The sequence below is a fragment of the Rutilus rutilus genome, assembly GCF_951802725.1.
Source record: "Rutilus rutilus genome assembly, chromosome: 2".
In the NCBI taxonomy this organism is placed as follows: Eukaryota; Metazoa; Chordata; class Actinopteri; order Cypriniformes; family Leuciscidae; genus Rutilus; species Rutilus rutilus.
In genome coordinates, this window is record NC_140210.1 from 8,820,936 (window position 1) to 8,892,305 (window position 71,370).

General features: G+C 37.0%; 5 protein-coding genes across 7 annotated transcripts; 2 read left to right on the plus strand and 3 right to left on the minus strand.

Annotated features, from left to right (window-relative positions):
• Window positions 1-1,907: 1,907 nt before the first annotated feature.
• On the plus strand, window positions 1,908-4,021 carry eslec (eosinophil lineage-specific marker). The gene is made up of 6 exons (XM_084403099.1): window positions 1,908-1,987; window positions 2,080-2,161; window positions 2,346-2,443; window positions 2,728-2,862; window positions 3,526-3,637; window positions 3,826-4,021. The coding sequence occupies exons 2-6, from the start codon at window positions 2,092-2,094 to the stop codon at window positions 3,906-3,908; spliced, it is 498 nt and encodes a 165-aa protein (XP_084259225.1). The 5' UTR covers window positions 1,908-1,987; window positions 2,080-2,091; the 3' UTR covers window positions 3,909-4,021.
• A 1,647-nt stretch (window positions 4,022-5,668) lies between these two features.
• On the plus strand, window positions 5,669-21,803 carry trim2b (tripartite motif containing 2b). 3 transcript variants are annotated; one of them, XM_084392298.1, is made up of 13 exons: window positions 5,709-5,884; window positions 10,334-10,486; window positions 11,203-11,250; window positions 11,431-11,591; window positions 12,843-12,994; window positions 13,234-13,414; window positions 15,577-16,339; window positions 17,656-17,759; window positions 17,838-18,005; window positions 18,089-18,257; window positions 18,396-18,466; window positions 19,397-19,537; window positions 20,822-21,803. In XM_084392298.1, the coding sequence occupies exons 3-13, from the start codon at window positions 11,211-11,213 to the stop codon at window positions 20,972-20,974; spliced, it is 2,103 nt and encodes a 700-aa protein (XP_084248424.1). In that variant the 5' UTR covers window positions 5,709-5,884; window positions 10,334-10,486; window positions 11,203-11,210; the 3' UTR covers window positions 20,975-21,803. The 3 variants fall into 3 exon arrangements, with proteins under 3 accessions (XP_084248425.1, XP_084248424.1, XP_084248426.1); XM_084392299.1 differs by lacking the exon at window positions 11,203-11,250 and having other exon boundaries at window positions 5,669-5,884; XM_084392300.1 differs by lacking the exons at window positions 5,709-5,884; window positions 11,203-11,250 and adding an exon at window positions 6,026-6,214.
• A 2,220-nt stretch (window positions 21,804-24,023) lies between these two features.
• rnf175 (ring finger protein 175) lies at window positions 24,024-35,639 on the minus strand. The gene is made up of 9 exons (XM_084392329.1): window positions 35,518-35,639; window positions 31,428-31,465; window positions 30,889-31,030; window positions 29,048-29,202; window positions 28,145-28,252; window positions 26,195-26,315; window positions 25,344-25,477; window positions 25,012-25,113; window positions 24,024-24,619 (listed from the first exon to the last, which is right to left on the minus strand). The coding sequence occupies exons 1-9, from the start codon at window positions 35,536-35,538 to the stop codon at window positions 24,499-24,501; spliced, it is 942 nt and encodes a 313-aa protein (XP_084248455.1). The 5' UTR covers window positions 35,539-35,639; the 3' UTR covers window positions 24,024-24,498.
• A 13,350-nt stretch (window positions 35,640-48,989) lies between these two features.
• Window positions 48,990-50,912, minus strand: LOC311286213 (ladderlectin-like). Its single transcript, XM_084402329.1, has 6 exons — window positions 50,828-50,912; window positions 50,623-50,705; window positions 50,364-50,470; window positions 49,860-49,982; window positions 49,578-49,689; window positions 48,990-49,421 (listed from the first exon to the last, which is right to left on the minus strand). Exons 2-6 carry the CDS (start codon window positions 50,681-50,683, stop codon window positions 49,342-49,344), a joined length of 483 nt encoding a protein of 160 aa, XP_084258455.1. The 5' UTR covers window positions 50,684-50,705; window positions 50,828-50,912; the 3' UTR covers window positions 48,990-49,341.
• Window positions 50,913-63,152: 12,240 nt separating this feature from the next.
• Window positions 63,153-65,403, minus strand: LOC311286214 (ladderlectin-like). Its single transcript, XM_084402330.1, has 6 exons — window positions 65,329-65,403; window positions 65,127-65,207; window positions 64,805-64,911; window positions 64,304-64,426; window positions 64,022-64,133; window positions 63,153-63,871 (listed from the first exon to the last, which is right to left on the minus strand). Exons 2-6 carry the CDS (start codon window positions 65,185-65,187, stop codon window positions 63,792-63,794), a joined length of 483 nt encoding a protein of 160 aa, XP_084258456.1. The 5' UTR covers window positions 65,188-65,207; window positions 65,329-65,403; the 3' UTR covers window positions 63,153-63,791.
• Window positions 65,404-71,370: the final 5,967 nt, after the last annotated feature.

The window sequence follows — 71,370 nt, forward strand, 5'->3', positions numbered from 1 at the left end:
TCTGTCTGGTCTGTCTGGTCTGTCTGGTCTGTCTGGTCTGTCTGGTCTGTCTGGTCTGTCTGGTCTGTCTGGTCTGTCTGGTCTGTCTGTCTGTCTGGTCTGTCTGGTCTTTGACCTTGCCCGTTTCTGAAAAATCTGATTGTTTGCTGCCTGCCCTGATCATCTGCCTGGTATTGTACTACGATTTAGCCCTGTCTTCACTGCTGTATCTGCTGGTTCTGACCATTGCCTGTTTGATTACTCTGATCAATAAATCACACTGCATATGGATCTCTCTGACTCTGATGCTTCACAACACTTATATTATAAAAAAAAAAAAATTCTCACAATATTTTCTAAAAGATTGATGCCTTTGAATTCAAACCAACATCCACAAATTGAATGACAGATATTAACACTGTTTTGATTAGCTGCCATACAAAACTTTATCTGTAGCTGTAAGATCATGGCCAACTGTAACACTCATTTTGAAATAAAAATGGTATAACTGAACATTTGAATCTTTAAAATTCATAATGAACCTTATTTTATTTGAACACAAGCTGATCAACATACTTCAGTAAAAAGGATTTAACTTTTTTTCAGATACTAGGTTGCACATAGACATTTGTTTGCCATTTCATGCTATTCAAAAAGCTTTTTCTTGTATGCATGGGTTTTGATTGCACAGTTGTACATCAACCTCTACATTAGCGCTGCAGTGCATCCATCATCCTATACATTTCCACCAAGTGGCAAGCTGTTGTATGTGGAATTTTCCCCCCTCCAAACCAAGATGGCCAACAGCCAGTCAGAAATGCCAAGTTTCTCTGGAATATCCATCCATTCCTTCTATCCTAGTAAACTCTTGCAGGTAAAAAAAATAAAAATAGTTTGGCATCAAGTAACATCTAAGGAGTCATTTTGTTATATTTACCAAGTATTGATTTTATATTGGGAGGAAATTCTGATTGATCATCTGTCAACTAAATTAGACATGATGCATCACTAGCTATATTTCAGCTACAATTCATACTATTGTGAATATTGTTCTTGAAAACACTTTTAGGCTGTAAATAAATGCTTTTGTGTTATTAGAATGTAAGTTTCAGTTAAATCAAAAATGTAATGTGATTAGAGACTAATGAGACTAAAAGTTTTCCACAGTCTGAAAACATCAATAGATCAATGTAGATTTCTGTCTTTCGAGAGCTATTGTAGAAATGTGTCCATTTTGCCCATAAACAGAATTATCAGCTAATAAGGGTAAATCGACATAGTGGATGGAGCAGGTTGGGTTTCCACACAGTTGTACCTTCACCGGTTGTGGAGATCTTTGATGGAATCACGTCCTCATGTTCTAATATCAAAGACACATGACATTCAATTGTATGAGGTTCTTAGTCTGCTGTTGGAATGCAACAAACTCAATTGCGTTTGCAAGCTGTATTATATTATTATTACTGTATTCTTTTTAATACAGTATCTCTTCAGTTAAAACCAAAAACGCATACTGTCCACTGAAGCGGACATCTGAAAACCTCTTTGAAAAATGTGTTAAAAAAAGTTCAAATCTTGTTTTTCAAGCAATAAAAACAAATTAGCAAAAAATCCTGACAGAGGTTTTCATAATTCATGAAAGGGCTATGACATCTGATCAGATCAATTGCTATTCATGTCTATTAAAATGAAATCCTACACATTCAGTTAATCACATTACAGTGATTATTTTTGTTCATTTGCTTTTTATTTCAATTAGCAATAATTATTTGGCAATAATATTGCACTGGAATTTGCAACAAAATGCCACATCATAAATAAGGATGTTCAGAATCGGGTCTTGTTTACCTAATAAGGACTGATAGATCGAAAGAAGTTTTCATTGGTGTTGAACCATAAGGTGCACACCTTTGTGACTGAGCAACTGGTTATAAATACAGATGATTTCAAGCTATGATCTGAGCATTGCACAACGGAGTATTACAAACAGTATTGCTGAGTTGTATTGGTATGGCTTTTTTCTGTTTCCATTCTTATTGTTTTAAAACTTGTTAATGCATGTATATATTACATCATTTATAATAATGTTGATTTTAATAGGACTTTGCCAACATGTGGATTTCTGCAACAGTCCTCCTTTTTGCACTGGCTGTGAATGGAGTCATCAAGGTGGAATCCGCAGGTACAGTAAATGAACAAAATAGATGCATTACCTCTATATTTTTGTTTTTTTTTGCATCTGTTCAAACTGTAGATAATGAGGAGGTTTTCAGATTCTGCTTTCATTGATGAAATGGCTTACATTCATTCAATTTTCATCATTCGCTAAATACTAATCTCTCGTTTTTATTCAATCTTCTTTGCAGAACCTAGCTTTGGCCGAAAATGCCCCGACGGCTGGACGAAATTTGGAAAATTTTGTTTTAAATATTTCAGCGACACTAAATCATGGGCCGAGGCAGAGGTAAATTTGTGTTTTCGGAAATATACATGATTAGGTGCAACTTTTTACACAGGTAGTGCTTATGGGTCACCAAATAGCGTACCCTATTAACTGTGCACTTTAGTGTAAAGCTTAAAATATACACAGGTTAAAAGTAAAGTAATTAAAAAAAAAAAAACTTTATGAATTTGAGTCGAATTCAGGAAATATTGAGTGTTTTAAGTGTTTTGCATGTTGATTATGACATGCACTTTTCAAAGATTATGATAAACTACCCCCCCCCCCCCCCCCCCCTCTCCTTACAGGAACAATGTGTTGAACGAGGAGGGAACCTTGTATCTATCCCGAGTCAAATCACTAACAATTTTCTAAAAACTTTTGTGCAAAACAATTCCAAAGGCCTCACCCGAACCTGGATTGGTGCTCATGATGCACCTCAGGTAATTTTTTATTTATTTATTTCCCTTTAAATATCAGTCCAACCTAAGAAAAAAAAGAAAAAAACAATCATGCTCTGGTAAGTCACAATTATGACATAAAAAGTTGGAATTATGACTTAAAAGTTAAAAAAGTTATAATTAGACATACAATTTAAAATTATGACATGATTATTCTGAATTTAACTCATAATTTTGACCTTTTCTCTTATGATTATGACTTTTAAAGTAAAAATGTCAAGTTTTCATAGCATGTCATAATTTCCACTTTTTGTGTCATAATTATGACGTACCAGAACATAGTTTTTTTTTGTGTGTGTGTGTGTGTGGTGGAAATGGGCTTCTATAACCATTGTAATAAAATAACAAAATCTGTTTTGTTATTGTACGTTATATTGTTGAAATTAAATGTTGTTGGCTTTTATAAAAAATAAATACAACAAGAATAGCTTTTGCTTTTTCTCATTTTTAAAGGCTGGTTTGCATTCCCCCAACAAACACCAGCAGGAGTTTCACACTCGAAATGAAAAAAAGTTTTATGTTTAGGCCTATTTAAACATAGCTAGTCAGAGTTCCCACGTAAATATTAAAAGGAGGGGAGGGAAGTATAATCAAGTGAAAATGGAAACAATACATGCTTTCAATAATGTTCATACTGTTTTTCAGGAGTTTATATGGTTTTGGAGTGACGGGTCAAAGTTTGAGTATAAAGACTGGAACACTGGCGAGCCAAATAATTACGGAGGGGACGAAAGATGTGCGGAGATGGGCTATGGAGGTAATATTTCACTTATGGTGTAAACCTATTTTACCAAAATTGTTTATTTAGTATGAATCGTGAGCTGTTCCAAAGGTGGATTCAAACCTTGCATGTTTTAATACACATTTATGTTTAAAGATTCCTGTTTGCACTAAAGCCTATATATAGCCTAATATTCTGAATATCATGATTTTGAAATTCCACAGATGAGAAACGCTGGAATGATGCACCCTGTGGAACTCGCCTCCCCTTCATCTGTCACAGAGTGTCTAGACTTGAAATTGAATAATCCCATGTCTGTCCATCTCAGATCTCCAAAGTCTTTAGATCTGATGCAACAGTCATACTTTGAATTTTAATATCCATCTTTGCAAAAATAAAAAATACAATTTAAACTACAAATATGCACCTTTCTTTCTTTGTTGCCCTGAATCATACACTGGGCAGCTACAGTTCAGCTGTCAAATTGATGTTGTAGTTACGACTTCTACCAGCTGAGGTCGCTGCTATTCTACCATGTTTAATACCTTTACTCATGTCAAACAACCTGCGTAAAATTGTAGCAAGACTAAAACAACAACAACAAAAACACTCATAATAGTATAATAAAAACCACAAACCAGAGAAAAACATTTATATAAGGTTAAACATTGAGGGTAATTTTTGACTTTTCAAATGTTTTTTATCAAAAACAAAAATGAATTATAGTCCAAATTAATATATACTAAGTATGAGAATTTGTGTAGTTATAAAGAAAAGAGATAGGCACATAGTTACACGAAAGATGTACTATTGTATTCACAGAAAAAGCCCTTTTTTTTCTCTCTCTCAATACTTTGAGCAGAAACCTTTAATGAGTCCATGACTCATCAGCAAAAGCTTGACTGGCTCCTTGATATTGTCTTTAATATCTTGGGCCTCTTTTAAACAAACCATTATTGTAAAGGCTGGTTTACTCGTTTAAAAATACATCAATTAAGCAAACAGTCCTGGCCAGAATTTGTCACTGGTTGTTTAACACTCCAGTGCTTATTGAGATCAGTGTCTGCTGAATGATCAACCAGAAACAAGTATTTAAGCTGCAAATCTCAATGTCATGCATGCACACTTTGTGTGCTTTTGTGACATCGGAGGCTTTTGTTTTTATTCACTTGGGTGTGTGTTTATGTGTAAGTGTGTGTCTGCATTGTGCATTGTCCGACAGTTGTAATGACACTGAGATGTGTTGACTGAGAGTACCAGGCTGTCCCACTCATATTTTCCAACTTGGACAGCATTCAAAAGTGCTTCAATGCTCCCTTTGATTTGGTTTGGAATTACCATAATTTTAAAATATATCAGTCATGTCAGTCACTGTATTATTTGTAGGCTAATTATACACACAAACTGTTAAAAAACTTTAAAAAACGATTAAAATAGATTATTATTACAGTCAACTGAATATCAATTTTTAATTCAATAGGTAGGCTAATAGAACATCATATTGTATAGCAATTTGTGAAATTTTGTTGTTTCTCCTTAAACCTCTGGTTGTAATTGGTTATCTTAGATATTTTGTTTATTTTTTTTGTCCTAATTTGAATTGTATGAAACTTGTGGCACTTGCTAAAGGCTAAAATATATATACCAGATTATCTCTGTGGTCATAAATGACCGACATAATAAATGAATGGAAAGCACAAATAACACACGTACACACAGAGAGAGAGACTATTACAAATGATTTTCCTTATTTCTCACACAAGTCTAAACTGTAGGCTATTAATTGAAAATAATATGACATATTTTTTCTATTTGCATTATTTTTTATAGAGGAAAATTGCGTATCAATTAGGCTATAGGTGATTTTTGTCTAACACCATAAACTCCTCTCAAAAAAGAATAAATATTATTGAAACAAAATAGTTAATTTATTTAATTAATCACAAGTGTGATCCCTAATAGGAATACCAGAAGGTAGTCGTGTATTTTGGATGTGTGGGAGAGAGAAAATAATCAAGGTAGAGGGAGAGCGCAGAGATTATTGCTTCCTGTCCTGTGATTGGCTCCTGAGCTCAGCCCGCACCAGGCTCCTCCCCTACGGCATGCTGGTGTGAGTTGCTTATGTCGCTGTAGCGCAGAAAGAGAGAGGGAGAGAACAGAAACGAAAAGAGAGACTGTGCAAAACAGCCCCCTCCCCTCTCCGGGAAATGGGTCTCAGGCTGATGAGTAAGGCAAGAAACTGTATCGCTGGTGCATCTGAGGCTAAACAGCTATGGAGGAAAGGTAAGACCCGAATTACAGACAGACACATGAAGAACAGCTCAGAAAGGGAGGGAGGTTTGTTGTTCTGCAGTCAGGGAATGATGTAGCAGCATCTGCGATACACCAACGCACTATGTTTCCATGGGAAGCAAGAACGGGGGTGGGGTGGGAGCAGAGGAGGAGGAGGAGGAGAGGAGATGGATGCTCACATATGCACTGTGATGGAAGATATTACTGTAGCGTTCGCAGGCTTGTCTCTTTAGATCAAGTGTTTGTGATGCGTGTAATGCATGAAGCCTGAACCTGTTCTATTGAAGACTGCACATGCCTCATGCAATCACACAATATCAGGTATTTTGTAGAATGAAAGTGAATGTGTTGCATCTTTCTGATAGGCCTCACGTATAGCAAAACTGCTACTTATTTCTTTAGCTCTGCATCTAATCTAATATTCTGTTGATTTAAATTGTCACAGGCTTTCAATATAGTTTAATGTTTTTGCTGGCAGCTTCTGATGTACTGATTTTAGCATGATGTTAATATTTGCTGTGCTCATTGGCTTAAATTCAACCAGTTTACCATGAAAAAGGAAATCAGACATTTGTCATTTACACTGAAATGACAATATATATATATATCATAACATATATTAAATACTTATATCCAATATAAAATACTTATTTGAAATATATATATATACAAAAAAACAAACATATACTGTGAAATGTATCATGTTTACCCAAATTAATTGGTTTCATGATTTGTCAAGCAGAAGAAATTATGCTTCTGTCTCTTAGACGTGAAGTAACAACATGTGGTTTTGACATAGGAGGCACTTTTCATGATTAGGGAACATGGCACAAAGCAATAGAGGCACAAATCTATCATAGTTATTGAGTTCTCTAAGGCTATGTTCAGACTGCCAGCAAAAATCTGATTTGTTTGATTTTGAAAGTCTGCACAGCAAAAAAAACAAAAACAAAGCAAAACATTTGGAGGTGGTTTGAAATGCGATTCCAATCAGATTTTTACAGATGTGTGAGTCTCAGAACTGCTCAAATCAGTTTTTTGCGTCACTCTTAACACGACACACAATGATAATTGCTGAATTCGTATACTACTCTTAACATTTTTCTCATATCTTTCTATAGCAAAAATAGTAGGAGCAGTATGTTAGTACGCGGTTCCGAATTCAGCAAATGTCAAAACCGATTAAGGAAACGCTGGAAGTATTCAAACGGTAAGATTTCTGCATTTTCTTGTGCGACGGAGAATTTCTGCACCACGACTTGACAGGCCGCTTATTTGGAGGGCGAGATGATGCACCTCCATTTTTCCTGAATCTGTTTTGAAAGCCTTGTCACATACGTGGGCACGCCTGCATCATTTACCAAAGCAACCCATTATGTCTCTGGACACAAATCTTATTTGGTCACTTGCAATTAATAGTGCAGACAGTCTGCCTGAAAAGATCTGATTTGAGGAACAAATCTAATTTGCGCCTGCAGTCTGAACATAGCCTAAGTTTTGTCAAAATCCAGGTCAGAGACTGGGTCTTGTCCACTGCGTTCTGTGGCAGCCTCAGTGGCGTTTGGCCGAACCAGGACACAAAACAAGGAGCAGAGAACACGCGCTTCGTCATTTGGGCACTTTTAGCATGAACCCTGTGTCTTTCTGAAGGCATCTGGCATTCCTTATGCAGATTATTTTTTTTTTTTTATATGACCACACAAGAACTGATAGCCTCCTACATTATTCTTCACAAGCCTTACTGCAGTGAACCAGTTTCCTGCCGCCTTTACCACAGTAGTTCATGTAAATTATCCTCCTTTCTTGAGGATGTTTCATCTTAGTTAATCACCCCACCAACAAATCATAAACACATGACAAAATTATGGTGGTGGACCTCTTTATGTAATTTGGGTACCTTAGCTCTCTTCTGATTAAAGCAAACTGGGAGTGAAGTGGGTGTTTCTTATTTATACTTCCAGGCTTTTTCCCAATACTACACACACTTGTTACAAAAAATGTCTACCACAGATACACAGATTACATATTGTAACTTCTGTGTCATGCAAAATTGTATAACCCCGCAGAATCCTATATCCCCCCTCCTCCCGGACCCCCAGTGAAAGCCGTTTGTAATGCCTGTTTGAAAAAGAGTCATGTTATTGCGATATCTTTTAGATTAGGATTTCCCTAACTGGGGTTAGAGTTATGAAAATAGTTGATGAAAAACTAATAATATAATAGAACGTAAGATTGAAATAAATGGATAATTTAATAACAAAATAAAACAAAAACTTAATTACTTTGTTTAGCCTACCTATATGTGGCCATTAACCAACATCTGAGAACCTTGAAAGTGAATGTGGTGTTAAATTATTGAAATAATATTCAGGGGAGGTAAATATTTTAGGGGTTCATTTGAAAAAAAAAAAAGTTTGGGAATCCCAGATATATTCAAAATAGCAGTTCTGATTATCTTTTGTAGCAATGGCAGCTAAGCTACCTGGCTAATCGGCTAGCAGTGTGTTAAGGTAGTAAGGAACACATATTCAGTTAGCAGGATACTACTAAGACAACAGATTAATCAAATAACACTATGTTAAAGGAACAGGCTAAATGATTAGCTAGTCAGCTAACCAGTTAGCTTGCGAGCATCTTTGTAGGGTGCTGAGGTTGACTATCAACATTTTCTGAGAGCTTAGCACCTCCATTCACTGACCACTATTTTTCATACCGTATTTGTGTGAAGTGTCAGTGTGTGAATTTTTTTTTTTAAATGCTTTGTAGCATGTAACACTGGCTGTAAAAGCTCATGATTATGACAAGTGCTTGTGCCTTCATGTATACAGACATGTATTTGTTGGTCTGTAACAGGAAAACTATCGAGTGCTCTTGGATCTTCTGTCCAGAATGCATGAGTGGTTTCACCCTGGGGAGATTCTGCTTCAGTAACTCTAAATAGTCCTTCACAAAATCGCTTGCTTGTCTTTGCCAGGATTCTTATGGTTAACGTTCCTTGTCCTTTGTCTTTATGATCTCTGAGATGGAAAGAGGGGCTCTGGTTCTAACACTGAGAGCTTTTTGTGATAGAAATGACATTGTCTGAAGAGGAATGACATATGGCAGCTCAATATTCCATTTCCTTGTATTACGTCATGTCATGAACATTATCTGTGTCATCCGATCCAATTCCCCTGTGACCTCATTCACATTCCCAAGTAACTTTTTTTAATCAGTATTCACAAAACTAGTTTTAATTTTCTAGGGATTATGTGAGGTACTATCACATAACATATTGCTTCCTTTAAATATGAGTGCTTGTAGTTACTGATTCAAACCTCAGGAAACACAAAGCATGATTGTGACCCCATTCCAGTTACCTTTTCAATTAAACCTTAAAAGCATTGTGGGATATTACTGACGGTACCAGCTATAATACAAAGCTTTAAAGATTTGAACATTTTTAGTCATTTAATCACGCTCTGCCTAAATTCCCATTAGTCTAAGCGAGTGTTGATGATAAATCAGTAACAAAGATCATAGTGACCTCAGAAAAAGGACTTGTTTGTTTGGAACAGGACATGGAGGACTTAGAAATGTTTGTTCGTTCTTGTGTTCTGTCCTCTGTCTGGGTCAGAATATCACAACCTTCTGTAAATTATTGATGTGGTGAAGAGTAGTTTTTCAATATATTTAAATAGATCTAGCTCATTCTTACATAGTTGCTTCATTTTTCAAATATTTAATGTTTAATTGTGGATTGTGGTATTAAGCCTGCATTTATTTGATCAAAAATAAAGTAAAAACAATAATATTGTGAAAAATGTAATTTCCGTGTCACATGACCCTTCAGAAATCATTTTACTTAATATGCGGATTTGCTGAAGGAGACAGTTCTTATTATTATCAATGTTGAAAACAGTTGTTCTGTTTAATTTTTGTTGTTGTGGAAACTGTTATATAGTACTATACAGGATAGAAGCATAAAGCATTTATTTGAATTGGAAGTCTTTTGTAACATCTCACATTGCTTTTTCAAAGAGTTCAGATTATATAAACCAGTACCATATAACATTCCTTCATGACATCAAAAAGCATACTTTTGCTATGAGACTGTGCTCATTAACGGGCTTTCAGCACATAAATTATGTGTATTTATTTACAGAAAATATTCATGCGAATGCAGCTCTTGCGAATTGCCATTTTAGGTTACCATAGTAACCTGTAGGTCTCTGTAAATTTGTGTGTAACCCAGTTAGATTATTTTAACTCTCTTGTCTGTTCCATACAAGTTGATTTGTCACGGTATCATTGCAATACCATGTTCTTTTGACATGTACAATGGTAATAATCATGTATCTTGTATCTCAGATCTTGCCTGCTGTTCTACAGGTTTTGTTCTATTTGTTAGCCTTCTATGTATGTGTGTGTTTTAATCACTAATCTCTCTTTTCTCTGTAGAGCCCAGTATCAAATGAGGGGAGATTGTGATTGGCCCCTGCAACCTGTGGTGTATCCAGTGGATCAAATACACTTTCTTACCTTAATAATCTTCAGTCATATGTAAAAACACACACACTCGCATGCACAACGCCTGAGCCTCATCTCTCTGAGGTGAGAAACACTTTAAATCAGAATCAGACCAGATTTCTTCATCTGTTGTATGCTTATGTTCAATACTTAATGCCGGCATGAAACGGAAGTTGCGATCATCTTTTCATTCCTATTGTGACGTCTATCCGAGTTAAACGGCTTCTTGAATGAGAAAAAAATGTGGGGTGGGACTTCATTTTGTCCACTGCACTGTTATTTTAGTTTTAACATCGTTTTATTAATATTTTGAATTAGCTTTTATTTTTAGTTTTCATGTTAATTTAGTTTAATTTTTTAGTAATTTCATTATGTGCATTTGTCATTTTATTAAATATTGCTATTTAGGTTTAATTATTTTTTTTATTTCAGTTTTAGTTTGTTTTTATTGATTTCCACTTAATAATTTTAGTGCTTCAACAAACTTATTTCAATTATTTTTTAAACTTATTTATGTTTTAGCCTATTTTATTTCAGCTTTATTTCAGTTAACAGAAATGTTTAAATAGTTGTAGTTAATAATAATAACCGTGGTCCATCAGGAATTCATTTCCTTTCATGGTGTCTGTTCTTAATATTAGCAACATTTTCAAATATTAATATAATAATTAATATTTGCCCTGTCTATATTGTTATATAGCCACTCGGAAACTAATAGGACAGATTTTGGCATGATGTTTAAAAATGCAATTTAGTCTTAGACATTCAGTTTTACTGTTTCTCCACCTTTCTTGGCATAGGCTTCACTATGGAAGCCTGTTTCCATCCCAGACTAAAAAATATAAAAGGTAATTGTGAAATATTGCTTAAAATAAGAAATAAAATCACAGTTGTTAGATATAGCCACAATTACAAAACAATAAAGTTTAAATTATCTGATATGAGTGATCAAACTACTTTCTCCACAAACAATGTGCTATCATAACTCTTACTTCAGGATGTCCCAAAACGTTTTCCTCCTGTTTCAGGTTTGTGCTTTCTGCATCCTTGTATTGTGGGTGCAGTTACACCCTCCAACCGCATGGAGGCGCAGCAAGCTTCTCCTGATAGCAGCAGTGAGGAATGTACTGTACTAGAGGCTCTGCCTGGCAAGGGAACAACACTAATTTGCTCTCAGCACAAAGGAAAAGTGAGACATCTTTCAGTACACTCATACACATAATCACAGACAAACTGACACACACCAAAAAATGATTGCACAGATGGGTGAAATGTGTCACAGGCAGTGTATTTCCCACGAGCATAAGCTTTCTGTCCCAGATAAACAAGTGTACCCTGATCTCAGCTGGTTGCTCTATAAATATCATAAGTTGAAAGATACAGCTAAGTGTACCTCATAGGATAGGAAACATTTAGGATGACCGTTCCTATGATAGGTACTTCTCACAATTTGCATAATAATTGAGATTTTTTTGGAAAGTTTGGGAATGTATCATTATTCATGTATATTAGGACATGTAGCACCTGAAGTTGATTATAAATATTGTTGGAAAAGATAATAAGCTTCTGTTCAAGCATCACAAAGACAACAATGTTCTGAAGGAAGGATCAATGGAAAGGTCATCACAGTAAATAGAATGGGATTGATTTCGGCATAGCAGTCATCTAGAATAGTGGTTCACTCTTATGGCTTTTTCAATAACCAGTACTTGGAGATCATACGGCATTATCAAATGAAAACCTTTGGATTTCACTGTAAATAATAAACATTTAATTTACGAATGGGGAGTTTTAGTAGACTCACTCACACACACACACACACACACACACACACACACACACACACACACACACACACACACTTATATGTGTGTGTATATATACACACATACATAAATGTTTGTTAGAAAAATAAAAAGTAATTTTTTAATAGAAATACATTTTGTACAAAATGAAATGGCAAATATTATAAAAATTCAAATACAATTTTTTTTGTCTAATACAATTGAAATTTACAAAATTGAAAATTCATTGACATGTTTCAGTACATTTTAGGGTGTTTTTAAATTTCTGCACTAATACAAAGTTCTGGCATGAAACTCTAGATCCCGCGGGTTCATCTCTATAGGACGCAGCCGATTAGTTCCTGCTCTATCATGCTTTCAGAAACCCTCCACCTTCCCCAGCTCCACCTGTATACAGTAGATCTGCTACGGGTGATTCATGAACGCTATATTGTACAGCAGCAGCACGTCTTACTTGCTAACAGCAGCTTGTTTTGTATTTATTGGCAGTAGCAATTCCCGTACTTGCTCTGCAGCAGCAGAAGCAGCGTAGCAGATCTCTTCCACCAAGACCAAACATGTTACGTTGTCATGTCCATTACCATGCCAAACACTCAGAGAGTTGTCATGACAGAACGTTTATGTGCTGTTTTCAGGTGTCTGCGCTGTACTGTTTGGCATGCGAGAATGCAATATGTGAGGACTGTAAGAAGGGAGAACATTCTGAACACCCCACTGATTCACTGGAAAATATTGTGGACCAACAACTAGCGGCACTGCAGGACAGAGTGGATTCAGCTAAGAACAGGTGAGCCCATGATGCCCATCCCGTCATTCTCAGTACAGCAAAACAAATAGACTTTTAGATGTATAAATAAGAAGAGCCACACAAAATATATAGACTAGTGCATTTATTATATTTGATAATGCTTTCACCTGGGCAAAAATGTATTCATTAAGTGATTGCTTAGTGATTTACTATTGATGTCTGCAGTAATGGTTGATGAATGAATGGATGGTTAATGGACATATTTACCTTACTTACAGGCTTCCTCAGATAAGAGAAGCAGTTCGGTGTTTGAGAGACATTCTGCAGCAGCTGATCACTCAGCGGAGCTCCATAGAGGAAGACATCCACTCGTCCTTCAGCGAGCTGCACAAAACTCTCGATACGCGCAAGAGCGTCCTGCTCATGGAGCTGGAAGTCACTTATGGACTGAAGCAGAAGGTTTGTTTGCAGTACGCAGGAGACACACAACTGATTTCAATAGAGTTTGGTGTTTGTATGTTGCTAAGATAATAGCATTAAAGGGACTATGTGTAGCTTTTTAGGTATTTTATTATCTAAAATCAATATTTTTATTAATAAATATGCCCTCAATGGTGTACAAATACCTATGCCAATGATCAGATTAATCCTTGTAAACGAAGAATTTATTATCTTTATATACATGGGACGGGTAGGTCCACGGAGGCTTCCATGTAGTTCCGCCATCTTGAAAAACTATAATAGCAGAGAGGGACAAAAAGTACTAGGCCATCGCGTTTCCACAACGCAGAAGCCAGCAGAAGCGGAGGAGCAGAGCAGTGAGAGGCGCTTGTCACTGCCGCGGCAAGTTTAAAAGGATGCACTGCACGGTTATTTATCCACCGTTCATTCATACATATGCTGAGTCACAGGATGAGTCCTCGTCGTCGAAAAAGTCCAAAATAGACCGTAAAAGGAAACGTGACCGGAGATTACAAAAACAAGGGTTAATGTCGGGATAGCTAATGCAGGAGAAAGCTTTCAAAAGAGACCCTGAAGTTGCCTGCTTTCTTCTCGACAGGTAAGTCAATGTTACGGTCTTAATTACAAGCTTTTTTTTCATTGTTTGGTTGTGTACTTTATTATATAGACAGTAGAACATTTATAGTTAAAAGTTAAACAGGCTCTTTGATGAATAGCAGCTATTGAGTAAAGTAACGTTAGAGAAGGCACGGATGATGATGATATCTAACAATGCACGTACTTCAAAAAATATAACGAGTAAAGAAGGCATTACTACTAATTACCATAGTTAATGTTTTTCACAGTCAGTAATTCATACTGTAACATTCTTTTTTTCGTTGATTCAAGTTTCAGTTTGTTTTAAATAACAAACCTGTTCACCCGAAGAAAAACTCGAAGTGCTATTATAAGACATCCTGTCATAGCTTTTTAGTACATAACGGCTACCGTAGATGCAACGCGCAAGTGAGTCGCTGGAGAGCATTATTCGTTTGAATGCAAAATACAATTTCACCACTAGATGGGAAAAATTCCTACACACAGTCCCTTTAAATGCTAATAAGCATCAACATTTATGCCTTGCACACATATTTGGCATATTAGTCAATTTTGTAATTAGATTAAATATGCATACCTTTTGGTATTGAATAAATAGTAACACTTCACAAAAAAAGTGAAATTGTTTAACATTAGTTAACAAGAACCAACAATGAAAAATACTTCTGAAGCATGTATTAATCTTAGTTAATGTTAATTCCAACATTTACTAATACATTATTAAAATCATTAAAAAAATGTTGATATTATTTGATGGACCTGAGCTAACATGAACTAACAATGGGCAGTTGTATTTTTATTAACCAACATTAACAAAGATTAAATACTGTAACAAATGTATTGCTCATTTTAGTTAATATTAGTTAATGCATTAACTAATGGGATTTTATTGTAAAATGTTACCAAATAAATTATGATATATTAATTTACATATATTTGCTGTATACTACAAATAAAAAGTTTGGAGTTAAATGTTTTTGATGTCTTTTATGCTTACCAAGGCTGCATTTATTTGTTAAAAAATACAGTTATTTTTTTATTTTTTTATTACAAATTAAAATGACTGTTTTTGACTTTTTGCTATATTTTATAATGTAATTTATTTCAGTGATCAAAACTGAATTTTCAGCATCCAGTCTTCAGTGTCACATGATCCTTCAGAAATCATTCTAATATTATTTTGCTGCTCAGGAAACATTTATTATTATCAATGTTGAAAACAGTTATTATTTTAGTATTTATATTTATATATTTTAGCGGAAATCATGATCAATTTATCATTTATTTGAAATGGAGATCTTTTTTAACATTAAAAATGTCTTTACTGTCACTTTTATCAATTTAATGCATCATTGCTGAATAAAAGCATTCATTTCATAAAAAAAAAAATCGTACTAACCCCAAATTTTGAATGGTAGTGTATTTATTAAGTTAACATATTAAAGTATATTAGTACATTAATTCGATATAAATAAATAAAATATAGAAATGTAAAATATGTATCTTAATTATGCCGCTATCTTTTGAAACATCTCTTCCATGTAATTTTGTGTATCCTGAAGGTTCTGCAGGCTCAGCTGGACACTCTTCTACAGGAGGAGGCTGCCATCAACCATAACTGCAGCCTGACCGGCGAGGCCCTGGACGGGGGAAACAAGGCTGTTGTTTTGCAGACCCACAAAGACGTAGGAGAGAGACTGAGCGACCTGGCCAGCCAGGGCCTTCCTCTTCAGCCCGAGGAGAACGACCAGCTGGATCTCATGATGGAGATCGAAGGGCTTCGCAAGTCCATCCACAACTTGGGCACTATCGTCACCACCAATGCCGTGGCCAGTCAGAGCGAGGCGTCTGGGGAGGGTCTGGAACAGTGTGTTGTGGGCCATCCGGCATCTGTCATCATAACCACAAGGGACAAGGCTGGAGGACTGTGCAAGACGGGTAACGCCATCATCTCGGCTGAAGTCTGCACGCCGGATGGAAGTGTTGCAGACGGCGAAATTGTGGACCATAAAAACGGGACGTACGAATTCCAATACACGGTGAAGAAAGAGGGCAATTTTAGTCTAGCACTGAGACTTTATGATCAGCATATTAAAGGAAGCCCCTTCCAGTTAAAGGTCACATGCTCTCCGGATGATTCTCCACCCACCACCACTGCAGCCAATGCTGCATCCACGGGTTCCAGCGATGGCGGGGCACGGAAACGGAGCGCCAAGTCCCCAGGGAGCAGAAGCCGGCAGAAGGGCGTCAGGCGGGGAGGAAGCTTGTTCAGCACCCCAAAAAAGAGAGTGAACCCGATCGAGGATGACCTCATTTTTAAAATAGGTACATGCAGGAAAAGACTAAAGTCCCATTTACACCAAGGACGATAACTGTAACGATAACGGTAAAGATATAGTTCTAAAAATGGTTCTAAATATAAAAGAATAGGAGAGTCCACACCAAAACTATAATGATAACGGCACAGAGAAATAATGCAGAACCTGACTTTCTCATTCAAAAATGTTTATATAGTTTGTTATTTTAGTACTTCATTCTACTAAACAAAAATGAGAAATTCGAGCATTTAAAGCAACAGACGACAAAAATTGCAGCGCGTGCTTAGAATAAACAGAATGATATAATCCGCTGGCGTGGATGCTAATATAGTTATTGTTATAATTATGTTTATCGTTAGTGTTCTTGGTGTGAACGGGCCTTAATATGTGGTTTAATAAATCCTAAACTTCTTTCACCCTGTTGAAAACACGAACAGACTCACTAGTTTTGCTGGCACTTCTATCTAGAGTAGCACCAGTCCAGTGTTATTTCAGGATCATTGAGATACTATTATAGTTTTTGTTAATATTTAGAATTTTATTATTTTCACTTTAATTTTAGTTAAAGGTTTTGTAATTTTGTAGATTTAAAAAATGTCATATATAGTTTTAATTCATCAATTAAATTTTTTAAGTTTGTGTTAATATTTTGAATTAGATGTTTAGATCTAATTTTTAGATTTTTTTTTATTGTATTTTTAGTTAACAATGATAACCCTGCACCAAACTAGTACATACAGTACCAATCAAAAGTATTTCAAAAATATCTTATTAATGCTGAAAACAGTTGTGCTGCTTAATGTTTTATATATATATATATATATATATATATATATATATGTATATGTAGGATTCTTTGATGCATAGAACGTTCAAAAGAACATAATTTATTTGAAATGGCAATATTGTGAACATTATAAATGTCTTTACTGTCACTTTTGATCAATTTAATGCATCTTTGCTAATTAAAAGTATTAATTTTCTTAAAATAAAAATAAAAATAATAATCTTATTGCCCCCAAACTTTTGAACAGTGGTGTTTCCAGCATGGAAATGCATGCTTACATGCATATTTGTACCCAATCTAACCTTATAAATAAACCTGAATAAAATCAGAAGAATGTTTAACGGTTACATGACCTAAAATTCATTTTAAAAATCCCTGACATAACCATTTAGCAACACTCTTGCAACCATCACACCACACACATTTTCTTCAACAAAAAAAAAAGTAATCTTTACTGTACTCATCTTCACAAAGTACTTCTGATGTTCTGTTATCTTCAGCCCAAGTCCTTTACATAACACCTGTTGGTTTCATAGGAACAAAAGGGAGGAATAAAGGAGAGTTCACTAACCTCCAGGGAGTAGCAGCTTGTTCAACAGGAAAGATCTTAATTGCCGACAGTAACAATCAGTGCGTGCAGGTAAGAAAGCCCTGCTATTTTCAAACATGGAAACTCTAGGTACAGTATATCTTTACATACAGATTCTCTGTTGATCAGATATTTTCAAATACGGGAGAGTTTCAAAGCCGGTTCGGGGTACGTGGCCGATCACCGGGACAACTGCAGCGGCCCACTGGAGTAGCTGTGCACCCAAATGGGGACATCATCATTGCTGACTATGATAATAAGTGGGTTAGCATCTTCTCCAGTGAGGGCAAATACAAGGTCAGTTATATTTAGTTAGGACGGACAAGCAAATGTAGAATTTGAAATGAAACTCGAGTTTTAATGATCTGATTTTTCTGAAGGCCAAGCTGGGCTCAGGAAGGCTGATGGGTCCGAAGGGAGTGTCTGTGGATCAGAACGGTCATGTTATCGTTGTGGACAACAAGGCTTGTACGGTTTTCATCTTCCAGCCCAGCGGGAAACTCGTCACTAAGTTTGGCAGTCGGGGAATCGGCGACAGACAGTTTGCAGGTAGGTGCTTATCTACAGCAGTCAAGATGAAGGGTTGCAGACTGCTTTGCAACAGACAGATGAAAATGTTGTACTTTATTCAAACATGTAATGTTATCATTCTATGGTTCTGTTTCCTTGCCCTTTCTTTCCATGTAGGCCCACACTTTGCAGCAGTCAACAACAACAATGAAATAATCATCACAGACTTTCATAACCATTCTGTTAAGGTAAGCTTAACATGCTGTTTTCTAACATTGCTGACCCTCTGCTTAGACATATTGTAGGAAAATTATTTATATTATGTATTTATTATTATGCATTAATAATAATAAAAGTATCATTATAACTAATATAAATGAAAAAAATATATAAATCAAAATAAAAGTAATATCAGATTAAAATGATTTTTATTATAATAATGCTAAAAACAAATAAGTATTATTAATTTATAAAATATAATTTAATAAATAAAACAATAAAATGTAAAATGTTACAGATCAAAACACTATTAGAATTGCATTAAATAGTAATATTTATTTATTTAAATATTATACATATTTGTTATAAAATAATTTGTATCCATAATTACTATATCATAACATTGCATTAAATAACATTGTTTTACCGATTTATTGCAGCACTTCTGATTGACACTAAGGGGTGATAAAGTTGGTTGGAAATTAAACATTGCCTAAAGAAAAAGGCTTGAAAGGATCATGAGGGAAAAAAATCACAGAATAGAAGATTGTTTCTTCATACTCTTCATACTCCTGTTCTTAATTGCTACTCTGTGCGATTCAACCATTCTCTAGGCAATAACGTGAGCTCAAACTCATCACAAATATTTCGATTGCACTTTATTTTACAGTATGTGTGCTTGCATTGTAGAAAATACTGGGTAATATAAGGTAACTACATGGGTTAAGGTTAGGTTCAGGGTTAGTACCTAGTTATTACACAGTTATTGTAATAACTATAAGTAGTACATTTTATTTTACAGTCCTGTTCCCCATGTAAATACTGTGCTACCAATATTTCCATGATGTTACATGAACAAAAGACTACTTTTTGTCTTTTGTTCCTAATGTATATTCTGCACTGTATATAATGTTCTTATGTCATATTACTTTATAATATTACTTAATACTCTCTTATAGGTATTTAATGCAGATGGTGACTTCTTGCTCAAATTTGGCTCAAACGGCGAAGGCAACGGCCAGTTCAATGCTCCCACAGGGGTTGCTGTGGATGTCAATGGGAACATTATTGTGGCAGACTGGGGAAACAGTCGGATACAGGTAATGAGTTGTTGTGAAGTCCCGTATTAACTTGACCGACACAGTACTTGTAAAAAAGAATATTTAAGGAGTAACACTCCTACCACCCTGTCTAGACTATCTAGCCAGAAACATTTAGCTAGTACCTTACAAGCTAATGTAAGCCAAGTCAGTCCCCAATAGCTTACCTTTGCAGAAGGAACTTTGTTTCTGTAGTTAGTTGTCGTAAAGGGATAGCTCACCCAAAAATTCAAATTCTGTCATTTACTCGCCCTTAAGTTATTCCAAACCTAAATGAGCTTCTTTCTTCTGCTGAAAACAGTTGATGAATTCATACAGGTTTGGAACAACTTGAGGGTGAGTAAATGATGACAGAATTTTCCTTTTTGGGTGAACTTTAAATCCTCCAGCTTGTAATTATGACGTCAATATTTATTTTATTATATTCGGAAACGCATGTCCAATTCCTATTTCCTAGCATTTGCCTTAAGCCAAACTCACAACAATATTTGAGTCCGAATGTGACATTTTATTAACATTTCCAGAGTGTTCACTCTTTGGAAAGTCAACCTATTATTATTATTTTTTTTTTACATTTTTGGTTTTGGTAAGATTCGTAATGCTTTAGAAACAAGCCTGCATTTATTTGATCAAAAATACAGTAAAAACACCAATACTTTGAAATATGATTACAATTTAAATTGTTTTCAACATTAATAATAATAATAAAAAAATGTGTCTTGAGCAGCAAATCAGCATATTAGAATGATTTCTGAAGGATCATGTGACACTGAAGAGCCCCGCAAATGTCACGATGTCATTAATTTATTCCTGTGAATTTTCAGCATCATTTCTCCAGTCTTCAGTGTCACATGATCCTTCAGAAATCATTCTAATATGCTGATTTGCTGCTCAAGAAAAATTTATATTTATCAATGTTGAAAACAGTTGTGCTGCTTAATATTTTTGTGGAAACTGTGATGCAGTTTCTTTCACGATTCTTTGATGGATAGAAAGTTCAAAAGAACATAATTTACTGTACTTGAAATACAAATATCACATTATAAGCGTCTTTACTGTCACTTTTGATCAATTTAATGGATCCTTGCTGAATAAAAGTATTAATTACTTCTTTTAAATCGTACTGACCCCAATCTTTTGTACGGTAGTATATAGTCGTCTCACCTATAAGACATTTTCCAGCACTGCTCAGACACTAAAATGACAATACAAAACAGATTAATACATACATACAACACAGAATATTTAAAAATGTAATTCCGAAATCAAAATTGTCATTCTCAGGTGTTTGACGGAAGTGGATCGTTCCTGTCCTACATCAACACCGCGGCCGACCCTCTCTACGGGCCGCAGGGCCTCGCTTTGACCTCGGATGGCCATGTTGTGGTGGCTGATTCTGGGAACCATTGCTTCAAAGTGTACCGCTACCTACAATGACTTCAGAGGGCCCGGAAAAAGAAACAAAGTCAAACTGTATGTGTCCAAATATTGCACTCAATGTGATGTAATGGTATTCTCCCTCCTTGGTTTTCACATCTTTTAGTATTTGTTATTGCTGTCGAATGACTCTCTTGAGAAGACTAAAGCTTGTTAACACTATTTATGGGATGCCTTGGAATGCCTTTGCCAAACCTCCGCACATTCCACTGTGGAAATACTGAGACATCAGAATGCATTGGTGAGTGTACTACCTACAGTAAGCTGAAAACTCTGCTGCATGAGGGAACCATGCATGAGCCGCCACCTTTCGGAAACAAATCCGAGTCCCATCTGACTTCTCTAGGATGCTATTAGAACACTATCTCAACACTTTTAAGAACCTTTTGATGAGGAAACATTTTAGAGATACTCATAACTCATGCAGCCAAGAGAGCAGAAAGCGATATCTCACTGAATCCAAGCTTTGGCATTCCCTCTTTGACCATTTGGCTCCATTGTTTATGCATCTTAGAATTGACTATACACTACTAAAAGTTTGGAATAATTAAGCTTTTTGTAATGTTTTTGAAAAAAAAAAGTATATTCTGCTCACCATGGCTGCATTTATTGGATCAAAAAACAGTAAAACCTTAAACTTAAAATAACTTTTTTTTTCAATGCTGAATTTTCAGCATAATTACTCCAGTCTTCAGTATCACATGATCCTTTAGAAATCATTCTAATATGATTTGGTGCTCAAGAAATATTTCTGATTATTATCAGTGTTGAAGAGAGTTTTTGCTGCTTCATATTTTTGTGGAAACCATGATACACTACCATTCAAAAGTTTGGGAAAAGTATGAAAAAAATAAAAAAATTCATACTTTTATTCATAAAGAATGCATTAAATTGTTCAAAGGACAGTAAAGACATTTTATAATGTTACAAACGATTTCTAGTTCAAATATATGCTATGAATTTTCTATTTATCAAAGAATCCTGAAAAAATAAAGCAGCCAAAACTGTTTTCAACTGCTAATAATAAGAACCATTAATAATAATTGAGCACCAAGAATAATTAATAATAGTTGAACAGCAAATCATCATGTTAGAATGATTCATGGAGGATCATGTGACACTGAAGACTGGAGGAATGATGCTGAAAATTCAGCTTTGCATCACAGGAAAAAAAAAAAAGCATAAAAGACTTAATAAATACATTCAAAATTGTAATTATTCCAAACTTTTGACCAGTACTGTAGGCCTGATTATAGCTTCACAAACGCTGATCATATTCCACCCGTGTCTGTTAAATTCATTGTTTTTACTCCAATCAGTGCAACTTCAATAAGCAAACTTACAGTGTGGAATTGAAACATCACGAATAGCATTTGTCCCGTGTAATGACATACTGTGTGTACTTGTGTACAGTAGATTACACAACGCACTGTTGCCTTGCATACCTATAGAATGATACTAGCAGCGTACGGCTCTTTATTTAGAAAATATTAGGACTCTCTATTTTCCTTACGAATACTACTAAAAACTGGAAATATCTATATATTTGTTTATTTATCGTAAATAATGTTTCAGAGCAAAGAAGTTTGGGTTTCAAATGCAAACGTAGTCAACGCCAAACATTTTCAAGGAATTGATTTTGATTTGTCCATCATTCTTCTTCACTCTTAGAGGGATTATTCATACATAGTAGTAATGATGTCATGCAAATTTCTGCGTAACTCACTAGCAATAGTATTTCGTCATCATTAAAACGCAAAGGTCTTTTTTATGTTTTTGCTTTTTTATGTTTTGCAAATTCCAGAATGTTCATTATGATGTTTTGGTACAGTAAGTCTGTACTGTAAATTATGCATATGGTTTAATGTGCTGATTTGCTTTATTTTCTGTATATAAGGATTGTACGTAAAGAATGTTTTGTACGTTCATCAAAAAAAGGAATTTTACTTGAATGTTATCGTTTTATGTCTGTACAAAAAAAAAAAAAAAAATCAGCCTTAACATTTACATCATGCAACATTTTCCATTGTTTCGCTTTATTGATAAAAAGGGTTTCAGTAGTTTATTTTATTTCATTTAGTTAATATTTTTGATGTGTGCCTGTTTACGACTTACAAAGATAATCCTGCTTGGACTGTGTTGATTTTTCTAATATTGCTGTCACGTCATACCATTATCATGCTAATGTACAGCGCATTAAAAAGTGACTTTGGAAAAGCTTGTCCCGTTTTAAAAAAGAATGATGATAAATAATATGATATCATTAATTTGTTACTTTAAATTTGAAAGATGTTCTCTCTTTCATTTTATATGGTTAAATAGTCAATATTCTAGACTGGCCTGGTTTCACAGACAAGGCCTAGATTAAGCCAGGATTAGGCCCTAGCTCAATTAGGCTTTTATAAATGTGCCTTAAAAAATTAAATAAAAAATACTGGTAATTACTTGAGACAAAACAATGGCACTGACATAGGACTGTGAGGCTTTGGGAGTGTTGATAAAAAGAGAGATCTACTCTGTGTTTTGATCATCGTTCTGAATCCCATCCGACCATAGTCTTTGACAAATGTGATTTTCTCAGATTTTTGTTTAATATGTTGTTTCTTTAATGAGACCTCCCCACATTCAAGTGTTGATATTTTTTGTTGATAATTTTTTAAAATGTTTTTTCTGTTTTGTTTAAAAGCAGAGGTTCTGTTCTTTCTTTTGATATATTGCATGTTCAGATATTTATACATAAAATATTCAGGGGGCCATAAACGTTTTGTGAAAATGATCAAAATCTCTGGCGCGGGGAATATTTTTTGAATGAATTTCAGCATAAAGATTTGACAGGGTTCCTGCAGGTTTCAGTTAGTCAAATTTAAGACCTTTTTAAGACATTTTAAGACCATAAAGATTGAAATTTAAGACCTACAAAGCATTGGCAAAAAAATATTCAAATCAAAGAATTCATTTTATTTCAATGAATGAATTCAGTAATTGAAAAAGCATTGAGAATAATTCATACCCTTTCTACTTAGCACAATCACGACAGACTCAAGTCATATCAGTAGCCACATAAAAATGGTTTAATTTTACACAGAGCAGGTCGCCTCATGGGGTTTAAACAAGATGGCCAGCTCAACATAAAATAAAAAATACTGAGTGCAGCTTTGGCAATCACCCCTCTAGTCTTCACGCTTACCGCAACAAAACCATAACCACTTAATATCCACACCATTACAATGCTAAACGATTAAACAAACAGACAGACAAAATGAGGCACGGTTTCGATTGATAGTTTCGAGTGATAAACAGCAGCTTTAGAGGGGCTTCTGTACGTCTTTGATTGATGTATCAACGTAGGTCACTTCTGAAAGAGTTGTGTGTATCTGAACAAGTCTGTTTCCATATGTCTAATGATTTTAAAAAGCAAAATAAGCAGCTGTCTGATTTATATTATAAAGTGTAAAATTTACAAATAAATATTCAAAAAGGTCAACACATGCACAGTTTTAAACCGAATCGAATACTGTAGGGGTTTATTCAAGTCCAAGTGAAAAGTTTATTCCGTGCACGATTCCAATTATGATGGGTTGCCAGGCGACCAGGTACCTCAACCAATCCAGAAGTTGTCCATATAAAACATGTGTTCTCTCCCAGCTGATGTGGAGATGTAAGGCGTAAATATGGTTATTAAAAAACTTTTAGTGTGTATTTTGGTTTAATTCATCTTCAGTACACTTTACACTGTAAAAAAAAGTTACCCAATTTTTTTTATGCTTATTTTAACATTAAGAATATAAAAAATGCATATACTGTAGTACAAAGTTTTATCCCAGATAATGTAGTTTTCTCGCAATTGCGAGTTTTTATATTGCAATTCTGAGGGGAAAAAAAAGTCAGAATTGCAGGATAAAGTCACAATTAACTATTTCATTTTCTATTCAGTGGTGGAAACGAACTTCCATCGTTCTAGGAATTTGGTCATTATTTAATTGAATGTCATGCATGTAAATTGACCAATGGCCACTTTTAACAAAATTCAAGGATACGGGTTATTCATCATCTTTTTGAGGTCCACCTTCTCATTGCAGTATGGACACGTCTGCTTTTTTCCCACAATGCACCAGCCACGAATACAGAATTCATGAAATCTGTTGACCATAGGAAGTTAAGGATAATTTGACTGAACAAAGAAAGGTTTGCAGAAACTTTACTTCATGTTTCCTCATATAATAAATAGGAAAAAAAAAATCAAGTTCTTGAAACATCAATAAATATCAATAAATTAAATAAAAACACATTTTTTCCACATAACAACAAAACTTCTTGTTTTCTGTTAAGAAAAACATTACAGGCAAGGTTTAGGGGAAATGAAGGATACATGTGGTTACAGGAGAGCTGGTAGGTGTCCTCAATGATGCCTTCCTCATCTATGTCCACAAAAATCTTCTGACCACACACGGCACAAATGTCATCACTAAGGTTTCGGGATGGCATACCACCTATGTTATAGTACTGAAGGCGGCAGACAGAAAAGAAACCAGGTAAAAGAGTTACTGGGAGAATGAACAAAAACCTTTACTAAGATATAAAAAATATATTTTTTAATTGAAATGTTCGCAAATAATACTGCAGGATATCTGAGAATAAATTGAAGGGTTTAAAGCCGTGTGTCCACCAAAGGCGCTCTTCTGAAAACGCCTTGCACTTTTTCAGTTGAGACGCTTTGGTTGATATGATACGGAATATGCGTGGAAGTGTTATTACTATTAATAATATCTGATTTCACAGATAGTTTGTACCTAAATATAAAAATGTTGATACAATGCAAAGTACTTGTTGTAAATGATTTTGTTCCATTGTTGTGCTGGTTGTTGTCGTCTGTTATCCTTGTACAAGCAGGACGTGGCGGTTGGTTGATGTGGGATTTGTCCCGCCCCTCCTCCACTGTAATTGGATGGCTAGGTAAAAAGTGAGAGTGATGAGCCTCTGTTTTACCCAAAGTTTAACATTCTTCCACTCTCAGCATCCGGAAAAAAACAGCAAGCACTCAGCGCGAAATAGATGCTCAGCACCATGTCACGCTGCTACCGTATTTAAATAAGCGCCAATCCCATTGAAAAAAAAATGTAAAAGAATACGGACAAAAACGCTTCGGTGGACACACGGCCAAAGAGTTAATATGAGAATGTCTGGACATTGACGTATAGAAACTGATGTATATGTATTTACCCCTATAGTGGATGCCATGTAGTCTGAGCAGATTTCAGCAAAGTCACGTCCCATTACCCCATAGTACAGACCATAGAAAAGCATGATAACACCTACATCCATCGAGTCCTCTGCTTTAATCCTGAAAAAAACAAAAAAAACATTTACTTGGTCATATCCCAATTTCAACTTTAATTGAAATAATTGTGCAGCCCTTAAAGATTTAAAAACATATTTCAACCATAACTTGTACAATCAATTGTCTATATAAATATTCTTAGAATGGCAATCAGCCTAGCATGCACATCCCCTGAAACATATGTCAACAAAGAAGTACTGTATGCATCCATTTCTTTTCACACTCACAATTTCAATACCTTTTTCGGACGGGACTAGTTTTCAAAACTACATTTGAATTACAGTTCTTATCATTCGACGTCTGTGATTTCATGTATCGATTCGGATGGGACAAACATCTCTGTGTTTATTAGAGAGATTTCTAGATGTGCTCGTTATAGAAGCTCATCTGCTGTTCTTTCATGCATCACATATGACATCTATGTTTTTTAAATGTATTATTTATTGATATAATTTTTATTCATTATAAAAAACCCATTTAACCCTCTGGTGCTGTTCAGTCATTTTTGACCCAAAATCTTTGTGCGTTTTTATATATATATATATATATAATTTTTTACTTCATTGGAATAGTACAAAATTTGGTAAAGGTTTTGGCACTTGCTATGTGAAACCAAACGTTTCATCTAGTGGAAACCTTTGGTACTGCACCCAAACAAAATCTTACTAGTTTTTTGAGGTATCAACCTTAATTTTGGAACACAACTTGTTTAGATTTATGGCTTTGATTTTCTCACCGTTTTAGAGTAAAACATGTTTTGGAAATATATATTTATATTTAACATAAAAAAAATTAAAATTGCATTTGTGTGTATTTTTCATAATAATAACACTTTTTTATAGTTTCACTTTTTAAAATTTTCACTTCAGCAATACTCGGTCTTTATAATATTTAGACCAACCTTAAGTCTGTGCTTCAAAGCATTCAAGATTTACGACAGTTTAAGTTGGAAATTTCATTTTCAGGTCTATGCTCAAAAAGTGATTAACAGGTAATAAATGGATCATAACTATATAATTTAGTACTATAAAATCCCCTAAAAATACAAAATAAAACACATTATCGAACTAAAATACAGTACATTCATTTAATTGAAATAATAAAAAAACAATTCTGCCATTTTTGACCACCACATGAGCAGCACCAGAGGGTTGAGTAAACTTGACGAGTTTATAGAGGTGGCTGTTCATAATAAACTCACGACACATAAGCGAGCAGAGAAATCTAGACAAGTACCTTACTCTTACCTGACACCGCAATTTGGCTAAATTTTTTTATTGAATTTTTTCTTAGGATACCATCCATATGGCAATGAAATGAAAGCATGCCGAAGACTGGTGCGCAAACGGTAGCTCAGATAGGTAAAAAAAAAACACGAGGAGAAGACTTAGGATCATACAATATTGGCAATCACAGACATTCAGACCGGATTATATTTCCCAGAGGACTGTTGAGTTTGCTGAAAACAGTAGGTAATTTGCCCTGGAATTTTTACAGAGGTTGTGTGAGGAAAAACTCCGACTTGACAGATTCGGGTGGGATTAAAAATCGCAAAGTACGTCTGTGAAACACAAATGTCTCTACCGTCCCCCTGGAAACGTAGTGCCATCCGAATAGGGCTTAAGGGAGTAATTCCTTCTAATTAGAACGCCATTGTGTCAGCATTGCCATGGAAACAATGAACAGGGGGCGAACTAACTACTGACTCACTACTCAGACAGACAATTTCTCCTCCTTGGGATCCCTGTGCCCTGTGTTTGGGATTTTAGGATCTGAATGAAGGCACTGTTTCATTTCTGATCAAATATGTCAATGTTTTCAATGTTACGCACCTGAAAAAAACGTTGAATCCAAACATGGTAAACATGATGGCAAGATATCCTATAACACCCACAGCGTAGCTCAGCTTGTAAATGAGGAGGAACCACTTATACACCATCCTGCAGAAGTAAATGGCTTTTAGTTCATATTCTATATAACAATACACAGGCAACACATTCTACAAGGGGCACTACACGTCGTGTATTGCACTCATAAAACTCGCATAGCTGCTGCTTTTTTATATGAGACAATTGTATGTAAAGCAGTGCTTCTGAATCTGAAGGCCCTCCGTTTTCCAACACAATACAGTATCCGAAGCTGCATACACATGATATGTGTGCTGTAATTATGACAAACTGTTGATTGATATATTTAATTAACACTGTTAATTAATTTTATATAATGAATGAATGAATGAGCTATGATTCATTTTGTGATTGCAGAAGTTACATTCTGTATTCCAGAACTGTATTTTCTTCATTTAAAATAATAGTTGTAGAGGGAAAATAAAAAGAAATTCAGTTTATTTTTATTTTATGCATTCTTTTAGTATTGAAATATAAATGAATAATATATTAATATAAATACTTCAAATACTAAGTCATCCTGCTGCTCTTTTAGCTTATTTAAAAGAAACAATCATCCAAAAATGAAAAATCAATAATGAAAAAGTTTAACTTTCTATATGCTATGGAACCCAAATAAGAAATTTAGTAACCCAAAGACAACCCCTTTTTTGCTTAACAAATCTTTGAGTACAATATACTTTCATTGTATAAGAAAAGAACAGTGTGTCAAAACTTTTCTTTTTCTGACTAACAGAAGATAAAAAGCTATAGAACAGTCTGGAACAACATACAGGCAAGTAAATGATGACAAATGTCATTTTTTCTTAAAAAAACTGAAAGCATTACCGTGGCGTTCTGCAGGAGAGAGGCTTGCGTGTGGCTCTGAATATGACATAGCTGGTGATGACGGAGAACATGCCCCATGTGGACAGGAAACGCCACCAATAAAGCTTAATGGTGAAGTACAGAGGAACCACCCACATCTGCAATAGTGTGACCATCTACAAGACAAACAATATTAACAATATTCATTAACTACTTTATTTGTGCACATGGACCCTAAAATTCTGATTTTAATCGGACTATTAGCACAGGCGGAATAAAAAAAAGTTACATGTAATCACGTCAATCGGAATGAATTGGCCAAATCTGATTAAAATCCCATTCGGATTGTGCTTTAAACCTTTTCTAATCCGATCAAGAGGACCTATAAACACTTGATCGGATTGAAAACAAACTGATGAGGGGAAAGTACTACACATACGCAATGACTTAGAAATGGCGTAATGATGCATGAAACAAGCTGTTGAATGAAGTCATAAATGACTGAAATGAATTTTCCTTCAACTCATCGTCTGTGAAGTGGAGCGGGACAACGTCCCACCAGTCCTTGTTTTGGGATGCTCATCCACAGCCACTTTGTTTTGGGCGCGGGAAGTAGGGGTGTGCGATATTGACGAAAAAATATATCTCGATATTTTCTGGGATTTTCTGGAGAACGATTATTAGACGATATTTTGCTGAGTGTGTTTATTGTGTTGGTACTTTGGCAGGTTTAGGACTGTAGTGGACAGCCGACTCCGGAAGTTTTTGATATTCTTCATACTCTGCGTGGTGGTCAGTTCACAGCAGCGACAGAAATACACGAAAATATGTTTCAATTGATTTTTACCTAATATGGGCATTTTTACCTTTATAAAGGCATTTTTTTTAAACCTAATTATATGCATGCATCATCTTTTGTGTCAATTTCATAAATTTAATCAAATTCAATTTGATTGATGGCTGTGTTACCAATCAAATGAAATCAGTATCAACAAAATTCATCTTTGCAATATTGAATATTGATATATAAAATTATTTAAAACAAGAAAAGATACTTTAAATGTGAAATTGAAACCGTTCATTCACGGAGAGAAGCATTTGACTATCTTTATCTATCCTAGTCAACTGATTCGTTCAAAAAACTGATTCACTAAGCAAGGAAACACCGCCATGTGTGGCTTTGTTTTTAACTATTTTCGTAGGTGAAATAGAGCAAAAACAGGCAATATGGTGTCTAAAATGTAAGTCACTTAATATTAACTTCTTGTTTATTAAACTTGTATAAAATCAATCTCACATTTTATTTTATTCATTTTATTACTAAATGATATAAATAAAGACTAAATCACGCAGTGAAAGCGTGCACCCTAAATGCGCACCCGCACTAGTCTAATCTACAAGACTACATCACATAGAGTATGCATGCACTCTCTGGGTGTGTGTGAGGGATAGGCTATACTCGATAGTGTCAAATCGCACATCGTTAAAACAACAATTACGATATAAATCGCACACCCCGAGCAGGAAGGGGAGTTTTTACAGCTTGATAAAAAAAAAAAAAACGGCACAACACAATGGTTCATGTGCTCGTCGTCTCCTAATTAGGACCCAAAATAGGTAAATATTAAGTCAGCTCCTTAAAACAAAGAAAAGACGCAATGTAGAAGAATAGTAGGTGCACACAGCGGGAAACCCTCTATATTTGTGCATGTCAAAAAATCTATTCCAATTTGAGGCTTGTTACGTATAAACGCGCACATCAACCTGATTGCTTTATTTAGCATTCATGACAACACTACATCAATGGGAATAAACTAGTTCAGACTGAAACGAAAGAAGTCCATGTAAACGTAGGTACTTACGTTGTAGGATCTGCCGTGTCTTTGTTTCCACTGAACCAGGACAATCTGAGCAACCACTAGCGTGGCGATGAGAATCAGAACCATCTCGGCATGCATGGCCTCATGACCTCGATGCTTCACATGCAACCTCTCGTGCTGCATCCTGGAGTTACACACACATAAGAGTACAGACAAGTCAGAAATAATCAGAGAATCTTTATGCCATGAAACCAAAGACATAGATCAACACTCCTAAATTCACTGATTTCAAGAAAACAGATACAGAAAACTAGGTTGTGAAAGAGGTTCATTTTTGCAGGATCATACACGAGGCCAGACCTACTGAGGCCACTTGCACGACATTGCCAGTGTTCACTTATAACAATGACACACATGCCCCAGGAACTATTTTTACATAGATGGTGACAATCATAAGGCACTAAAAAAGACAGGTTGTGACAGTTTAGAAAAGTTGAACATCCTTTTACAACAACTTACACTTATGTCCATGATTATTCTAAGCAACAACCACTTAAAAAAGATTGCTCATGACTACTTACTTCCACGATTCTCTGTTAGACATTTTTAAAAGATCGTCCTGTGAAGAAAAAAATGGATTTAGAAAATACAAAAATAAGGTAACTGGCATGCTTTACAAAAACAACACTGAAATGCATCTTCTATTCTTGTACAATTACTAGGCTATGTGTGTAGTCTGTATGACCCTTCAAGTTAGTACAAGACCCCTGGTCTGGATTTATTTTGCCTCATGTGTTGATTTCAGTTACTATTAAAGAGTTAGTTCACCCAAAAATGAAAATTCTGTCAGTAATTACTCACCCTCATGTTGTTCCAACCCCGTAAGACCTTCGTTCATCTTCGGAACACAAAATTAAGATATTTTTTATTAAATCTGAGAGCTGGCTCACATCCTCCATAGGCTTCTAAGGGAATGAAACTTGCTGGCCCAGAAAAGTTATTAAAGAGATCGGTAATATAGTCCAAGTGACTACAGTGGCTCAATCTTAAGTTTATCAAGCGACGAGAATACTTTTTGTGCGCAAAAAACAACAAAAATAACGACTTTATTCCACTATTCATTTCCTTCTCTCTGGGCCTCGAGTCTTTTCACGTAGTGTTTTAGCGCAGCGCGTCTGTGTTGCACGTCACCACGTAGGCTCACTATTGGCCGACGCTTGTCATGTGTGTGATGCGTGTGACGTACAACACAGAAGCGCTGTGCAGTTATACTATGTGAAAAGACTCGAGGCCCAGAGAGAAGGAAATGAATAGTGGAATAAAGTTGTTATTTTTGTGTGTTTTTTTGCGCACAAAAAGTATTCTCGTCGCTTGATAAACTTAAAGGAGAACTCGGTAACTCTAGCGAACTCTAGTCACTTCTTCGCTGATTTTCTCTTTTGTTGTCGCATGTTTTCCCCACGAGCTCCCCCTACAGCTGTGGGGGGGCGTATATTTCACAACACAGTCGTAAAAAACTCACTTGCGGCGGCCTCCTCCCCCTCTCTACCACTGCTCATGTGCGTTTGTTTTGATCAGAGCAAGCCAACTGTATCGTGTGGAGCTATGTCTACCGAGGTGGGTAATCTGGTAATACATCATACATGCGTGTGTGTTTATGTCGAATTGCCGTAAAGCAATTTGTGTTTCACGCTCGTTCTCGTTCTAGTTCTCGCTTCTCACGAGACTTCCAATTTCTATCTTGCCGGGACGGTAGTGCCCAAGTTGCAAGGTTGGTTTTCCGCCTGGGAACGCTGGGGGGAGCGGGGAAAGTCACCAATATCACCAGAACAGGTTGTTTAACCATCCAAATGATTTCTAGACAGTTTTATTAAGTTAAAAAAGTTACCAAGTTCTCCTTTAATATTGAGCCACTGTAGTCACTTGGACTATATTAACGATGTCTTTAATAACTTTTTTGCGCCAGCAAGTTTCATTCCCTTAGGCCTATGGAGGAGTGAGACTGCTCTCAGATTTAATCAAAAATATCTTAATTTGTGTTCCGAAGATGAACGAAGGTCTTACGGGGTTGGAACAACATGAGGGTGAGTAATTACTGACAGAATTTTCATTTTTGGGTGAACTGACCCTTTAAACGCTATGCAGTCAGAACTCAGAAGTTTTCTAGAGAATCACATAATAGAGTGCAACAGTCGGGTTCCGGAAGCAGAAACCCCATTTGTTTTCTCCATGGGGGAATTGATTTTTAACCATTACTTTTAAATAGTTAGGCTAAAGACAGAACTACTGTGTGAGCTACAAGGTTGTTAATCAATAGTAAATGCTTTTGTTGAAGGCATTAACCTCCATTATAACTTATTTTTTATAGAATCATGTTTAACAGCAGAATTTCTGGTGAAAAAACTACATTACCCATGATTCTGCAGAGTAATCTCCACCAATCAGAGAATCACAACAAGCAAATGCCAAAAGAACAATTTAGCACCCACCCAACTCCCATGAAGCTGTTAATTACACATTCTTGTCTTTTTGAATGATGAAGTTTGTTACAATGTGATTCTCTTTATAGCTGGTTGGTTTGGTTCATGGGTGATAACTCTAAAACTAAGACTTTCTTAAAATCCCTTAAAAATACTTCCAGACCAAGGCCACTACAAAAGTGGGTGGACACTGGTGCACTCTACAAACAAAAGCATTTAACAGCAGAATGCAGCAAATGGGCCAATCAGAATCAAGTATTCGAGAGCAGGGGCGGACTTAAGCGGACGCTTGGGGCCCCATCAGATATTGGCAAAACATATTTGGCGAAGCTCTAGTGTGTTTGTGTTATGGAGATTCTATGACCCGCCGAATTATGTAACTGTAGTAGGTGCTGTAAAGAGCTAATCCTAATCCCAATCCTAATCCTAGCGTCACATGATTCTGTTGGTCACAGAATTTGACACAACACTGTCTGACTGTCTTACAACAGAGGTACTCACCTCAGAGAAGAAAGTGTTTACAGATACACCTTGTGTGTCATGTAGCCTAGTGTTTCATCTTGACTTCTCAAAACGATTTGTTTGTGTGCTTTTCCTGGACAAAACTGTATACACTCGCATGAATGTACACAGGAGTGCAACGACCGAAAAAATATTCGTTTAATAGATTACATTTTTGGTTTGTTTCTCAGCAAACCCTACCATGTGCCTTCAGAACACTTGGAATACGGGACGAGTTGCATGGGATTATTTATAACATGTTTGAATCTTTATTTAGTTCACAAATCACAGCCAAGTGCAAGCATGATTTCTTTCTTTTTATTTTATTTTATTTCTTATTTTGTGATAGGGAAAAAAAGGTAAAACGGCTTTAGAACCACATCAGGTCGATGATAAGTTGTGAAGGGGAAAATAAACTACGGTGACACTTTACAATAAGGTTCATTAGTTAACAACCTTAGTTAACATGAACAATACTCCTTCAGCATTTATTAATCTTAGTTAGCCTAATATTCATTTCAATATTTACTAATACGTTATTAAAATCAAAAGTTGTATTTGTTAACATTAGTTAACGCACTGTGAACTAACATGAACAAACCATGAACAGCTGTATTTTTATTAACTAACATTGATAAAGATTAATAAATACTGTAACAAATGTTTTTTCTCATTGCTAGTTCATGTTAGTAACTAATGTTAACTAATGAAGCTTATTGTAAAGTGTACTTAAACTACAAACTATGATTTAAAGAGAGACAGCAATATAAGGGTTACAAATGTAAAAGAGCACATAGCTGGTGTGTTGGGGACCCATACCTGGAATTTGCTTAGGGCCCCCCAAATCATTAAGTCCGCCCCTGTTCAAGAGATGTAATAATAATTGAAAGACTACATTTAATAGCTACATTTAAAAGTTGAATCACAAAAAGAAACCTGGTAAAATTGTACTGATTCCTTTATACCTTCACATATAACTACCCATACAGAGTGCATATAATCTGATGCTGGCATCTTATTCTGCATGTCATTGAGTGTGAGATAAACATGGCCATGCTTGTCCACACATCTCCATGACGAGTCAGCTGACTAGAAGAGAGCTTTTGTAGCTCTTGCAGTTAGCTGGACATTTATACAAACTACTGATCATACAACAGTGCCTTTCAAACCTCAAAGTCTTCATAACATAGCTCTCAATGTAACTTACAAAAAAAGGGTCAAACTGGCTTGCATTTACTCACAAACCAGACATGTCCACTTAAAGGTTGTGATGTATCCTTCTCACTACCCAGTGATTCACTTTTAATAAAACAGGAAGTGATAGGCAATGGATTTCTCATTACAGTAAGTATCACCGTGAATATCATAACCATATGTTTGCAACATAATCCACAAACGGATGTTCCTGCCACGTTTTTAAAGGCATTTTACTCGCAAGTTTGCTGAACAAACTAAACAAAACATTTCCCATAATAATCAACGGATCTATCTAACGTTACACTGCACGCGAGCGTGTTGATCAGATGTAAACAGATTCGTTCGTTACAATAGCAGGGTAACGTTACAAGCTAACCGCCGCGTCGCTGACAGTGCACACGACAGTTAGCCTATATACCAAAATATTAAGGCGAAACATCAGCGGTTTTAGTTGTCTGAGGACCATCTATATATGAAATACTGAATCCAGTACCTGGGGTTGCAGGTCAGCCATTATTAATATCGCTCTAGATTCCAGTCATCTATTAATGGCTCCGCTTCTACCGGCAGACATCATCATGCTCGTGTTCCATTCTAAACGAATCGTTCCGGTGAGTCGAATCTCTTCAATGAATCTTTTCATTGGCCGACTCATTTGTTTGAACCTGTCCTGAACCGTCTCTTTTGACCATGTTTTATACAGTCTATGTTTTTGACGAAGCAGGTCCTATTAAAACGTGCAAAAATGATTTCAGATAGGTTGCACAAATTAATTGTATTAGGCCTGTTGTTTTGTTTGTTATGGTTTGGATATTATTACGTTTTATTTTATTGAAACGTTTTGATATTTTACACAGCGGGAATTTAGGAGCACGAGATGTAATTCTGTATGTTTTACAATTTTTGAATAGTTTTTAACCGGATCTTTGAAGTGAACCGTTCAAAAGAACCGACGGACTTCCCGTAATGTGTTCATCATGACTACTAGGAGCTTATAATATGACAATATGATTTGAATTTGAAGTGTGTGCATTTGAATTATTTACAAGTGTAATCTAACAAAATAGAATTTTATGTGTCATTTTAAATAGTTCTGAATTTGATTTCTTTAAACGAATATTGAACATTTGAAATTTAACGAATTGAAATGTTTTCATGGCTGAATTTTATAGACATGTATTTTCAAACAGCTTTTTTGTTCTGAATTCTTAGACTGCAAATATTCAGTTTTAAAAAATACAGATTCAAGTTTAAGATGAAGAAGAATTCAGAACTTCAAATTCAGTTTTCTAAAATTCAAACCGCAGAAAATTCAGATCTTACAGAAAGTAGGTCACATGAGCTGAGGTTGAAGCTGGAGGAGCTGAACACGCAGCGCTAGCTGAAGCTTGGGCTCTGATCTCCTTTTTTTTATTTTTTAAATATTTTTTATATATACATTTATTTATGACTTCCTAATGTGATCACACCTCAATCCAGTAGATGGCGGTAATGCACAAATATTGCAAGCTGCCAATAAAATTCACTGAAGAAGAAGTAGGTCACAGGTCATTCACAGGGAAGAGTAAAGGATCTCAGAAAAGTCGAACAGAGCATTTTGGCTGCACTGCAGTAGTTTTCTGCCGCAAACGCAGTGGTGGTTCAAGAGAATCCGTGTATCTTTAGTTCAGTCGTTTTTTTATTTAATATTAAGAGTAGAAAAATGAGAAAACAGCTTGAGTATTAGATTTCTAATATTCTAGTAATAATAGTGCTCCGCTGCTGCGGTTGCACGGATTCTTAACGCGTTCATTGCAACTAGCCTACGTAGTAAGAATGTATAGGCTACATTTAATATTTTTCTCATCAATCCAGACTAACCAATGGCGCGACACAACCCGTACCGAGGGAGAGACAGGGCTTTCTCTCTGTGTAGATATAAATTAACCTACGCTTTGCATAGTCGCCCGGTAAGTTAAAAAAAGAAAAGAAATTAAGATATATATCAATATAATTAGTAGTAAATTAAATGATTTAAACACACACTAATACAAAAAGGAAAGAATAATGCATTGATTGGGTATATAATAGGCCTAACGTTCACGCATGAACTGTCATTCAGACTGTATCAGAGATATTAAAATACATAATTTTCTGAGTTTTATGATGTAGGCCTTGTGTTTTATTTTAAATAAAATTTATCATAATTTACATCTCAAAAGGATGCGCTTTGTGCAATCTCTGACATTACATTTATTTATTTCATTAATATTGAGTATCAATTGATGTCAAACAAATCTGTGTGTTTTTTTCTCTGGCAACTAAACTTCCAAAATAAATAATAATAAAAAAAAAAAAAAAAAAAACTTCCAAAGCAAAGCCATTGTGCGTTCTCTCCGCGCTCCGCAGCTTTTCCACACAGATTTTGAGAATTGGCCAGCTAAACAAAATAGGCCAAAGAAGTAGACTAACTGATTTTGTCTACACCCAAAGAGTATACTCTTTGCTACACCTAAATGCATTTCCAAGGACCCCCTAATAATAACAGTGATTAAGCCCAAATGTGGGTGGGGGTAATGAACACAATGTTTGTTTGTTTTTTTGCCCAAATGGTCTCCACTCTATGCATTTTGTAATAATGCAGCAACATTTTTTAACTGACCGTATTTGCCAGAAAATAAGTTGCATACACCTGAGTGCAAGTCACACCGGATCATGTTGAGAGAGAAATGCGAAAATGTACTTTCCCTTACTGTATGACAAATCCTTAAATGAATGCAGAAAACAACAAGAATGAAAAATAAGTAGCCATGTATAATAAAATAATATATACCCAGACAGTATGGTAAAATTGATTCAATGTTGAGTTTTGATCCAAACCATCATTTTGGTTGACATCAAAATTTCAATGTTTAAAGTGTGTTGGATCAGCATTGAAATGTTGATGAAAGGGAACAGCACACATGGGTGAAGACAGTAACATTGAACTAACAGTGAGTCTTAGTTTATGAGCACAAGATCTTGCAGGCATGTATCTGTGCAAAACACTACTGGGTGTTTCCCAATCAACCCAGGGTTTGGTTTAGGGGTGGGCCCTCATGATTTTAGCAAGTCTTTTGAAAAATGGTTGAAAAACACCAATTGTAGTTCGGAAATTGGCACTAATTGGTATACGCCCATTTTGGTTTTGCATGTGGGCTTCTCAGTAGTTCATTGATGCTTCCTTATTAGAGAGAAAACACAAGGTGCGTCCTATACGGAAGTCTTGGGTGTTTGACATGCATGAACTCTCTGAGTTTCAAACAATGGTGCATATAATGTATTTCTGTTTTTAGCATGCTTTTTACTTGGATTTGATTTATTGTTATTAAATCTACTAACATACATTAATTTTCAAAGTAAGTAAAGTGTTGAGATAAATCGCACAGATAGCATGGGGACATTGATACAATGTTGAGTTTTGATCCAAACCATAATTTTGGTTGAGATTGACATTTCAGTGTTTAAAGTGTTTTGGATCAGCATTGACATTTTTATGAAAGCCAACAGCACACATGGGTGGAGACAGTGACATTGAACTAACAGTGATTTGTAGTTTATGAGCACAAGATCATTCTGGCATGTATCTCTGCAGAACACTAATGAGTGTTTCTCTATCAGTGGGGCGTTTTCAAACCACAATGGGCATTTTCAACCGCTTTACCTGATTTGCTCTAATCCAGTGGGGGCTTGGTTTAGGGGTGGGGTGGTTTAGCAAGTCTGTTGAAAAATGGTTGAAAAACATTTATTGTAGTTTGAAATTGGCCACTGATTGGTAAACGCCCATTTTGGTTTTGCATACGCACTTCTCAGTAGTGTAAAGCTTCCTCATTAGAGAGAAAACATAGGTGCATCCTATACAGAAGTCTTGTTTGTTGAAGCACCTGACATACTTACATGACTTCTCTAGCACAGTTTCAAACAACGGTGCATCTACATTCCTAAAAAATGCACATTGCTTTAGTAAAGTTTATTACAAATTTCCTGAATAGAGTTCTAACGTCATTTAACACATTTCTTGAAGTGCAGGAGACATGAACATGAGCAAGAAAGTTACACTGCAAACATAGCCCATGTCTTGCATCCGTCAGTGCTTGCATGCAGAGCACATTGCTCCTTTAGTAGGAATGAAGGCCGACGAAGATGAAAAAAAAGAAGCACCCTCCTGATAATGCTGACATTGATTATACACCGAGTTGTTGTCGACAGCATAATCACCTGACCTGGGACTTGATGATATCCTGTGCCTTATCACTGCTTAATCAGGTAATCATTAATATTCCTGAAATCTTTATTAAATTTGAGAAATGTAACTGATTTCCATTCAGTTTAGCTTGTTTCCTCTGAAACACAGTAACAAAAAACATCTTGTGTTTATTAAGAAAGTGACTGACATGGCTATTTTGTGATATTTAAAGAGATTAAGGTCTACATAAGGTGAATCTGCAGCTTCAAAGGGATAGTTCAGGCCGAAATGAAAACTCTGTCATCATTTATTCACCCTCAAGTTGTTCCAAACCTGTATGAATTTCTTTCTTCTGCTGCACACAAAGAGTGAAGAATGTTGGCATCCAGACAGTTGATGGTAGCCATTTACTTCCATGGTATTTATTTATGGAAATCAATGGCCACTGTCAACTTTCTGGTTACCAACATTCTTTAAAATATATTATTTTGTGTTCAACAGAAGAAAGAAACTCGTACAGGTTTGGAACAACTTGAGGGTGAATAAATGATGACAGAATTTTCATTTCAGGCTGAACCATCCCTTTAAAGAAATTTTCATTAAAAAAACCTAAGCTCTTTTATTCTACAAGATAAACTTGTTACTTGAATGCTATGTAGTTTCACAGAAAATGAACTGAGATTTAGTTCATGGCTATAGCTCATAGGTGTTTGTTCCTCTTCATGAAGAGTTTAGCTCCAACACCTGCCTGGAAGTTTTCATTGATTCTAATGACCTTGATTAGCTGCCTCGGGTGTGTTTAATTAGGGCTGGACACCCCTGCCATAGTGCTTTCTTTTGATATTGAAGCATTAATAGATTTTAGAAAAATAAATGAAATAAACAGAATTTAACGATACTTTAATCGTAGTTAGAATATTTTGTGTTCAGCAACTTTTTTTTAAATTGACTCATATTGTGTTTAGTAGATTAACATTCTTGAATGTGGCAACTGAATTGACTTGTCCTTGAGTAACATCATGCTTTCTTTTTCAGATTTCAGAGAACCCAAAGGAAAAGAGGCCGTAGTCTGATGCAAGACAGATTTTTAAAAACCTGAACCGTTGGACCACCTGTAGTTATGACATCAGACTTCTGAAGCCAATTTTATTTTTAAAGGTTGAAATGCTTTCGTCCTATTTCTCCCCCTTTCTTTTTTAAAGAATGATCTTTTAATATATTTTTGTCATTGATTGATTGAATAAAATAAATTGACTCAACTGCTGGAAAGGTGTCATTTATATTTTAAAAGGTTTTTGCCAAATTTTTTAATGGTCAGGAATTTGTTGACGCATCATTGAAGTGTAGTTGAAATATTAATGTTGTTTCAACATTAACTTGGTACATCAGATAGCAACATTGTTTGACATTCCTTTTCAGTTGTATTTTCAGTGTCTCAACAAAATGTATTTAGAATCAACATCACATTGTAACATTGATCAAACCATATTACCAAAGATTATTTTTGTTACTTTCAGAGTTGATTCAACAGCAGTGATGTAGATTCAACATCTTAGTGTAACATTGATTCAACAATATTACCATTGATTATTTTTGTTAATTTCAGTTTTGATTCAGCATCGGTGAAGTAGAATCAATCATAGTTTAATGTTGATTCAGTAGCATTACTATTGATTTTTTGTTCAACAGTTTCAACATTAACTGAGGGTGCAAAAGTGTAGATAAAATATCACTTTGTAATGTTGAATCAATACTATTACCGTTGATTTTTGGTTGAAATCTCAACATTGCTTCACCATTAACTGAGGGTGCAAGAGTGATGCAAAAACATCACTTTGTAATGTTGAAGCAATATTAACACCATTGATTTGTGGTTCGATATCTGAACATTATTTAAATATTAACCGAGGGTGCAAAAGTGACGTTGAAACAACATCACTTTGTAATGTTGAAGCAATATTAACACTATTGATTTGTGGTTGAAATCTGAACATTATTTCAATATTAACCGAGGGTGCAAGAGTGACGCTAAAGTAACATCACTTTCTAATGTCATTTCAATGTAATCAGTGTTGACGCATCAACACTGACTCAACATTGTTTCAATGGTTACATGCTATCTGGGGGGGCCTTTCTCAGGCTTTATTAGAGACAGTCCACAGTGGCCGCCCTCTCTTAGCTCTTCTCTCTGGCCTCTGCTTCTTCCCAAGGGCCCCAGCAGGCCTGAGCACCACCTGCTATGCCTTCATGTTCCCAAAGGGAGTCAGACTGCCTTTTCTTCAATCCAGAAAACTACAACCTTACCATCACTGAATGGGCAACGATCAACTCTTGGCCTTCTCGATACGTTCAGGATGCCATGCTGTCCAGCGTGGCCTCATCAGGCCTCCGGGCTGCAGGCTTCGACTCACAACAGCCATGTGCTCACTCAGGAGAGAGAAGACTCTCTCAACAGCGTCGAAACCACCATGCAAGTTCAACATATCTTCTCCATCCAGCAGAGAAGAAAACGATTGCAACTTATACAGTGACATTTGACACTCACAGATCCATCAACAAACTCAATTTTCAACCACTTCAAGATTTGTAGACTGCACAGACCATGCAAGTATCAATTTAATGAGGTGCTCTGAAAATGATAAGCTGATGGTTCTTTTCCTAGTTAAATAGACCTTTGCCATAGTTCCATTTCCTGTTTCCGGTTCCATATCACTCAACATTTTACCTATGCATGTATGTATGTATGAATGTATGTATGTTTGTTTAGGTTTAGTTATGTTTGTGAGTTAGTTAGTTAGTTAATAAAACTTGTGCACAATATGTATTTGGTTTCTGATCCTCTGCTTGCAACAAAGTCCATTTTACGATGTTGATCTTGTTACATGCTCTAAGTGCTGTACATGTTAAGAAATAATTATTTTTCGGTGGCCATGAAAGATACACTTTTCTTAGAATAAATGAATAATCAAAAGAGTTCGTTGGAACTGATTAATTGATTGTAATATTGATTTAGCTACCTCAAGTTAATCTAATTAACTGACCCAAATATTAATAATTAATCATAATTGGTAATTATGAGTTATTAATATTTCCCCTTTGAGCTAATATTGTTACACAGATCAGCCTTGTTTCCAGAGCGTAGTCCACCATGAGAGAGTGATGGAAGGTAGGCCTGATTTTCGTGTCTGAAGAAGTTTTCTAGGTTCCCATCACGGGTCTGACAGGTGATGTAGAGTGTGGAAAATAGTCATTTTTCAGTGAGTTTTGTCTTGGACTGTCCTCTTATTGGAGCTGTTTTAATAAGAGAGAGCTTGTTCCTTTTCAAAGGGGTGGTGATGGGTTTCGTGCCCTGCATCTCTGTAACAAAGAGTTTGTACTGCTCTTGGTCTGCTAATTCTCTTGAGTATTTTTGGCCTATTCATGATGTCTGTTTTCAGAGACACCCTTATTGCTGAACTCCATGGCATTTTCAAACTCATCAATTAGGACGAGACACTTCTGATCCAGCACAGTCCAGCGACAGAGGGAATCCTGCTTTTGCATCAGACCAACTGCTCCTCAATCTCCCTTCATTGTAGCATTGTTTTGCTCATGCGCTTGTGATTGTTAATTAAGAGTACATGAAAAATGCTTAATTTCATTCTGCATCTTCTCAGATTCTGTGATTGCATTGTAATCCGTCTCACAATGTCACTGAATTAACCATTAACTACTCACCTGAACGGTTTATGATGCTGTATATGGTATCATTGTTATCATTCACCATCAAAACATAGGGGTAGACATCACATTTGACATGTTATCATGTTTGAATCGGGAGATATGATACAAAATACTAAATTTGGTCAAGGCGGAAAGTAAAATGGCCGCCACAACACGTCTTTGCAATGTCACATATCACCTGGACTAAAATACAAATGTACCATTTTGAGCTGATATAGGCTATTTATTAAAAAGTGTGGTTGTAGTTTCACTTCTAAAAACATTGAACATTAGTTTAAACAACAGTTCATGCAAATGCAAAGTTTTAAAGGTTAGAATGGCACATCATACATCAAAAATAGCCTAGTTATGGACTTTTTAGCTGCAAATAATGACATTTGAAATCGAAACCGTGACTGCAGCTGAAGAATTAAAACGCGTGTCAGTGTGACTGTCTAAGCCCTTGTTATACTGTTAAAGGTACAATATGTAATTTTTTTGCTTTAAAAATAGCAAAAATCACTATATCTATGTTATATATATTTTTTAGTTGTGTACTTAAATTATCCCGACTGTTTCCAACAACTTTCAAACCAGGAGAAATTTGTAATTTAATTCGAAGACACGTACCGTTTCTTTATTTCCATTTTGTCGCCGTCAATGGCGTCATATCCGCGTTCTCCCTGGTTTCCGCTCGTACTGCCATAGTAACCAGAGCCCTCTGATAGTAACCAAGGCGACAGGCGTGGACAACTGTGTAGTTCGTAATGTCTATCTGCACGCTGTTGTTGTTTCGTTCAAACATTATGGACCATGGCAAGCAGACTTTGGATAAAAAAGGAGAACTAAAACGAGAATCAATATCAGCGCGGTGTTTTCGAGATGCCGTGAGCTCCACGTCCGAGACTTCGACCGCTCCTACATGTACTTTATTAAACAGGTGAGCACATTTACATAAAACTAATCAATGTTATATAGTTCAACAATGATAAAATGTTAGAATATGATCTGTATGTTATTCTAATGTTGATCTAGCTTACTGCTAGTCTCATACAGACAAACTAACGTTAACACATAGAATAACATAAATTTCAACACATTCAAATGCAGTTTAGTGTGATAGTGTAATGTTAGACCAAGTGAAACAGCGATGCGTTACCTCACAAGTTTAATTTGTCTAATAAACTGACCTGTGAGTAGTAATTCTGCACTTGCGTGTAGTGCGGTAGAGTAAAATGTCCATATTCCTTTTATATCCGTGGGACTCGCGTCGCGTGTGGAGCTGATAGCTGTCTCTTACCAAACCTGACCTGCTTCATATCACAGTCATGATAAAAACATCGATGTATTCACTCATCCATAAACATTATTAGATTGGTCGGCTTGACGCTGACGACAAGATCCATAATTCTTAGCAAATGTTGCGTCATCAAACTATGCCTTTGTTATTGTAAGAGGTTAGCGACCCCTAGCGGCGAAAAAAATTACATATTGTACATTTAAGTTGAATGCCATCTTACTATATTTTAGGTTCTCTTAAAGGGATACTTCAGGATTTAGCATTAAGCTTTGTATTAGTAGAAAACCTGTAGTATTTTCGAATTACCATGCTTTCCACCCTCATATCCCCCTGAGATGAGAGATTTATGTATTTTTTGTCTGGAAAAAATCCTCCGATGACGCAAAAATAGTCATTCTGCATCATCGGAGGATTTTTTGGCCAGAGGCTAAAGACTACAGCCAGTAGTATGGGCTGTCCCGCATGTTTTTAACCCGCCCATAGAGGGTGGGATCTCACTCACAGAATGTACACATAGTATCAGCGTCTTTCTTTGGAAGCTAAGCTAAAAAGCTCTTGTTCTGTGGAGAAAGCTGAGTAGTAGGGGTTACCATACTCTTTTTCCCGGACATGTCCGGCCGTCGAGATCGTCCAAAATGTCCGGGATTTGGCTTTTGCTTTCTGCAGTCGCCATTCATTGTTTACAGGCACACCTTTTGTTTCAATCTAACGTTAACTGAATTCATTTCGATTGGTGAATCTGAATGTAGTGTTTACATGAACGCTAAACAAGGGATCGGCTGATGTGCGTTTTAACATTGCTAAGAAAATTCCCGCTCCTCCGTGAGAGATACAAGACCGGTGCGTCTCAGTAATCACGCCGCCGGCCTCGCGCCGTTCTCCCGCGGCCCTTAGCCTCGTCCTGCTCGCCACAGTAAACATAATGAATGGCGAATGTAGAACGCAAAAGCCGAATCCCTGACATTTTGGGTGATCTCGAAATCCCGGGGAGACTCACTGGTAGCCTAGCCTTGTTGTTTTCAACTGCGCTCTCTTACCGGTAGGCGTGGCTTGGGAGTGGCCTCCTAGGGCAGCGAAGCAAGTGCATTCTGGGAGTTGTTGTCTTTCATCCACATAAGCCAAAAATACATTTTCTGGCTTTTCTCAGTCTAGAAAGCTCCAAATTCAAATTCTACATAAATGACCTATTTTAAATACACATTCATCTTTCCAGAGGTGAAGTATCCCTTTAACCTCTTCATATGCGCTGGTCATGTTTTACCTGGTTTGATTTTAGGGCGACCGACCTTATAGTTTAGAACTGGGGCATTTAGCATTAGGGACCCGCAGGGGACCCCATGAAGCTGGAAGGTGGGGGGAGCCCTAGATTCAGGGTTCCTACACATTTTCCTTTTCAAAATTCCATACTTTTCCAGACTCAAATTTCCAAACCTCTCTGTAGATTTCCAGACCATATTTAAAGTGCCTCCTATTATGCTTTTTCGGATATTCTCTTTCATGCCATGTGTATTGCAGCTTTCTGCAAAGTTATGAAGACGAAAGAGCATGCGATAAATAAAGTTGTTTTTTCTCAAAAGAAAGAATCGACTCTGAACCGCCTAAACGAGTCGTCAGGAATTCGAATCGTGCTTCCATGACGGCTACACGTCACTGGGTAACACATTTGCCTATTGCCCACCTATGTTTTATGTTGTCCGCAAACGCTGTAGCTGGTTTGTGTTGTGTATGTCGAGTGGACGCTGTTTTCTGCTCTGCAAAAGCAAATTCTCTTTGTAAACCCTTTCAAAGGATGAGGATGTGAAGAGTCTGGTTAAAATTACCACAGCGATACAACAGCAGTATAAGCTTTTGACGAATGCTTCTAAACTAAATGAGGTTTACACTTCTTTACAGTGTGTAATCACTAGGGCTGTAATCTCCCAGTCGATTAGTCGATTATTTGGTCGATACGTTCTGACTCGGCCAAAATTCTGATTGGTCGATTTTTTGCCGCGTTCATTTCATCAGTTTTGCCGCGTTCATTTCATCAGGTGGAAAGCACTAATTGCTAATGGGGGTGTTTTCAGAGCACCCCTGTTTCACAGGTAACAGTCTGTCTTCAGAACACCCCCCTTGTTTTCACTTCTTTTGGATTAGCCCAACCCACTGGAGAAGAGCGACAGATTGAAGAAAGTAGGCTACTAGAAGGTTTGCTGAATATTATTTATTTAATTGTGAGAGCGTTTAATTCATAGTCAGTCAGACCTCTTCTACCATGTCACCAAAGACATCGGCAGTGTGGCAGCATTTTTTTTAAAGTTAATAGTATATTCGTGTCTCAGCCGTGAAGCTGAGCTCCACAGAGCGGCTGAAATGATAGTGTCTGTCAGTTATTATAATACATATGACAAAAACAATTGTCTAAATTATGTTGCATATTCCTCAAAAGTTCTTGTGATGATATAACTAGTTGACAACATAATACTATTTTCGGAAATCATAGGCTATGATATTGCGCAGGTGCACGTGATGCAACGCTGTCAGAGCCGACAGACTCGTGTGTCAGACTCATACTGAAATGATGTATGAAAAATAATAAGGTAAAAAACTATTTAATAAACTGCAAATAGCCTATTAGTTTTTTATGATTATTTATACTTCATTTAGGCGGACAACAAGGCTACCAAGTACTGCGCACAGTGCGCAGCTAATTAATTTAAAGTTTTTTTCCTAACGTAATTTTTAGTCGATTTTTAGTCGAAAATTTCAGGACTTCAGTCGACCAAAAAATATTTTCTTTGGTTGATTACAGCCCTAGTAATCACTGAGGACTGAGGAAGCCTCCTGAGCTGAAGTTCAGTTATGGCAGAGAACGTCTAATGAGGGGAGAAGTGCCACTCAATAAACTTCCGGTTGCAGTTCCACTCTTGTTCCATATGAGGGCGCTCACATGACGAGTGCAGAATGAATGGAGGTCTATGGAGCTATACCGCTCAAAATCCACTTTTCTTAGGATATAATTTTTTGTCTAGTAATTTGAATGTTGTTTTCGAAAGGGGATGCAAAGAAATTACACATTGCTTGGTGTTAGATTTTTTAGAGTCACTTATTTGCTTTAAAAAGTCTTTCAAAATGTCAATGACGTCAGAATGCTGACGTCATTAGCAGAATGCTAGCGTGTTATGGGCAACAACAACTCAACCTGTAAGAAATCGAAAAGAAATAAGTACTCGTTCATTCAACTTTCGATCTATAACCCATGCTGAACTTGCAAAACCTACAATCAAATCTGAGATTTCTCAACGGCAATCGGGTGAGGGAGACAAATTTAGCCGTCTAGCCCCATTGACTCCCATTCATTTTGCATTCATGGCGAGCTCCCCCAGTGGAACTCTGATTGGAACTACAACCAATAGGACTTAATAGGGCGTTGGAGTGAACAGGCTTTCCGTAGACGGGATTTGGTTATGGTAATGGGTGTTTAGCTTCCGACAGGCGCTGTAAGTGGTCGACCAATCACAACAAACTGGGCCGTTCGGCCAATCAGTGCAGAGCAGGCAGCGGAAAGGAGGGATTTAAAGAGACTGAATCATTGGACGATTAGTTTGGGAATCATTGAAAAATGTGATGTACAATATATTTTGAGAAAATTAAAGCGTTTGTTGAGACCTCCAAAGCAAAATTAGTATTTTCACCCACTAAAACTGTAGTGTTTTATATCCTTTGCTGTAGTGTCAGTAGGAAATATCAGTTTACATTTCCAAAGATTTATTTTGCCATTGTAATAATCCAGTGAGATTTTTATATGCATAAGGAGTCTGACAACAGCCAGTGCTCCACACGAAGATCTGATCTCACCTCCATCAAGTCCATCTGGGATTACATGAAGACACAGAAAAAACCTACTAAATCCAGAAGAACTGTGGCAACGTCTCCAAGAAACTTGAAGAAACTTTCCTACAAAGCTACAGTTTACAATTTACAACTATGCATTACAATTTCTAGTTTTATATACTATAATCTATGTCCTTTGTGCATCCCTGCCAGCTTACTATGAAGAAAAAGAGCAAATATGCACATGAATTAATAGAAATCTAGGCCCATTCGCTCAAAATTTGGCTTTCCTTAGGGTAGTACCTCTAATATCAAGGCCTAATGTCCAATTTAATGTATCCTCTGTGGTGGAGGAGAAACCATGGCACAATATGGTTGTGTGCATTGTCCTATTTGCCAAATTTAAGGGTCTATCAAAAGACTGTTTTAACACACTATGGCGGCCAAGAAACCACACCATGAAATGGGCTGATGGTGCAATAGGTGGCTCAGTGTGCATTATCTATGCTAAGTTTGTTTTCTCATGCACACACGAAAGTCTGCATATTTAGTTTTGCAAAGATCCTTTTAGTGGCTCTGTAATACAGTGCAAAGAATATCATAAGAAACCCATGCATTTCATTTTTGCATAATGAAAAAGTGCACCTTGAATTAATTTGTGCTTGACAATCACTAAACAGCTGCCATGAAAACACAATGATAAATTAATTCTTAATTTTCTATTATAGAACACTAAATAGGGGCTAAATACTTAGAAATTACTCAAAATCCCATACTTTTCTAAACTGCGTAGGAACCCTGTAGATTGCAACCAATATTTTCTTTCCAAAAATACTCACATATGCCTACGTTTACATTATTCACGTGACGTTCATGTAAATGTAATGTAAATTTACATTTAAATGTAAATGTAAAATGTTCAAATCAAAGAGTAACATGGGGTTTTGAACTTGAGCCAGAATACCATGTAAAGACCATGGTGAATTCCAGGATCATGATGCATATTTTAATAAGACAAAACAAAGAGTTACACAGTCCAATGTAGGAAACAAATGTCTTCTAGTGTTTTGTCAATGAAGCCACTGTGTGCGCTTGCTTAAACCCCCTTCCCTGATATCATTAAATGCCATTCTACGAACCATATCCTCAAACCTTGCTATACAATATACACATTTATTTGATTGTCCACAATTCACATGCCTTGATTCAATGCTTTATTGAGGAGTGTTTCAGAGAAAATTAAGAGATTGAATTTCAGAAATTTTTGCAAAGATAAGATCAGAAAATGTAGTACAAAGTCAATATGGACCAGGTTGACGGATCTCACAAATATAGGTCTTTGAGTTTGAACAGGATGCATCGTTCCAGCAACGGTTAGCTGTATGGTGGAATAATGAAATCAGTTGATCATTACAGTGGTGTTCAACTTAAGGCATAGAGAAATCCAAACAAGACATTTAATGTTACTGTATGATATGAAATTATAGGATTGCAGATTAGTTAAAAAAATAAAAAAATAAATGAGTGCACTCACAGGTCCAGTTGATCTCCAAACAGTTCTCAGGACCACCTGCATTGTTAGGTTCTCCAGAGCACCAGTTGGTATAGTCATACACAGTTCCATCACTCCACAACCACTCTCCGTCCTAAGTGAAGAGAATGAGTACAAAAAGTGCACTACTGTAGTCAGACGCAAGCCAATTAAGTTCAGCTTTGAAGTCAAACCATCTTCATTAGAAACTTTGCCTTTGATTAAAGCAGAAATTTCAGTTTAGACAAACAAATAGGTTTCTTTAGGGCACACAATTGAACTTACTTGTACACCATCATGAGCACCAACCCAAGTTTTTGTGGAAGCACGCAACAGACTCAGCAGGAAATTATTCTCTGGTTGATCATGCACAGATGCGAGATTCGCACCAAAAGATTGACAGTTTCTCTGAAGAGACAGATTTGTCATTACAAAATCTTATAATCTTTTTATTAGAAAGCAGAAATGGCTTTAAACATTAGTAATTTGCAAACAAAGAAACATTCCCACTTATATTAAGAGCACTTAATCTGTACTAACATTTAAATCAATCATTTGATTTTAAATGCAAGCAATTAATACAGCTGTAATTAGATCTAGGATTACTCTGTTGACCCAGTGTTAACCCACCCTTAAACCTAACCATCAAACCTGTCCCCAACCTTACCCATATCCCAACTCAATAGCAGCAAAAGTGTCTTACATCAACACAATACATTGTACCAAACCATTTATTTAAAGACATAATATAAGGTGTTGTTCAAATAGCTTTGTTGTATAATACATTACCTCTGCTGTGATCCAGGGAACCGATTGAGAGAAGTACTTGTAGCACCGGCGTCCAAAATTTTGCCATCCACGTGGACATCTTCTAAAATCAAGTGTGGATTCACTACCTAAATGGGGATTTTGTAATATTTAGCGTTTTTATTTTAAGTTATTTCAAGTTTGTGTGAAAAAAAAAAAAAAAAAAAAAAAAAAAAAAAAACACACATTCCCATAATGCACTTAACTGGCAAGAGTTTTTACAATTAAATGTTCTAGTTACCATCTGCATTCCCCATGGAGAAAACAACAAAAAGAAGCAGAAGACTGCTCAGCATTGCCATGATGAACTTGAAAAAAATCAACCTAAAAATGAATAAGCAGGTAAAGTTAAATGTCTGCACTCAAATGCTGCACACTGTGGAATCTTAGTGTATTTTAAAGACAACGCAAATGTTATTCAGTAGGTTTCTGTTCCAAAAACTCACCTTGCTTTTCAGATTGTTGTCTTCAGAATCTCAGAGGAAGTGTTTGTTAAGTTCCAGAAAGAGCCCTGCGTTTATAGTCTACTTTACTAATTGGGCCTCATTTATCAATCTAACGTAGATCCGAGCGCAGAAATCATCTTAAGACAGGGTTCAGGTGTGATTCATGAAACACTGGAATACAGCCAATCCCATCGTACGAATGATCGGACGTTGATAAATGTGGCGCTGAAAACAATCGTCATTTGAATATCACGGCCCTAAAAATTCACGGTTTAGAAACCCTAACTTCCTCATTATCTTCACCTGGGATGTTCCCATGACAACTCAGCACGGTGTCCATCGGCTGTTCTTAAGACAGAAATGTCTTAACACAACTGTTGCAAATAAATATAGCCATAATTGTATTATATATATTTGCGTTATATATGTGTTTGTGTGTGTGTGTGTGTGTGTGAGAGAGAGAGTGTGTAGGCCTATTTCTCTGCTCTCAACTTTAAAACTTGCAACAACATGACAAAAATGTGTCAAATATCTGGCACATTTACATGATGGAGTAAAGTGCTCATGTTAATTAACCCGCGCTTCAACTTTCTGGATTGCGCCAAAGAGATAATGTCAGTTTGGTTTTGGGTTTTGTTTCATGTCTTTTATTTTGTAGTTTGTTTCTTGTTTCCAAATCATATATTGCTGAATAGGAGTTTATGAGTTATGACTTGGCTGCTATATGAATCAAGTCAAGTCACATTTATTTATATAGCGCTTTTTACAATACAGATTGTTTCAAAGCAGCTTTACAGAGATAACAGGAAAATAATGCAACAAAGTTTGTTTCCAGAAGAAAATAGCGTTACAGTCCAGTTTAAGTAAGCTCAGTGATGTTTCATTTTTGTTGTAAAAAAGTTATTAATTTAGTTAATATATATATATAACCTCGGTTCTCTCTAGAGAGGGAACGAGTACTGCGTAAGTCTTACGCTCGGGGGAAAATCTCTTTTCCGCGAGATACTGAAGCCCAAAAATTATCCTTAATTTTGAAATAATGTAAAACGCGTTGCGGCAGCATGCAGACACACGCCTATTGGCTGCCCTGCGGCAGCTGCAGCAGCCTATCAATAAGGCCCTATCGTCACGTCAGCTCCAATGGGGGCGCTTCGCGCCCAATACGTCACGTCCCGCCGAGACGGGCGTGGCCTAGGGCTATAAATATAGCTTCGAGAGGCTAGCTCACTGGTTTTTCATCGCCGGAGCGAACCAGAGCGTGTGCAGGCACGGCAAGATACGCAGTACTCGTTCCCTCTCTAGAGAGAACCGAGGTTACGTTAGTAACCGAGTACGTTCTCTTACGAGAGGTTCTCTCGTACTGCGTAAGTCTTATGCTAGGGGAACACAGTGTAAAACGCCGTGCATGCTAAGATCCAGCACCAAAGACCCAAGGGCAAGTGCCCGGACTCATATAGTACATGATCATAAGGGACTCACAGAGAGTCCAGGAAAGAGTGGCTAGAATAGCATCATTCCTGTAATAATATAACCTCCTATAAGGAGCAGTTATACTGATGATGTTTCGTACAGTCAGGGCGACCCCCGGCCTGAACTGACGAATATAGTGGGTCTTACACACTGCCCATAGAGCTGCGCGATCAATCAGCGAGTGTTTGCTCAGCGAGAGGCTAGCTCACTGGTTTTTCATCGCCGGAGCGAACCAGAGCGTGTGCAGGCACGGCAAGATACGCAGTACTCGTTCCCTTTCTAGAGAGAACCGAGGTTACGTTAGTAACCGAGTACGTTCTCTTACGAGAGGGAACGAGTACTGCGTAAGTCTTACGCTAGGGGAACACAGTGTAAAACGCCATGCATGCTAAGATCCAGCACCAAAGACCCAAGGGCAAGTGCCCGGACTCATATAGTACATGATCATAAGGGACTCACAGAGAGTCCAGGAAAGAGTGGCTAGAATAGCATCATTCCTGTAATAATATAATCTCCTATAAGGAGCAGTTATACTGATGATGTTTCGTACAGTCAGGGCGACCCCCGGCCTGAACTGACGAATATAGTGGGTCTTACACGCTGCCCATAGAGCTGCGCGATCAATCAGCGAGTGTTTGCTCAAGCAGTTTCAGTATTCTGGGCCGAACACATCGGGGCAGACAGTACAAATTTTTAGACCGAAAGCAGCTTAGCCTGCAAAGCAGGAACCTCTAGGTTATAAAACCTTATAAATGTAGATGGGGAGGCCCAGCCTGCCGCCATACAGATATCTTGCAAGGCAATCCCACTAGACCAAGCCCACGACGAGGCCACACCTCTCGTGGAGTGCGCTCTGACACCTAATGGGCACAGTGCTATAGCATCGACTATCCATCTTAGAACGTCCGTAGAGTGAAACAAAGAGCTGCTCTGTCTGTCTGAAAACAGACGTGCGAGACACATAAGCCCTTAATGCCCTGACCAGGCAAAGGAAGCTGGCGTCCTTTTCCTCGTTAGAGACCGGCAGGGCAGACAGGGAAATCACCTGAGCCCTGAACGGTGTGTTGAGGGATTTAGGAACGTACCCGTGCCTCGGTTTGAGTATGACTTTCGAGTCATTTGGCCCAAACTCCATACATGTCGCGCTCACTGAGAGCGCTTGTAAGTCCTCCATGTGCTTTATTGAAGCGAGAGCCAGAAGAAACACTGTTTTGAAAGACAAGTGTTTGATATCTATTGATTGGATTGGCTCAAATGGGGCACCTTTCATGGCCTACAAGACCGTAGAAAGGTCCCATATGGGAGGTCTGGGAGGATTTAACCTCTTAGCTCCTCTAAGGTGACTGAAGGCGGCGCGGCCAGCGGCTTCAGGTGCAGTGGCTCGTCCCGCTGAAAGGCTTTCTCAAACGGCGCGGCTTCTTCTCTCAGGATCCAGCGATGCGTGAGCTCCGCTGAATAGATGAAAAATCAGTGAGCTAGCCTCTCGAAGCTATATTTATAGCCCTAGGCCACGCCCGTCTCGGCGGGACGTGACGTATTGGAGCTGACGTCACGATAGGGCCTTATCAATTGGCTGCTGCAGTTGCCGCAGGGCAGCCAATAGGCGCGCGAGCCGTCTCGCCTGTGTCTGCATGCTGCCGCAACGCTTCGTAGACATAGCAGAAAGATGTTCTAAAATAAATATGATTTGTTTAGTCTTAAACACTCTCATGCTAGAAGGACCGTCATTTAATTCTCTTTAAGCAATATTTGTTCATGTTTTTCATACATTCCTATATGAACATGTTTGACCATGCTTTTTTGCAAAAACTGTACAAAAACAAGATGTAAACAGTGTAATATGTAAAATGTCAATTCAAACGCTAAAACTGATCACTATAGTGACTTTTCTGTATTTGTTTTAAATGGCTCATGATGATGCATTTACTTTTAACCCAGTTGACCTCTAGAATTGAGGTTTTACCAAAGTGTGGAACTTTGTTTAACAGCCTCGAGCTTGGATGAATATGCCTCTCTTAGTGCAACAGTCAGATGTGATTCTGTTGTAATAGTTTAAGTGTAAAACACCATGCACTTTGTGTAATTCGTAGATAGAGGGAAAGTTGCACTAAATGAAGTATCAATTTAGTCAAACAGAAAGACTATCACTTAAATTCTTAATTGTCATTTATTTCTATAGACAGCTCTCAAAGAAACGTCTTCACCTAAAACACATAGGCAAGGCAAGGCAAGGCAAGTTTATTTATATAGCACATTTCATACACAATGGCAATTCAAAGTGCTTTACATAGAAGAAATTAAAATAATAAAAAGAAATAAGAATAATTAAAACAGTTTAGAAAAATAAAAAATAAAATACAGTACAGTACAAACAGTCGGACGAACAGCGGCACAGTGCTCATTCATTAAATGCATAGCTAAACAGATGTGTTTTGAGTCTGGATTTGAATGTGACTACTGTAGGAGCACGTCTGATCTCCTCTGGAAGCTGGTTCCAGCTGCGGCTGGCATAATAGCTAAAAGCGGACTCGCCATGCTTAGAGTGAACCCTTGGTATTTCTAGCTGATATGATCCTAGTGATCTGAGTGATCTGTTGGGTTTATATTCAGTGAGCATATCTGCAATGTATTGAGGTCCTATAGGCCATTGAATGATTTATATACCAGTAATAATACTTTAAAATCAATCCTAAATCTAACTGGGAGCCAGTGTAAAGACCTGAGGACTGGTGTGATATGTTCATATTTTCTGGTTCTGCTCAGAATCCTGGCGGCAGCGTTCTGTATGAGCTGCAACTGTCTTATGGTCTTTTTGGGAAGGCCAGTGAGGAGTCCATTACAATAATCCACCCTGCTGGTGATGAAAGCATGAACAAGTTTCTCTAGGTCTTGTCTGGAAACAAAGCATCTAATTCTTGCAAATATTTTTCAGATGATAGTATGCTGATTTAGTTATTGCTTTGACATGACTACTGAAACTAAGGTCTGACTCTAGTGTCACACCAAGATTCCTGACTTGATTTTTGGTTGTTTGACCCCTAGAGTGAAGGTATGCGTTCACCTTGAGAACTTCATCTTTGTTTCCAAAAGCAATGACTTCAGTTTTGTCTTTGTTTAACTGAAGAAAGTTTTGACACATCCAACTGTTGACTTCATCGATGCATTGGCACAGGGAGTCAATGGGGCTGTAATCGTTAGGTGATAGGGCTAAGTAAATCTGTGTGTCGTCTGCATAGCTGTGGTAAGCAATTTGGTTCTTTCTCATTATTTGGCTCAGTGGGAGCATATACAGGTTGAACAGGAGTGGCGCAAGAATTGAGCCTTGAGGGACTCCGCATGTCATGGATGTCCACTCAGACTTATGATCTCCTATACTCACATAATAACCTCTCCCATCTAAGTATGACCTGAACCATTTTAGGACTATCCCAGAAAGCCCCACCCAGTTTTCCAGCCTGTCCAGAAGTATGTTATGATCGACAGTGTCAAATGCAGCACTGAGGTCGAGTAGTACCAGCACCGATAATTTGCCTGAATCAGTATTTAAGCGAATATCGTTTATTATCTTTATGAGCGCTGTCTCTGTGCTGTGGTGCGGTCGGAAACCAGATTGAAAATTGTCAAAGTATCCATTCGAGCTTAAGAATTTGTTCAGCTGATTGAAGACAACTTTCTCAATTATCTTGCCTATGAAAGGAAGATTTGAGATCGGCCTATAGTTGCTTAATATGGTCTTATCCAGATTGTTCTTTTTCAGGAGGGGCTTGACAACTGCAGTTTTCAGGGAGTTTGGAAAACTCCCAGAGAGAAGTGAAGCATTTACCACTTCTAGAAGATCTGCTTCTAAACTGTTTAACACACTTTTGAAAAATGATGTGGGAAGTGTGTCAAGAGCGCAGGTTGATGTTTTAAGGTGCTGTACAGTTTCTTCCAAAATTTTGCCATCAATTTCTTTGAAGTCAGACATAGTAGCTACTTTCTCAGGTGGTTTGATCTGTCTGACCCCAGTGCAACTCAAGGATGTGCTGATCACCTTTCTGATATTATTGATTTTCTCAGAGAAGAAAGAAGCAAACTCACTGCACTTGTTGTCTGAGAGCATTTCACTGGGAATCTGGCTTGGAGGGTTTGTCAGTCTCTCTACAGTAGCAAAAAGAGTGCGTGTGTTGTTTAAATGACTGTTTATAATGTTTGAGTCTGTCTAGCTTTGCCTAGTTCCATATTGAAAGCATGGATGCTGTCTTTGTAGATGTTATAATGGACTACAAGTTTTGTCTTCCGCCACATGCGCTCTACTTTTCTGCATTGTCTTTTCATATTTTGCACTGCTGTTGAGTTTCTCCAACCAAGTTGCTGTTGAGTTTCACCCTGGCGTTGTGGCAGAGGCCGAAGAGCTCTCACAGGAGGAGGGGGAGGGCGAGCTGGGCCCGCAGGCTTTGGTGGTAATGGTGCCTGTCTTTTTTTGGTTGGTATCTGGGGGCTTGCAGCAAAAGAGTGGGATAGTCTGGTTCCAGCATACACCAGTTCTTCCATTTTCTGTGAGAAGCACAGATGTGGCGATGCTGGGGAGAGGGAAAACGTGTCTGGTGAAAGGGGCTGTTGCTCTGGTGTCTTCGGAGGCTGTAATATGCTGTCCTGGCTTCCCTGGCTGTTTTCCAGGAATTCGTCCTTGGGTGCTGAATCTTCAAGCAGTTCTGATATGTCTGTCTGTGGTGAGCTCTGTGTGCAGGGCTCTGCTGAGATTGTGTCCGTGAGCAGAGGTTGTTGTGGCGGAGTGGTGTTATCATGTCCATTTTGCTGCTGATGTGAAGTCCTGTGGTCATTCGTACTGTGTCCAGGTGTGTGTGTGCCGTTCAGATTGAGTGGATTGGCACAAACTGCAGAAGGATGATTGAGGGAGAAGTAGATATTGTCCTTTAACACTCTTGAACCAAGTTTGTTTGGGTGATGGCCATCCTGATGAAATAGTTGTCTCTGACTCCAGAAAAGATTGAAATTGTCAATGAAGTTTACTCCTTTTATATTGCAGGTTTTTTGCAGCCACGTATTAAGCCCAAGTAACCGTGAAAACCTGTTTGTTCCTCTTGCTGGGAGAGGTCCACTGATGAATGTTTGAACTTTCAGTCTTTTAAGTGTTTCAAAAAGCTCATGGAAATCCTTCTTAAGGAGTTCTGACTGCTCTTTATGAATATCATTCTTCCGCACATGAATGATGAGTCGATTTGCAGTTTTATGTTTCATCAGAATGTCCAACATACAGTCCAACATAGCCTACACAATATGTGAAACAGCATTGTGATATCTGAACAAGATGACTAAATCTAGCGGAGTAATAAAACCATAATTTGGAAACTTTTGTGTATTTATTATAAACGATGCTTTTCAGCCCTCTTTTCTTAGAGATTTGGTCTTTTGAATCTTACACGGATGTTTTGGACACGTGTGATTCTGTATAAAGATGATGTTTTAAAGTTAGTCCATAAGCTTTACAAGAGTGTGGTACTTTGCATCACTACGGTGTGACAAAATATGTTGGCGTGTAAAAATACACCCAAAGATTTAAGCACAACTATTTACACACATGAGTAGGAGAATATCTAACATTGTAGATTGTGAACATTCCATTATCTGTTTATTTGGGATTAATGAACATCCTTAACTCCTTAGCTCATATGTTTCTGTCATTTGTGCAGGATGTTACAGGTATTAGTTAATAACAAACAAACAAAACTTTAAAGCAACATGGAACCATAATATTAATATATAAAATATGGTATAATTACAGTTTGAAAATGACTTCCATAATATTTTCTTTCAGTAAAGCTATGCGTGGATCACCCAACACAAAGTTTTGCGTTTGTGGGTGAGATCTCACAAAGATTACACCAATATAAGCTTTCTCGAACATTGCATGTTTGCACTATGCCTGAAACTTAGAAATCAACGTGCATTTCCTGTGGTTGTTAAACGCCTCAGGTAATTAATATGAAATGTAAGTTTGTCAGAAGAAAAAGGATCAGCCATACATTTAAAAAAAGTCTTCTAAGTGAAGATGTTGTGTTTGTCACAAACACATCTAAAGAGTTTTTATACGTGTGAGGAAACCTCTCGCAATATTACTAATCAAGTAATCACAGAAATAATGCAGGTCACCAGATTGTTTTAAAGAAATTAAAGCATAAATAAAGGTGAATCTTTATTTAAAGAAGATAGACTTCAGCTTTTGCAACACACAAATGTATAAATGTTCAAAATCGTTTGTGTCTTCAACTAGCCTACTTCTAATCCATACTTTGAAGCATCATGGTTTTAAGTCTGTAAAAATACAGAATAAAAATAAAGAAATAACTATATGACTACTGTAGGGGTAAATGAAATTTTTGTCTTGTTTTAGTGTAATTACAGTTTTTGTAAAGCAAAGAGTTGTAATAATGTTTTTTAAAGTCCCCGTGAACCGGAAGTTGCAAAACGACTTTTCTCCAGTGTTGTGACGTATTTCCAAGTGAAAGGGAATATTGAACAGAGGGCAGGGTTTTACTTTAGCGCTCCTCCTCTCCATCTCTGCTCATAGCAGACGGTTTAAGGAGTGGTTAAGCCGTCAAACTGACGTCATCAGAAAAGAAACGCCATTTCCAGACCGGAAGCCGCTTTTCAGACTTTGATTAAAGATTACCATGGCCAACAATTTTTTCCTGTGTATTAACTTGTACGGATTAATTGTTCACCACAAGACTAGTAATATGCGCTAACAAAGTAAATAGGGTCAATTTTGATTTCATGTCGACTCTAAAAATAGCTTTCATCAATTTCTTGTAAAGAAAACCAAAAGTTTACAGAATCACCCAAAGCTCACAATGCCATTCAGAGTTCACAAGAGATAATTTCTCGTTATCTAGGCATAACACAGCATGGTACAAAGTGATGCTCTCTCTCTATGATGTCGTAAAAGTTAAGACGTTCATCCGTGTGTGTGTGTGTGTGTGTGTGTCTGGACAGATGCTTGAAAATATTAGGCTAGAAATATCTAATAGTGAATTAATAACTAAATTAGCCTAAATAAAAAATAAAAAAATGTAAAACGTTGTTTTGATACGTCTATTTACCAAGATTTAAATCTGTAGCTATAGGCTACCGCTGCACATGTGTATTCTCATGCGTTGCGGAGTTTTAGGTGGGCGGAGACTCTATTTCTCATTCATGTGCTTTGAGCGAAGAGTGAATAAATCAGTAAGTTAGTGAATTAGAAGTTAGTGTTAACTTCACTAAAAGTCCAAAATTAACTAAAATTTTTTTTTTAAACAACTATTATTTTTTATAAATGTTATTTAGTGTAATTATAAATAAATCTAGTGTTAGGTGGGCGGAGACTCGGCTTCACACATGATGCTCATTCATGTTTCTACCAACGATGATTGATGTATCATATGGAACTTAAAACTAAACTTTAGTAGCATATTGTAATGTTAAAGAACTCGATCCTATTTGGTTGATGTATTTTTTTTTTAAACTTGTTTTAAATGATTGCACATTATTTTTATTTTATTTTTTTGTTGATGTTGTTTTGAACGGTTTTTAAATCTGTATGTGGAGAACCACATTCTAACTTTTTTCAGATAACGTTGTAAAACATACGAATACTAAACCATTGCATTTTAACTTTATACATACATTGTTTTTAAAAAGTTTGTATGTGGAAAACAAAACTTTTCTTTAATTAAAAACAACTCGCTGATCTTTTACCCAATACATAGCTTGTGTGGGAGGGGTCTTGATGTGGGAGTGGCCTGAGGAGACATTGTGCATCCTTCAATTCTGTCATTCTAACTTTTGGGATGTAACCGTGTGGACGCTTTTTGCTGAACTCTTCCCGAGGACTTTGTAACTTTGGGAATTAAAATCTCTACACCTTTGGATATGGATATTCATTTGGATATACCTTTTGGATAAACCTTGGTCTTGGATATATCTTTGATGTGGAATATACCTTTGGAGATAATAAGAATTTTGGTTCTCTTTCAACAAACGGAATTGTAAAAACGTAAGTCAGTTTTTAATACTTGTTTTTTAATATTGTGATTTTTAACATAACGGTTGATATGTTTTAATATTTTAATACTAACACATTTTGATAACTTTAAGAAAATGCAATTTAAACTCTTTCATTGACATTTTAACATTTTACAAATGTGTGAGAACACTAAACACATGTGTATTTTAACTTTTATACAACGTTTTATATTATTAAATATATAATTTAATATATAATTTAATTTATAATATTTCCCTGGTTCTGTTCACGCCCATAAGGGAGGAGCAAGCGTGGGAAAATTCCCACGGTCACATGACCTGTCCGGAGGTGGGAGGGAGGGGGATGTTTGTAGGGGAGGGGATCATGGGGAAAATTCCCACGGTCCGGAGCTGAACATTGATTTTTCAATGTTTTAACATTTAAATTTGTTTTAGATGTTTTAATACTAGCACATTTTGATAACTTTAAGAAAATATAATTTAAACTTTTTTATTAATGTTTTAACATTTTACAAATAATGCGTGAAAGTTAAATGCTTATATGGATCAACATTTTAAAAAATTATCTTTTTGTAATGAAAAACTCTCTTAACTTGTTATACTTTTCTGTAAATGACTGAACATTGATTTTTCAATGTTTTAACATTTATGTTTTAACATAAAATGTTGTTTTAGATGTTTTAATGCTAACGCATTTTTTATATCTTTAAGAAAATATACACTTTTAAAGATACTTTATGTAAAATGTAACATTTTATAAATAATGTGTGAAAGTTAAATGCTTATGGATCAACATTTTTAAAAAATTATCTTTTTGTAATGAAAAAACTCTCTTAACTTGTTATACTCTTCTGTAAATGACTGAACATTGATTTTTCAATGTTTTAACATTTATGTTTTAACATAAAATGCTGTTTTAGATGTTTTAATACTAACACATTTTGATATCTTTAAGAAAATATAATTTAAACTTTTTTCATTAATGTTTTAACATCTTTAAAATCTTGTTTTAGATGTTTTAATACTAACACATTTAGATATCTTTAAGAAAATATAATTTAAACTTTAAACAATGTTTTATACACCTTTAAACACAATGTAATTGTGAAAGTACAGCTTTTTCTTTAAATGTATGTTAGAAAATAGAACTATTTGCTTTGTCGGATTTTGTCATTTTTGGAGTTAAAAGCTCTAAGCCTTTGGAGATGGATAATAAGAGTTTTGGTTCTCTTTCAACAAACGGAATTGTAAAAACGTAAGTCAGTTTTTAAATGTACGTATGTGTTTACGCGTTTGATATGTTTTAATATTTGTTTAATGTCTTAATACTAATACATTTTGATAGCTTTAAGATAATGCAATTTAAACTTTTTCATTAATGTTTTAACATTTTACAAATGTATGAATGCTAAAGACGTGTATTTTAACTTTATACAACGTTTTATACACCTTTAAACACTATGTAATTGTGAAAGTACAACTTTTCTTCAAATGTATTAGAAAATAGAACTATTTGCTTGATATAATTTTAATACGTGTTGTTTTAGATGGTTTAATGTGGATCGTGGGAAAATTTCCCCACGGTCACATGACCTGTTCAGAAGTGGGGAAGGGGTGGGGATGTTTGTAGGGAAGGGGACCGTGGGTAAATTCCCACGGTCACATGACCTGTCCGGAGGTGGGAGGGAGGGGGTAGAAAGGGGCGGGGCAAGCGTGGGAATATTCCCATGTCAAAAAGGGGGCGGGGCTTAAGGGTCATAAATCACTCAAAGTGACATATGCTACACTATAACCTCTCTCTAACAGCTGTTTTAAACGCAAAGGGTGGTCACACCAAATATTGATTTGATTCAGTTAATAGAAGCTAATTGATAAATCAAATCTATTTATGACATTATTTTGGAAAGCATCCTTACTTCACAGCATTTTTACACAAGTGCCTAAAACGTCTCACAGTGATGTAGCTTTGCAGGAAGGTTTCTTCAAGCATCTTGGAGACATTGCTGTAGTTCTTCTGGATTTAGTCTGTCTCAGTTTTTTTTCTGTTTCTTCATGTCAATGATGGTGAGATCAGATCATACCGGCTCTTGCCACTCCTTGAGCATACAAAAATCTCACTGGATTATTACAATTAAATGGCAAAATGAATGTTTGGAAACGTAAGCTGACACACTACAGTAAAATATATAAATAACTGGCTTAAAACAATTTTTGGGGGGTGAAAATACTAAAGTGCCTTAGACTTTTACACAGTATTGTATAAATACAGACTTTTGCATGCACACAAGAAACTTTTTTGTGCCCTCGAGAAACTATTCACATGCGCACAGGATTTTTTTTGCATGCTTACAATTTACAACTATGCATTACAATTTCTCTAATCAATAATCTATGTCCTTTGTGCATCCCTGCCAGCTTACTATGAAGAAAAAGAGCAAATATGCACATGAATTAATAGAAATCTAGGCCCATTCGCTCAAAATTTGGCTTTCCTTAGGGTAGTACCTCTAATATCAAGGCCTAATGTCCAATTTAATGTATCCTCTGTGGTGGAGGAGAAACCATGGCACAATATGGTTGTGTGCATTGTCCTATTTGCCAAATTTAAGGGTCTATCAAAAGACTGTTTTAACACACCATGAAATGGGCTGATGGTGCAATAGGTGCCTCAGTGTGCATTATCTATGCTAAGTTTAATGTTTTCTCATGCACACATGAAAGTCTGCATATTTAGTTTTGCAAAGATCCTTTTAGTGGCTCTGTAATACAGTGCAAAGAATATCATAAGAAACCCATGCATTTCATTTTTGCATAATGCAAAAGTGCACCTTGAATTAATTTGTGCTTGACAATCACTAAACAGCTGCCATGAAAACACAATGATACATTTATTCTTAACGTTCTATTATAGAACACTAAATAGGGGCAATAGTCTGGAAAGGCAAATATTTTTCCATACTTAGAAATTACTCAAAATCCCATACTTTTCTAAACTGCGTAGGAACCCTGTAGATTGCAACCAATATTTTCTTTCCAAAAATAGACTCACATATGCCTACGTTTACATTATTCACGTGACGTTCAAATCAAAGAGTAACATGGGGTTTTGAACTTGAGCCAGAATACCATGTAAAGACCATGGTGAATTCCAGGATGATGATGCATATTTTAATAAGACAAAACAAAGAGTTACAGTCCAATGTAGGAAACAAATGTCTTCTAGTGTTTTGTCAATGAAGCCACTGTGTGCGCTTGCTTAAACCCCCTTCCCTGATATCATTAAATGCCATTCTACGAACCATATCCTCAAACCTTGCTATACAATATACACACTTATTTGATTGTCCACAATTCACATGCCTTGATTCAATGCTTTATTAATTGAGGAGTGTTTCAGAAAAAATTAAGAGCTTGAATTTCAGATTTTTTTTTTTGCAAAGATAAGATCAGAAAAGGTAGTACAAAGTCAATATGGACCAGGTTGACGGATCTCACAAATATAGGTCTTTGAGGTTGAACAGGATGCATCGTTCCAGCAACGGTTAGCTGTATGGTGGAATAATGAAATCAGTTGATCATTACAGTGGTGTTCAACTTAAGGCATAGAGAAATCCAAACAAGGCATTTAATGTTACTGTATGATATGAAATTATAGGATTGCAGATTAGTTAAAAAAAATAAAATGAGTGCACTCACAGGTCCAGTTGATCTCCAAACAGTTCTCAGGACCACCTGCATTGTTAGGTTCTCCAGAGCACCAGTTGGTATAGTCATACACAGTTCCATCACTCCACAACCACTCTCCGTCCTAAGTGAAGAGAATGAGTACAAAAAGTGCACTACTGTAGTCAGACGCAAGCCAATTAAGTTCAGCTTTGAAGTCAAACCATCTTCATTAGAAACTTTGCCTTTGATTAAAGCAGAAATTTCAGTTTAGACAAACAAATAGGTTTCTTTAGGGCACACAATTGAACTTACTTGTACACCATCATGAGCACCAACCCAAGTTTTTGTGGAAGCACGCAACAGACTCAGCAGGAAATTATTCTCTGGTTGATCATGCACAGATGCGAGATTCGCACCAAAAGATTGACAGTTTCTCTGAAGAGACAGATTTGTCATTACAAAATCTTATCTTTTTAGTAGAAAGCAGAAATGGCTTTAAACATTAGTAATTTGCAAACAAAGAAACATTCCCACTTATATTAAGAGCACTGAATCTGTACTAACATTTAAATCAATCATTTGATTTTAAATGAAAGCAATTAATACAGCTGTAATTAGATCTAGGATTACTCTGTTGACCCAGTGTTAACCCACCCTTAAACCTAACCATCAAACCTGTCCCCAACCTTACCCATATCCCAACTCAATAGCAGCAAAAGTGTCTTACAACAACACAATACATTGTACCAAACCATTTATTTAAAGACATAATATAAGGTGTTGTTCAAATAGCTTTGTTGTATAATACATTACCTCTGCTGTGATCCAGGGAACCGATTGAGAGAAGTACTTGTAGCACCGGCGTCCAAAATTTTGCCATCCACGTGGACATCTTCTAAAATCAAGTGTGGATTCACTACCTAAATGGGGATTTTGTAATATTTAGCGTTTTTATTTAAAAAATTTTCAAGTTTGTGTGATATGAAAAAAAAAAAAAAAAAAGAAAAAAAAAAAAAGTGTACTTTAACACTGAAAATGCTTCATTAATCATGCAAATATCAGTAAATAGAATCTTGTACATTCCCATAATGCACTTAAACTGGCAAGAGTTTTTACAATTAAATGTTCTAGTTACCATCTGCATTCCCCATGGAGAAGACAACAAAAAGAAGCAGAAGACTGCTCAGCATTGCCATGATGAACTTGAAAAATCAACCTAAAATGAATAAGCAGGTAAAGTTAAATGTCTGCACTCAAATGCTGCACACTGTGGAATCTTAGTGTATTTTAAAGACAACGCAAATGTTATTCAGTAGGTTTCTGTTCCAAAAACTCACCTTGCTTTTCAGATTGTTGTCTTCAGAATCTCAGAGGAAGTGTTTGTTAAGTTCCAGAAAGAGCCCTGAGTTTATAGCCTACTTTACTAATTGGGCCTCATTTATCAATCTAACGTAGATCCGAGCGCAGAAATCATCTTAGGACAGGGTTCAGGTGTGATTCATGAAACACTGGAATACAGCCAATCCCATCGTACGAATGATCGGACGTTGATAAATGTGGCGCTGAAACCAATCGTCATTTGATTATCACGGCCCTAAAAATTCACGGTTTAGAAAGCCTAACTTCCTCATTATCTTCACCTGGGATGTTCCCATGACAACTCAGCACGGTGTCCATCAGCTGTTCTTAAGACAGAAATGTCTTAACACAACTGTTGCACTTGCAAATAAATATAGCCATAATTGTATTATATATATATGCGTTATATATGTGTTTGTGTGTGTGTGTGTGAGAGAGAGAGAGTGTGTAGGCCTATTTCTCTGCTCTCAACTTTAAAACTTGCAACAACATGACAAAAAATGTGTCAAATATCTGGCACATTTACATGATGGAGTAAAGTGCTCATGTTAATTAACCCGCGCTTCAACTTTCTGGATTGCGCCAAAGAGATAATGTCAGTTTGGTTTTGGGTTTTGTTTCATGTCTTTTATTTTGTAGTTTGTTTCTTGTTTCCAAATCATATATTGCTGAATAGGAGTTTATGAGTTATGACTAGGCTGCTATATGAATCAAGTCAAGTCACATTTATTTATATAGCGCTTTTTACAATACAGATTGTTTCAAAGCAGCTTTACAGAGATAACAGGAAAATAATGCAACAAAGTTTGTTTCCAGAAGAAAATAGCGTTACAGTCCAGTTTAAGTAAGCTCAGTGATGTTTCATTTTTGTTGTAAAAAAGTTATTAATTTAGTTAATATATATATATAGCCGCTCTGGAGAAAACCGTGATGTCATCGTCCACCTCAGTTCTCATATATGGCTTTTGGTTAATGTGTTGGCTGCCCTGCGGCAGCTGCAGCAGCCTATCAATAAGGCCCTATCGTCACGTCAGCTCCAATGGGGGCGCTTCGCGCCCAATACGTCACGTCCCGCCGAGACGGGCGTGGCCTAGGGCTATAGGCCCTAGGAAAGAGTGGCTAGAATAGCATCATTCCTGTAATAATATAATCTCCTATAAGGAGCAGTTATACTGATGATGTTTCGTACAGTCAGGGCGACCCCCGGCCTGAACTGACGAATATAGTGGGTCTTACACGCTGCCCATAGAGCTGCGCGATCAATCAGCGAGTGTTTGCTCAAGCAGTTTCAGTATTCTGGGCCAAACACATCGGGGCAGACAGTACAAATTTTTAGACCGAAAGCAGCTTAGCCTGCAAAGCGGGAACCTCTAGGTTATAAAACCTTATAAATGTAGATGGGGAGGCCCAGCCTGCCGCCATACAGATATCTTGCAAGGCAATCCCACTAGACCAAGCCCACGACGAGGCCACACCTCTCGTGGAGTGCGCTCTGACACCTAATGGGCACAGCGCTATAGCATCGACTATCCATCTTAGAACGTCCGTAGAGTGAAACAAAGAGCTGCTCTGTCTGTCTGAAAACAGACGTGCGAGACACATAAGCCCTTAATGCCCTGACCAGGCAAAGGAAGCTGGCGTCCTTTTCCTCGTTAGAGACCGGCAGGGCAGACAGGGAAATCACCTGAGCTGTTTTGAAAGACAAGTGTTTGATATCTATTGATTGGATTGGCTCAAATGGGGCACCTTTCATGGCCTACAAGACCGTAGAAAGGTCCCATATGGGAGGTCTGGGAGGATTTAACCTCTTAGCTCCTCTAAGGTGACTGAAGGCGGCGCGGCCAGCGGCTTCAGGTGCAGTGGCTCGTCCCGCTGAAAGGCTTTCTCAAACGGCGCGGCTTCTTCTCTCAGGATCCAGCGATGCGTGAGCTCCGCTGAATAGATGAAAAATCAGTGAGCTAGCCTCTCGAAGCTATATTTATAGCCCGTCTCGGCGGGACGTGACGTATTGGAGCTGACGTCACGATAGGGCCTTATCAATTGGCTGCTGCAGTTGCCGCAGGGCAGCCAATAGGCGCGCGAGCCGTCTCGCCTGTGTCTGCATGCTGCCGCAACGCTTCGTAGACATAGCAGAAAGATGTTCTAAAATAAATATGATTTGTTTAGTCTTAAACACTCTCATGCTAGAAGGACCGTCATTTAATTCTCTTTAAGCAATATTTGTTCATGTTTTTCATACATTCCTATATGAACATGTTTGACCATGCTTTTTTGCAAAAACTGTACAAAAACAAGATGTAAACAGTGTAATATGTAAAATGTCAATTCAAACGCTAAAACTGATCACTATAGTGACTTTTCTGTATTTGTTTTAAATGGCTCATGATGATGCATTTACTTTTAACCCAGTTGACCTCTAGAATTGAGGTTTTACCAAAGTGTGGAACTTTGTTTAACAGCCTCGAGCTTGGATGAATATGCCTCTCTTAGTGCAACAGTCAGATGTGATTCTGTTGTAATAGTTTAAGTGTAAAACACCATGCACTTTGTGTAATTCGTAGATAGAGGGAAAGTTGCACTAAATGAAGTATCAATTTAGTCAAACAGAAAGACTATCACTTAAATTCTTAATTGTCATTTATTTCTATAGACAGCTCTCAAAGAAACGTCTTCACCTAAAACACATAGGCAAGGCAAGGCAAGGCAAGTTTATTTATATAGCACATTTCATACACAATGGCAATTCAAAGTGCTTTACATAGAAGAAATTAAAATAATAAAAAGAAATAAGAATAATTAAAACAGTTTAGAAAAATAAAAAATAAAATACAGTACAGTACAAACAGTCGGACGAACAGCGGCACAGTGCTCATTCATTAAATGCATAGCTAAACAGATGTGTTTTGAGTCTGGATTTGAATGTGACTACTGTAGGAGCACGTCTGATCTCCTCTGGAAGCTGGTTCCAGCTGCGGCTGGCATAATAGCTAAAAGCGGACTCGCCATGCTTAGAGTGAACCCTTGGTATTTCTAGCTGATATGATCCTAGTGATCTGAGTGATCTGTTGGGTTTATATTCAGTGAGCATATCTGCAATGTATTGAGGTCCTATAGGCCATTGAATGATTTATATACCAGTAATAATACTTTAAAATCAATCCTAAATCTAACTGGGAGCCAGTGTAAAGACCTGAGGACTGGTGTGATATGTTCATATTTTCTGGTTCTGCTCAGAATCCTGGCGGCAGCGTTCTGTATGAGCTGCAACTGTCTTATGGTCTTTTTGGGAAGGCCAGTGAGGAGTCCATTACAATAATCCACCCTGCTGGTGATGAAAGCATGAACAAGTTTCTCTAGGTCTTGTCTGGAAACAAAGCATCTAATTCTTGCAAATATTTTTCAGATGATAGTATGCTGATTTAGTTATTGCTTTGACATGACTACTGAAACTAAGGTCTGACTCTAGTGTCACACCAAGATTCCTGACTTGATTTTTGGTTGTTTGACCCCTAGAGTGAAGGTATGCGTTCACCTTGAGAACTTCATCTTTGTTTCCAAAAGCAATGACTTCAGTTTTGTCTTTGTTTAACTGAAGAAAGTTTTGACACATCCAACTGTTGACTTCATCGATGCATTGGCACAGGGAGTCAATGGGGCTGTAATCGTTAGGTGATAGGGCTAAGTAAATCTGTGTGTCGTCTGCATAGCTGTGGTAAGCAATTTGGTTCTTTCTCATTATTTGGCTCAGTGGGAGCATATACAGGTTGAACAGGAGTGGCGCAAGAATTGAGCCTTGAGGGACTCCGCATGTCATGGATGTCCACTCAGACTTATGATCTCCTATACTCACATAATAACCTCTCCCATCTAAGTATGACCTGAACCATTTTAGGACTATCCCAGAAAGCCCCACCCAGTTTTCCAGCCTGTCCAGAAGTATGTTATGATCGACAGTGTCAAATGCAGCACTGAGGTCGAGTAGTACCAGCACCGATAATTTGCCTGAATCAGTATTTAAGCGAATATCGTTTATTATCTTTATGAGCGCTGTCTCTGTGCTGTGGTGCGGTCGGAAACCAGATTGAAAATTGTCAAAGTATCCATTCGAGCTTAAGAATTTGTTCAGCTGATTGAAGACAACTTTCTCAATTATCTTGCCTATGAAAGGAAGATTTGAGATCGGCCTATAGTTGCTTAATATGGTCTTATCCAGATTGTTCTTTTTCAGGAGGGGCTTGACAACTGCAGTTTTCAGGGAGTTTGGAAAACTCCCAGAGAGAAGTGAAGCATTTACCACTTCTAGAAGATCTGCTTCTAAACTGTTTAACACACTTTTGAAAAATGATGTGGGAAGTGTGTCAAGAGCGCAGGTTGATGTTTTAAGGTGCTGTACAGTTTCTTCCAAAATTTTGCCATCAATTTCTTTGAAGTCAGACATAGTAGCTACTTTCTCAGGTGGTTTGATCTGTCTGACCCCAGTGCAACTCAAGGATGTGCTGATCACCTTTCTGATATTATTGATTTTCTCAGAGAAGAAAGAAGCAAACTCACTGCACTTGTTGTCTGAGAGCATTTCACTGGGAATCTGGCTTGGAGGGTTTGTCAGTCTCTCTACAGTAGCAAAAAGAGTGCGTGTGTTGTTTAAATGACTGTTTATAATGTTTGAGTCTGTCTAGCTTTGCCTAGTTCCATATTGAAAGCATGGATGCTGTCTTTGTAGATGTTATAATGGACTACAAGTTTTGTCTTCCGCCACATGCGCTCTACTTTTCTGCATTGTCTTTTCATATTTTGCACTGCTGTTGAGTTTCTCCAACCAAGTTGCTGTTGAGTTTCACCCTGGCGTTGTGGCAGAGGCCGAAGAGCTCTCACAGGAGGAGGGGGAGGGCGAGCTGGGCCCGCAGGCTTTGGTGGTAATGGTGCCTGTCTTTTTTTGGTTGGTATCTGGGGGCTTGCAGCAAAAGAGTGGGATAGTCTGGTTCCAGCATACACCAGTTCTTCCATTTTCTGTGAGAAGCACAGATGTGGCGATGCTGGGGAGAGGGAAAACGTGTCTGGTGAAAGGGGCTGTTGCTCTGGTGTCTTCGGAGGCTGTAATATGCTGTCCTGGCTTCCCTGGCTGTTTTCCAGGAATTCGTCCTTGGGTGCTGAATCTTCAAGCAGTTCTGATATGTCTGTCTGTGGTGAGCTCTGTGTGCAGGGCTCTGCTGAGATTGTGTCCGTGAGCAGAGGTTGTTGTGGCGGAGTGGTGTTATCATGTCCATTTTGCTGCTGATGTGAAGTCCTGTGGTCATTCGTACTGTGTCCAGGTGTGTGTGTGCCGTTCAGATTGAGTGGATTGGCACAAACTGCAGAAGGATGATTGAGGGAGAAGTAGATATTGTCCTTTAACACTCTTGAACCAAGTTTGTTTGGGTGATGGCCATCCTGATGAAATAGTTGTCTCTGACTCCAGAAAAGATTGAAATTGTCAATGAAGTTTACTCCTTTTATATTGCAGGTTTTTTGCAGCCACGTATTAAGCCCAAGTAACCGTGAAAACCTGTTTGTTCCTCTTGCTGGGAGAGGTCCACTGATGAATGTTTGAACTTTCAGTCTTTTAAGTGTTTCAAAAAGCTCATGGAAATCCTTCTTAAGGAGTTCTGACTGCTCTTTATGAATATCATTCTTCCGCACATGAATGATGAGTCGATTTGCAGTTTTATGTTTCATCAGAATGTCCAACATACAGTCCAACATAGCCTACACAATATGTGAAACAGCATTGTGATATCTGAACAAGATGACTAAATCTAGCGGAGTAATAAAACCATAATTTGGAAACTTTTGTGTATTTATTATAAACGATGCTTTTCAGCCCTCTTTTCTTAGAGATTTGGTCTTTTGAATCTTACACGGATGTTTTGGACACGTGTGATTCTGTATAAAGATGATGTTTTAAAGTTAGTCCATAAGCTTTACAAGAGTGTGGTACTTTGCATCACTACGGTGTGACAAAATATGTTGGCGTGTAAAAATAC

What these genes read in the sequence shown, in the direction of transcription:
- trim2b (XM_084392298.1), top strand. Translation starts at nt 11,211, where the DNA reads ATGGAAGCCTGTTTCCATCCCAGACTAAAAAATATAAAAG. An exon ending in CAGACTAAAAAATATAAAAG is followed by an intron (nt 11,251 to 11,430) that starts GTAATTGTGAAA and finishes CTCCTGTTTCAG; the next exon opens with GTTTGTGCTTTCTGCATCCT. An exon ending in GTAACAATCAGTGCGTGCAG is followed by an intron (nt 17,760 to 17,837) that starts GTAAGAAAGCCC and finishes TCTGTTGATCAG; the next exon opens with ATATTTTCAAATACGGGAGA.
- LOC311286213 (XM_084402329.1), bottom strand. Translation starts at nt 50,683, where the DNA reads ATGGCAATGCTGAGCAGTCTTCTGCTTCTTTTTGTTGTTTTCTCCATG. An exon ending in CTCCATGGGGAATGCAGATG is followed by an intron (nt 50,471 to 50,622) that starts GTAACTAGAACA and finishes ATCCCCATTTAG; the next exon opens with GTAGTGAATCCACACTTGAT. An exon ending in TTTGGAGATCAACTGGACCT is followed by an intron (nt 49,422 to 49,577) that starts GTGAGTGCACTC and finishes TCCACCATACAG; the next exon opens with CTAACCGTTGCTGGAACGAT.
- LOC311286214 (XM_084402330.1), bottom strand. Translation starts at nt 65,187, where the DNA reads ATGGCAATGCTGAGCAGTCTTCTGCTTCTTTTTGTTGTCTTCTCCATG. An exon ending in GTGCTCATGATGGTGTACAA is followed by an intron (nt 64,134 to 64,303) that starts GTAAGTTCAATT and finishes CTCTTCACTTAG; the next exon opens with GACGGAGAGTGGTTGTGGAG. An exon ending in TTTGGAGATCAACTGGACCT is followed by an intron (nt 63,872 to 64,021) that starts GTGAGTGCACTC and finishes TCCACCATACAG; the next exon opens with CTAACCGTTGCTGGAACGAT.
- rnf175 (XM_084392329.1), bottom strand. Translation starts at nt 35,538, where the DNA reads ATGGCTGACCTGCAACCCCAG. An exon ending in TCTAACAGAGAATCGTGGAA is followed by an intron (nt 31,031 to 31,427) that starts GTAAGTAGTCAT and finishes GTGTAACTCCAG; the next exon opens with GATGCAGCACGAGAGGTTGC. An exon ending in GACACGGCAGATCCTACAAC is followed by an intron (nt 29,203 to 30,888) that starts GTAAGTACCTAC and finishes TTTGTCTTGTAG; the next exon opens with ATGGTCACACTATTGCAGAT.
- eslec (XM_084403099.1), top strand. Translation starts at nt 2,092, where the DNA reads ATGTGGATTTCTGCAACAGTCCTCCTTTTTGCACTGGCTGTGAATGGA. An exon ending in AATCATGGGCCGAGGCAGAG is followed by an intron (nt 2,444 to 2,727) that starts GTAAATTTGTGT and finishes CTCTCCTTACAG; the next exon opens with GAACAATGTGTTGAACGAGG. An exon ending in TGCGGAGATGGGCTATGGAG is followed by an intron (nt 3,638 to 3,825) that starts GTAATATTTCAC and finishes GAAATTCCACAG; the next exon opens with ATGAGAAACGCTGGAATGAT.